At 28.1% G+C, this 54,624-nt stretch overlaps 6 protein-coding genes across 6 annotated transcripts; 1 reads left to right on the top strand and 5 right to left on the bottom strand.

Moving 5' to 3' along the window:
* Window positions 1-7,857: 7,857 nt before the first annotated feature.
* On the top strand, window positions 7,858-8,259 carry GO595_002519 (histone-lysine N-methyltransferase SETMAR-like; the record flags this gene model as incomplete). The annotated part of the gene is made up of 1 exon (XM_067915438.1): window positions 7,858-8,259. One exon carries the CDS (start codon window positions 7,858-7,860, stop codon window positions 8,257-8,259), a length of 402 nt encoding a protein of 133 aa, XP_067777456.1.
* A 32,945-nt stretch (window positions 8,260-41,204) lies between these two features.
* Window positions 41,205-42,419, bottom strand: GO595_002518 (uncharacterized protein; the record flags this gene model as incomplete). Its single annotated transcript, XM_067915437.1, has 1 exon — window positions 41,205-42,419. One exon carries the CDS (start codon window positions 42,417-42,419, stop codon window positions 41,205-41,207), a length of 1,215 nt encoding a protein of 404 aa, XP_067777455.1.
* Window positions 42,420-42,842: 423 nt separating this feature from the next.
* GO595_002517 (uncharacterized protein) lies at window positions 42,843-43,996 on the bottom strand (the record flags this gene model as incomplete). The annotated part of the gene is made up of 2 exons (XM_067915436.1): window positions 42,843-43,582; window positions 43,648-43,996. 2 exons carry the CDS (start codon window positions 43,994-43,996, stop codon window positions 42,843-42,845), a joined length of 1,089 nt encoding a protein of 362 aa, XP_067777454.1.
* Window positions 43,997-44,192: 196 nt separating this feature from the next.
* Window positions 44,193-44,489, bottom strand: GO595_002516 (uncharacterized protein; the record flags this gene model as incomplete). The annotated part of the gene is made up of 1 exon (XM_067915435.1): window positions 44,193-44,489. One exon carries the CDS (start codon window positions 44,487-44,489, stop codon window positions 44,193-44,195), a length of 297 nt encoding a protein of 98 aa, XP_067777453.1.
* A 28-nt stretch (window positions 44,490-44,517) lies between these two features.
* GO595_002515 (uncharacterized protein) lies at window positions 44,518-44,820 on the bottom strand (the record flags this gene model as incomplete). Its single annotated transcript, XM_067915433.1, has 1 exon — window positions 44,518-44,820. The coding sequence occupies one exon, from the start codon at window positions 44,818-44,820 to the stop codon at window positions 44,518-44,520; it is 303 nt and encodes a 100-aa protein (XP_067777452.1).
* Window positions 44,821-50,214: 5,394 nt separating this feature from the next.
* GO595_002514 (uncharacterized protein) lies at window positions 50,215-50,655 on the bottom strand (the record flags this gene model as incomplete). Its single annotated transcript, XM_067915432.1, has 1 exon — window positions 50,215-50,655. One exon carries the CDS (start codon window positions 50,653-50,655, stop codon window positions 50,215-50,217), a length of 441 nt encoding a protein of 146 aa, XP_067777451.1.
* Between the last annotated feature and the right edge of the window lie 3,969 nt (window positions 50,656-54,624).

The raw sequence follows: 54,624 nt of genomic DNA, 5'->3' as shown, positions 1-54,624 counted from the left end.
GAAGCATTGAGGTCTTAAGACCGAAGAATATTTTAGAAGTAAACCTAACAACCTAACCTAACTTAACTTAACCTAACAAAAAAAATTCGAGAAAGCCTTTTATGAAATTCAGCATTTTGCATAGTATGTGATTTTCTTCTTGTTTCTAACGGTTGATCTTTTATTAAAGTGTTCTTTAACGACTTTCAATAATGAAAAGCTTCTTGTTGTTAAATCTGTTCCGAAGTAATTATTATACATATCACACAATTCACCAATCTCTAATTCTCCGTCAGGAACTGAAGCAAGAAATGAATCAAAACTTAATTCAATACTCTGAACTTTTGTTTTTACTTCTTGTTTCTCTTCTGTATTAATTCCTAAATTCTCCATTAACGTTTGAATATAATCGGAAAATCTACTTTCTAATACTTCCGGTAAGTCTCTAATTAAAATTTGATTTATATCTCTTACGATTGACTGAGCATAAACTTTTATTGCAGTTGAATTTTCAAATGTTATTGAACTTTTAGCTATTGAACCGATGGAGTTTTTCATAAAATTATAAATGGTCATAAAATGATCAGAAATAAATTTTTCAAATGATTTCTTTAAATATTGTTCAATTGTTAAATACTCTTCTGTTTCATTAAATTGTATTTTTTGCGATTAGAAATTGTAATCTATTAATTAAAGTTTGATTGTGTTCGGTAAACGCTTTAATTACTTTTTGTGATGACTTAGTGTCAAATACATTTCGTATAGTTTTTTCGTATTTGTTTCGGCTGATTTCATCAAAAGCATTTTTATACATGTCATAGTATTCATCCAACAATTCCGTATAATTCTTATTGACAAATTCATGAACAAATTCATTAAGATTTCTTATAACATCTTTGTTTGAATGAGGAATCGACAAAAACTCAATCAATCTTTTTCTTTCTTCTTCTTGCTCTCTCTGTAAACATTTTTCTTTCCATTCAACTAATGTAAATTTTTGTTGGTGAGCTAATCGATCGTAAACTACTATTTGCTCTTGGAGTTCTTGTTCCATTTCTTTGTATATGTGATTCTCACGATGATATTTATTTATTAATCTATCTTCAATTATTTCGGGAAGGTTCTTTTGCATGTTCTTTAAATTTTCAATATCTTCTAAATCATCTTTATCTAATTCATATTTTCCGATAATAGCGTCGTATTGTTTTAATTTCTTTTCGATTTTATGATCTAAAGTATCATATGAATCATCAAAATTTTCATTAACGTAAGTTTCAATAACTTCTGGTTCAAAAAGTTTTAATTTCTCTTCGCAGTGCTTCTTGCAATTTTCAAGATGTTCAATATTCCAATTTAACGAAGTGAAATAGTTTGATTGTGGTTTGAAAACCTCAATCGGACAATCATTAATAGTACATTTCATTAAACTTTTGCCGTAAACGTAAACGTAATTTTCAAGAGTTGCTGTTGCAGTAAGTGGAACTAACTTATCACACATTTATATACAAATAAAAAAATTAAATTTAAAAAAAACTAACTTTATTTTTTCTGAGCAAACAAGCGTTTTCTGAACTACAACATCAAGAAACAGCACTAAATACAACATTCAACATAAAAATAAGCCTTTTCCGTCAATTAATCATCATCAGCAGCAGTAAACATGTAAAATTCACGTCATATCATCAAGTTAGAATTCAACCTCAAAAATATATGGACTTTTACGAAAAGGCTTTCTCGAATTTTTAATGGTAGGTTAAGTTAAGTTAGGTTAGGTTGTTAAGTAGCAGTAGAAATATTTTAACAACAACACACAACTTTCCACATAGGATTAACATCAAAACACAACTTTCGACATAGAATTAACAGCAACTTTTCCGTGAACTTATAGTTAGCAGCAGTAAACATGTAAAATTCACGTCAAGTCATCAAGTTAGAATTCAACCTCAAAAATATATGGACTTTTACGAAAAGGCTTTCTCGAATTTTTAATGATAGGTTAAGTTAAGTTAGGTTAGGTTGTTAAGTAGCATATAAAACTTTAAGCTCCAAACACAACTTTCCACATAGGATTAACATCAAAACACAACTTTCGACATAGAATTAACAGCAACTTTTCCGTGAACTTATAGTTAGCAGCAGTAAACATGTAAAATTCACGTCAAGTCATCAAGTTAGAATTCAACCTCAAAAATATATGGACTTTTACGAAAAGGCTTTCTCGAATTTTTAATGATAGGTTAAGTTAAGTTAGGTTAGGTTGTTAAGTAGCATATAAAACTTTAAGCTCCAAACACTAAAATCCACATAGGATTAACAACAAAACACTAAAATCCACATAGTATTAACAACAACTCAGCCGGATTAATGCCTCACACATTTTAAATATAAATGTCATCATGAATTTAAATATATTTTATTACTTTCAATCAAAACCAACCGATTTATGAGAATTCAATCGATTTTAGCCGTTCATCCTTTAGTTTATGTAGCGCGAGTGGGAGCGAGTGCGTAGCACGAAGCTCACATAGCGCTGTGTGTGTGTGTGTATATGCAATTTATTTAAAAGGTGAAAGACTTAGAATATTATCTAAAAGTGGATAAACCAACAATTATCCCACGAGAATTAATGAGCAAAGAAGATTCGAAAAAACTCGGTACATTTGTGTCAGCAATGATATTCTTCGAATATATGGACCTCAAACTAAATGGTGTATTGTCTATCCCATACTCTGAGACCTGCTGCAAAAATCATACATTATACAATCTCCCTTGTAAACACCTTATTCTAATGAGAATTAAAGAAGATAAGAACCCACTCTTAACAATCAATGACATACCTTGTAGATGGATAATCACTAACGAAAATAAAATCGATAATCTAAATACCATCGAAAGATATTTACGGCCAAAAAACAAAGAAAACAATTGGAGTTACAGTAATTGCATTGATAAATCTGAACGTTTTTTCTCCCTCGCGAATCGGTCTCTTGAAATTAGAAATATTCTAGACAAAGCCTTAAATGATTTATGCTCGCTTGAACATGAAACAGGAGAAGATGGAGATATTCTTCCACCAGAACACATACAGATTTCTGGAGCGCCTTCAAGATATTTAAGAAACAATGTGGATAAAGCAGGCGCTAAAAAAGTGAAGAAGAAATATCGTTGCAGTATATGTGGAGGTGATACTCATACTGCACCTAGATGTCCAAAAAATGTTTTAGCTACTTAATAAAAACTTAATATATTAAACTCATAATATCAAAAATGTGAATATACAGTTTAACAGTTCATGAAAAAAGAACATCATAAATCATGTGAGAATAAGCATATTCGAGAATCTATTGTAAACTGTTGGAATTCCAAATTCTCCTTTTTAAAATGTCGCCGTTGCGTTCACAAATGAATGTTTCACCATGTTTTCATTTAAAGATGCTACAAGATGACTTGCTTTAATGCCAGAATAAATCACACAAAAATGGCGTGTTATTTTTCCTTTTCTCATACATGTACTCAAAAGTGGGAATAAAGCATTCAAATTTCCTCAGAAAAAGTCGCGTGTTATTAAGCGATTGCCCGAAAAATTTTAAAGAGAATTTATCCCAAAATAAAAGTGACAAATCCATATCTATACAAATAGATAAAGTTACTAAATATCAAGTACAATTCTTGGTAATATTTAATTTTTAGATTTTTAGAATATCCTAATATCTTAATAATTTAAATCAGGCAGTCACATAAATATAAGAAAAATAAAGTTTATATATCATTTAAGGTCAAAAAAAGATAATCAGATATAGTGTATGAATAAAATGCTTGACCAATTTATTGCTTGACTATTAATTGATAATACATCCATTAGAAATCATTTTAAGATATCATCCGACTTTTATATAAGTCATTGATTGTTAAATTTGTGGAGTGCCCCAGAATATGGAACAAGCCGACGATAGCAATACGATAGAGCTTTTTGAACATGTCACTTTTAAAAGTGACATGAATGTAAAAAATTGAATAGTCAACATCGAATATAAAGTATTGAAAAAGATCATAAATATTTTATTTCCATCGACTTTTTAGATAAATTTTGATCGTTAAATATCAAGTTAGATATCTAAATGTAAACTATGCAAAAAGTGGTGATATATCGACCGTTAATTTCAGCAACATTTCTACTCACTACACTTATTTATTTAACTATACTAGCGATTCTTATTCATATAATGGTATTTATTACTTATTGAGCTAAATTTTAATGATTATGTAAAAATCAAAATTTTTACTTTTTTCTTTATCATGATTCCGAAATCTGAAATAATGAACTGTGATTTATAAATACTACTCCCAACAATTTTTTCGTTCGAGATAATATTCCATATAATAAAAAAAAATAGCAATGTTAGTTTTCGCGTTCAAATTTTTTGTAACTAGCACCTATAAAAAAATAAGTTTATGCCAAATTAGAGTTTATTAATAAGAAATATTATAAAGTTTCTTCTTTTTGATGGTATCAAAAAATTTCATAAATTCAAAAATTTTAATGTAATCAGATCTTTTGATTATATTTTCTTACATCATCTAAATGATATTTCTGCGAGAAAACCCCTACGATGTTATAAAGATATTACGACATACATGTGATTATTAAGAAGAAAAAATTATTTAAATTTTTCCCTTATTTTTGTTTTTTAAGACTTCATTATATCATTATTTAGGACTTTTTAAATGCGATATGATCGTTACAGAACTGAGCTCAGTCATAAAATATGAATATATTAATGAATATAACAAATGAAACACAAAACACATCCAATTCTAGATTTATTATTTATTAAAAGTAGATATCCCACGCATCTATAATAGAAAAATCATGGATTAGGTTTCACGATTTGATCATGTCTTGACAAGCATCCAGCTTAACAACTAGCCCTTTTGATTCTTTTACCTATAGGCGATAAAATCTTTTGGCGTGCGCTTTGACTATACCAAATATTTTTCGATCCAAAGGTTGAAAAGCATCTGTCATTCCAGGTGGAATAAAGGACAGACATATCTTCAATTTCTCTGCAGAATTCTTGGTCATCTCAGTTTTGTGGGTACGATAGCTATCTAAAATTAGGTAAATGGGTTCTTCGTCTCCAAAGTGTTCCCTCAGTTTTTTCAAATAGATTTCAAATGCTTCATTAGTCATCCATCCATTTGGTGAATGTGGGTTAGCCAATGAGGACTTATATCACCGATCTGCAAATCTTGAACTCTTTCAGTTTTACCACGCGCTACAAACATTAATCGTAGTTTCTGCTTGTATGCAGTTATACTTGCCAAATCAGTGATGTTGTCTTTTTCATTTCCACGAATTAAAGTTTTGATATTGTCTTCCCCAATTATAGCCCAAATTAATAAATTTTTTAGATGAAGGCAACAAGAAGTTTCGTCGCAATTGATTATTCGAGAATGTGGTACAGTTGTTAACGAATTAGTAATTTCATTTATCCACATTATTTCTTGTTCTGTTGTGACATTTGGTCTTTATATATAATGGTACTTCTTAGATTTAAATTTATGTCGTTCCTTCAAATCAGAAATAAACCCATTGGAGCAATTAAACTGTTTAATATTTTCATGTATGTTCATATAAAATTCTATAGCTATTTCTTTAAAGTCATCGTTAGTAAAGAGATTTCCTTCATCAATAACACTAGATATATAATCAGCTAATTCATTTTCTTCGTTTTCAGTATTAATTCTTCTATCTTGGTTTTTGTAATATTTTTGATATGACGAGTAAGGGTCATTTCTGGAGAAATTGCTACAGGTATAAAGTGTTGACTTTGGAATAGCTGTTCGATTGTTAATTGATGGTATTTTTCTCTCATTTTGGAGCTCTTGACAAATTAGCATCCAAATATCGTTTAAAATAAGACAATGATGATTTCGATAAGGGTTTTTGGAATAAAACTTTGGTAATCTATTCATAATATTTTATTGTTTTTGTCATCATTAACATTGTAAACAAAAAACTTCAAATCAAATTTGAAAATGTTTACAAAAGTTAAAAATTAATAATGTTTTTGAATATGGTAAAAAATCACGAAATGAAGCGACTGAAGGGTATTATTGATGATCACTATATGTTTTATGATAATGTTAATGTTACTGAATTTTATTTAAGAACTTATGAAAGAATGAATGAGGATCCAAGATTTAAAAATCACCAGCGGAAGATGATGTTATTAAAATATGATGATAAAAGGTATTCATTCAGTAAGAAAGGCTTAGACATTAAAAAACTAATAGAGATCATGAAAGAAAAGAAATTATTAGTTCCAATGTATCAAAATACATTAAATAAGTTATGTTGGAGTTATGAGCATAAGAATGAAAAATATAATAGTTGTCGAAAGATTGTTATTCCTGATAAAAAAAAGTTGCCGTTGTTTGTGGAGAGAGTGAAATACACAAAATCTTTTATTGAATATACTCCTGAAGAGAATGAAGTGCATGAACGTATACAAGAAGTACAAAAAATAGTAGTTAAAAATAATGGTACATATATATTATTCAAAATGATTTTGCGCTAGTTTCGGAGGGAGATTTCTTATTATTAAATAACGAAGGATTTATTGTAGATGAACTTGAAAAATTCAAAGTTGAACATGAATTTATTGAAATCAGCGGAAAATTGGATTGGAAAACATGCTGACTGAACATACTATTACCACTTGACGAATAAATCAAAAGATTATTTTCAGAATAAATCAGACCCAATTGAAGCATTAATGGAATTATTATTAGTATAATCATGAATGAACGTAGAATACGTTATTTGTACGCACTTTTTGCGGTTATCGCCTCAATTTTCCACTTTTTGAACGGCCTGGCATCCTAACAGTCCGGAAACACGTAAATACTAAAGTTTTCTTCGAAAATATAATGCTCAAATTCTGAATGCATACGATTCCATTTATTATGAATCATAATTAAAATATCTTGATATACTATTCACTCTAATCAACAAAAAATGAATATTATGTTGTAATATTATATATTAGTAAATTCAATATAATATAATATTGCAATTAATAGAATTCTTGTTATTTCATTGTTCGATTTTTGTTTGCTCATTGTTTGTTCATCATTTATTCTTGTTTGTTTTTTTAATTCATTCATATTTATTCTTGCTTATTCTTGTTTATTTTCTTGAATAATTCTTGTTTGTTCTTGTTTATTATCATTTATTTATCATTTATTCTGATTTCAACAATTACAAAGAATAACCGAAGAAGAATAAACAAGAACAAACAAAAATAAATGAAAATAAGCATAAACAAACAAATTAATAAGCATGGATATAGAATATATAAGAAAGAACAAATAATGAATAAATGCGAATAAACATAACTAGATGAGAATAATCAATGAAAAATCAAGAACAAACTATGAATAAACAATGAATAAACAAGAATAAGCAAGAATTAATCATTAAAAATTTAGTGATTTTTAATTACATTCATTCATTTAATATGATATATTAATCTATGCATAACATATTTCATGTCTAATGTTGTGTATAACATATTAATGTATAACATATTAATGTATAACATATTAATGTATAACATATTAATGTATAACATATTAATGTATAACATATTAATGTATGACATATTAATGTATGACATATTAATGTATAGGGTGTCCCACTTTTCCATAGAATCTCGATGCATATATAAAAAATTAGTGAAATCGCGTTATTCCAAATAATTCTTTAATATATTATCTCTCAAATGCTGTAAATATTATATCATGATTTTTATAATCTATTGAGACAATGTGTTTTCAAATTTCGTACGACGACCGTTAGGGGTCAAAAATAATATGGGTCAAAAGGATATAATCAGTAATCTTTACAAACAAGGGTGCAATCATCAACATATTTCGGACATATCTAAAATAAAGTTTGGTGAGAGTGCCTACATGTCATCCACAATATATAAATGGATGAAAGAAGCGAAGTTCAATCTCCCACTTGCAAATCGTCGTCTCGATTCAGAAGAAGCTAAAAATACCATAGACGAACAACTTTTATTAATAATTCAGCAAATTTTAGAAGATGAGCCTCTTTCATCAATACGAAGTATTGCATCAGTTCTTAGAGCACCCAAATTTACAATTCATCGCTACATGACAGTACATCTTAAGCTAGTATATAGGTATACACGTTGGCTACCCCACTTTTCAAATATTGATCAAAAAAATGTGAGAATCCAAAACTTTTAAGCATAATCAATTTATGCAAGCACAATTCTTTTAGTAACCTTATAACAGGGGATCAATCGTCGATATTATATAAGTATCAATTTTCTGGAAAATGAGTTCTAGTAGGGAAAAACATAAAATATAACTCCATCTCGATAATTGTAAAGTACACAATTCTCGACGTACGAAAACTTTCATCAACAAATTACCATATGAAATAACTACACACCCACTTTATTTCCCAGATATTGCCCCATCCGACTTATTCTTATTTGGGTATGCAAAAGAAAAGCTTAAATAGCATTCGTTCGATACCCCAGAAAATCTTTTTGAAGCAGTAATTTAAATTTTAGCTCAAATTTCAAACGAAACTTTGATCCAAGTTTCTAAATAATTGGAGATAAGATGCAACTGGATAATTGAGCACAATGGTGAATATTTTCACACTGAATAAAATGATAATTAAAAATTATTTTAATATTGTTTATTCATTGGAATTCTACGGTAATGTGGGACACCTCATATTACATATTTATGCATAACATATTATGATCACATGAACTGTATAATATATTTTAATTATATGTATAATTCATGTGTATAATTGAAATATATCAATGTTATTTATGTTATTTTGTATGAAATATATGTAAAAATTATATTATTATGATTTTTATTCGTCGACATTTTCAGATTTCATTCATATAATTTCGGACGGAAAATATAAATCATTCAATTACAAATATTTTTTTTTGAATTGTTCTATTTTTTCAATTTTTTCAATATTACACAAAAAGTCGTAAAAAATAGAATCGTACCGAATTATTAATTAATGAAAAATAGTTTCATTTGTATTTTGATTTTGATAGTATAAAAACAGAAGATGAATTTCTTGAAGTGTATAAATGGATTGAACAACTAAAAAATATATTGGGATAATATTCATATGGAGGATATTGTAATGATAAAGAAATGGAAATATATATATTTAGACTAATTCCTGATGACAAAAATTATTTTTCCATGCATGTTGTATTCTATGAAACCAAAATTGCAACAATAGATTCTGTTGAAATAATGAAACATACTGAGAAAAAAGGTTTTGTCATGAATGGTGTTGATGAATTGTGTGATCCAAACGTATAGGGGGTGGAAAAAGTCCGTTCGTCAACCCTTCTATTGATTTATATTAGATATTAATAAAATCAGATTATATAAATAAAATTTATAATAAATATATTATCATTTTTATAATAATGATACTTTTTTCCAAATAAATATGATGCATGAAGTAAAACAACTTTTTTTCAGAATACCCTTTGAAAAAGAACGTTTAATCATTCTTATGTCAGTTTGAATTAAGGAATTACGTTATGTTGTCAATCCATTTCCTTTGGTTAGAATCAAATGAAAATCAAGACATATATAGACGATTATGTGCTGTATATGGTTATAATATTATCACACTTCGAACAGTTCAAAAATTAACAAAAAAAATGAATGAACATACCTTCTCAATTTTCGAATCAAAAAAAACAGGGAGACCAAGAAGATCAGATTTAGATCAAAAAATAACCAATTTTATATTAAGTTATCCATATGCATCGACGAAGAAAATTGCGAAGAATGTAGGTGCGGATCCAAAAACAGTGAAAAATATAATGATTAATATTTTAGAAATGAAAAAAATAACTTCAAATGGATCCCACATAAGTCGACTCCAGAAATTAAAGCCAAAAAAGCCGCCATTGCTTCTAAATTATTTGAATTCCTTTCTAGTTCAAATGACCACAGGCTGAGGCACATATTGACGCAAGATGAAACCTGGATTTATTTTGTGAACGGGAGAAACTCGATGTGAATTGAATCCGGAGTGCAAAAACCAAACAAACCCAAACAAATCATTGCCTCCAAAAAAGTAATGATATCTGTTATATGGTCTATAACTGGTATCAAATCAATGATAATGCTCCCAATAGGTCAAAAATTTAATCGAAATTTTATATCTGAAGTTGTACTTTGAGATTTGGCAAAAAAAATTTCAACTAAGGGGTATTTTTTGCATATGGATAACTCCCGACCTCATTTGGTTCATGAAAAATTGAATGAATTGGGCATTAAAAGGTCTCCGCAACCCCCATTTTCGCCAGATCTCGCACCGTCTGACTTTTTTCTGTTCGGATATCTAAAAAAAAATGCTCGAAGGTGAGGAGTTTGAAAATGAAGATCAACTTTTTCAAAAGGTTGAAACATTACTGTATAGTATTTCTAAAGACACCTGCAGAGCCGTATATAATGAATGGATGAACAGACTTTTGATTACAATTGAAACTCAAGGTGAATACATAGCATAATAAATAAACGAATTTTCTTTTACTTTTTTATTCATTGAAAAAAAGGCTGACGAACGCACTTTTTCCCCCGGCTATATAAACATCACCTGTTATGAATACTGGATACCCAATTTCAAAATCATTTTATGTTGAAGTAGCATCTATATGTGAATTATGAGTTATTCTTTATTAATCTGACCTCCACCACTTCAAATTCATATTATATGAACCTAATTTATTTTTTCGCAAAAAAAAAAAAAAACTTTTCTTCGATTCGAAACTCGAATCATAATTTAAAGCCTATTCAAAAAATCCCATCTAATTGAGAGAACTTACCACTTTTTTTGTAAACTTTGCATTCAAAAAGTTCCAATAGGTAGGAAAGTACCTTTTTTTAACAATAGGAAATATTTTGTTAAATTCGTTTTACTGGTTGTAATATTTTACGAACAAATCGTAACGATTCAACTGATCGATCTGTTGAAGGCCGATCAACACCACCACCTATCTAATGAAAATATATTTCCCAATTTTTATAAAATAAGAATCAGCCAACTTCTTTTGTTATGCTCGACCACAACCGTAATAAACACCCGAACTTTCACCACACATGTCCAACGGTTTTGATCGGCATGCATTGAAAAACTTCGTTTATTCGATCGAAACTCACCACCTCCTAAAACATACTATACTGTCATCATAGTTGTTGCATAAACCGATCAAAAAATGGAGTGTCAAAAAGTGCGCTATTTTTTTACCACCAGACTTCCGTTCTTCTATTTTTATCCACCAAAAGATTAGGATTAACTTCTGTTTTTCAACTATGACTTATTTTTGAATGATTTTGCATCCTTGTAACATTTGGTAGCGAGTGCAACGAGCGGACCAACACACAACGTTCGGAAACATTCATGATCCAAATGGAATTTGCGACGCGTATCACGCGGAAGCAAATGAAATCTGGTAAGTGTGTGTGTCCTTTACATCAGGAACAAATAATCATGACTACAAAAAAGTCACAAAATTATATACTTGTTCCTCATACGGAACCTATTAATATTAAAAGTAATTTCCCTTCCCTTAGTGGAAGATTATACGTAGATGGTGGTATAATTCCCACAAGTGTAATTAATACATTAACTGAGCCTGAATAAAAATTGTTCACTAGTTTCATTAAAGCAGGTCAAAAAGTTTTTGCAAGTGTAGAATGGAAAACTAGCAATAATGGGTGCAAAAATATAAATGAAACACTTCGAAAATTATTCAGCACGCCATTTAGAGTATTTAATGATGATATATATAATTTCCGAACAGGCTCAAATATTTATTCAATTATATGAGAGCTTACGTAGTTCATCAAATTTTCAATTAGTGTGAAAAATTTAGAGAGTTTTTATACAAAATAATTATTTTAATTTTTGATCATTAAATATTAAAGAAGAATAAGAATATCCATTATATTCTTCTTCTGAAATATTAATTAAAGACACAAAGATAAAACTGAAATAGACGATATTTTGGATGATAAATTGATCATCAAAATACAATACATGACACAGAATGCACAAACAAATGAGAACAAAACAGATTGTCTTGATGACAATCATAATGAGTTTACATATGATTGGAGAGATGGTTGTATAATTCCTGATATAGCTGATTTATATCAAGAGATAAAAAAATATATCAATGAAGAAAAAAAGATAAAAAATCCCAATATTACATTCAAAAAAGAACAAAAAAAATAGCATTCAGAATAAATTTATTCAATTTCACAAAGATAACAGAAGAATGTATTCAAGCGACGCAAAACTTATCGAAAATTGGCAAGCTGTTGCACAGCAAATGTTAGGTAATTGGAAACCCAGTAAATCAACATTAAAAGCATAGATAGCAAATTCAAAGAAAACACTCAAAGTATCATATTTAACGCCTAGAAAGAGGAAAGGTTGTAAGATTACAGAGGAAGTAATCCTATGTGTCATAACAACACTTATGGATTATCCTCAATGGACTGGGATTCAAAGAACAGAATATCTCAACCTTAGATCAGGTATATTTGAAAAAGGTAGTGGCATTTCAGTTAGATCTGTAAATCGATTGATATCACAGTTGCATTTCCGTGCTAAATCAATCAAATTTTCCCCTCTGACCAGAAATACAATAGGACAAATGATACTAAGAGCTTTTTGGGCAAGTATAGTTTTGGAAATTGCACAATTATCAAATGTTTTATTTATGTTCGTGGATGAGGCTGTTGTTCCACTGTTACCAAATACAATCAAAGATAAATTAATGCATTAATTGGAGTAGTTCCTGCTGTGGAAGAAATCCTTGCACAACATGAACTCTCAATTCTTACCTGTGTCATCCCAGGGTTCGATGTCATAACCAGGTGGTTCAAAGGAAACGATATAAATATAAACGATTATGCTGTATTTATCCGTGAAGTAACAAATCTTATTAGAATGGCAATATGCTCAGGTATTAATAAGACATCCGAAACCCAAATGTCAATTAATAATATGAAAATCACTGAAATCCCATCCGTACCATTTGAATGATGTCGTTGAAGCATATTTAGGCTTCTAAATAACGGAAATGGCGAACTTTGATTCTACAGCTTTCATTTTTGATAATACACTACTGATAAATGAAATCAAAAAAAAATGGGCGAAAGCAGAGATCAAGTTCACGGTCAAAAAATCGAATAGATTATACGCTAAATGGATCGCTATTTCTGAAATGAGCGAAAAATATTGACCAATCACATCTAAGAGAATAAAATGCAATGAAAGTTTGCTTAAGAAACAAAGTAGTTACTTATAGGTTGAGAGAATCATCTGATGAAATATAAATCATTCTAATTGATTTTTTTTATTATTCCATATATGTGTTATTTTTGAAGTTTGTTTTATTTATCATAAATGCAAGTGCATTTATATGGTTTATTTATTTATTTTTTATAAACAAGTGAAGTAATCGAAAATTGAAAAGTTATGTGTTGGCATATTTTGATCATTGGAAAAGTCATTTTTTTTAGTCACACATAATGACTTTTTCAATATATATCCTGTGTTAATATTTGAATAAATGTTACATGTATTTTTTCTTCCTCATTTTTTCGAATGTTATGCGTACCTTAATCAAAATTTGCCAACACATAACTTAATTTTTTTAATTCTTAAATAAAAAATGGAATTATATTCAGTTACAATGCTAAATTTTTTTCCACCCATGGCGTAGACCATGGGTGAATGCACCATTTAATATAACAAGTAACATACAGGGGAGAGAAAATATTTTATTTATTATCTAACTATTTGAAGCCAGCTCACTATTTTTAATTATATTTTATTCTAGATTATTTACTTTTAAGTTAAAATTATATTAAATTTTGCCAATCATATTTCATTCCTCCTCTATATATAATAGCAAAATCACTTGATTTTCATGAGTAATAATTTTATTTGATGAGCATCATTTATCCATTCATATATAAGCTATTCAAAAAGCTATAACCACCCCCATTTTTAGTAAATAAAATCGGAAAAGCATTAAAATATAAATTTTTTTGAAATTATCTTCCTAAGACTCAATATATGCAATAAATAACATTAGTTTATGATCAATTATATTTATAGAAATAAATAGGGTAAAATTGAGATTTTTTATTTTCTAATTGAAGTGGACAGAAATTTCCTATTCAATAAAGCAATATCATCAATCATAATATGAATATATTGTTCATTATTGACGGGAAATATACTGGCAAAATTATTTTGATTACATTTAGATTTATGAATTTTGATATCATTTAAAAATTTGTAGTAAATTTAATAATTTGCATTAAAACATCAAGCATATACTGAAATAAATTGATCTTATACTTTAAAAGGATTTTTATCATGTCAGTCATTCGTGAAAAAAAAATAATCTATGACATCTTTATTTTTCAATATGATTCCAGTCCCCAAGCCTAGCGAATCCAAATGCATTGAAACATTTGGTTTCGAAAAAGAAAAGCAAGTACATGCTTCATGAAGCATTTCTTTTTCCCTAATTCGAAAATGCGAAAACAATTTGAAATCAAATAGATTTTCTAAATAATGTTGTTCCAGATATAAAAGTCATTCAAATCTGTAAGGTTTTATCAATTAGTACAAGAGGATATTACAAAATTATTTATAAATCAGTTCCGACAAACAATAGATATAAAAAAGTGCCAACAACTCGATTATTATCTGAAGGAGAAGAAAAATTAATACAGATTATTCATCAATATCAATTGGAAAACGATTGCTTAACACGAGATGTACAAGAAAATGCTTCTATCTTATATACAACACATACAGGAGTAGAACGAAGCTTTTCTCGTGATTGGGTAAGAAATATAATCAAAAGACATTTCGAAAAAATCGAAAAACAAGAAGAAAAAAGTATAAAAGAAATTAGAACGAAAATATCGCATGAAGGAGCTGATAGATACATCAAAGATGTGGTAGAAATGATGAAAAATTTACCGAGAAATTGTTTGCAGCACCGTGTGCTTGACAGAAACAAGCACCCTGTTATGGACGGAAAACATTCGAAATTATTCAATTTCTGTGTAAAGTATTCGAAAAGTCTAATTGAATACATAAATGGTTTCTCGTATTTGAATTGACAAGGCCTGGTTTGGCTGTATATGCATACAATGTGAATTTTGTTTCTTTGTCGTTTACCAGATGGACAGAAAAGATTCGAAATTATTCAATTTTCGTAAATAAACTATTCAAAATAATTTAAATGTATATTTGGTCTCTTTATCGATGGCAAAAGTGTCAATGAATTTGATGTGTCTACCAGCTGGAATCAATTCATGATGAACAACATACCTTGAATAGTCATCAATAAATGCTATAAGATATTGACCATCAAAGTGGTGAAGGTCCGTATGCCATATTAAATCGGGGTTATCGGCTTCGTATCGGCACCGTTGTTTTTGAGGAACTTGACTCGGTTTTGTATATTTCAAAAGAGAATTACTCTTTAAGGTCTTATATACCATATTATGAGTAATCTTTTTGAATAATTGGTTATTGGGAGCTTTTGCAACGAGTTGTTCATAAATTTTGGTTGCTCCCATTCCCGATTCTTTTTGCACCGATAGTATCGTTCCTCTAAACTGCTCCAAGATAACGGTCTCTCTTCTTCCTCTTCGAAAATCGACTTTTAGCCCCAGTTTTTCAAAACCTCTTTTAATAGCTCCTGGGCTAACAATTTGTGTCCTTATGCGCGTGAACCCTGACCTGTCCTTTTGTACTATTTTGGCATTTTTGGAGGCTTCCATTAATGTCGTAACTCCGTTTTCGATGTCAACGGCAGTTTGAATGAGCCAATCAGTATCAAATTGCATTGCTTTTCTTCCAGCTTTCATTTTTAAAAATGATTGTATAATTTATTTATTATTGATATTGAAATATTTTCAATTTATTAAAATTTTGATGTGAATTTCGATTTATTTTTATTTTTCAATACTTTATACCGAAATTGAATAATTTCGAATGTTATCTGTCCAGATGGTAGACACATCAAATTCATTGACACTTTTGCCATCGATAAAGAGACCAAATATACATTTAAATTATTTTGAATAGTTTATTTACGAAAATTGAATAATTTCGAATCTTTTCTGTCCATCTGGTAAACAGCAAAAATTCATATTAATTTGCCACTTGTCTTTATCGGTAACCCCCGACCATTTAACTGCTTAATTTCCACTTTTTGAATATTTTACACAGGAATTAAATAATTTCGAATCTTTTCCGTCTACAACAACAGAAACAAGCACCCTCTTAATTGAAATAAAACATATAATTTGAATATTATCAAAAACCTCAAAACTATGACTGATATTTTCGATTATTTTTTTAGGAATGGAAATTAACCCAATATCTAGCATCAAGGCATTAAATATTAACACTGAAATCAAAATGCGTGGTGTTATTGTTAGGATTAGCAACGTAACGAAGAATAAATTCAGATTACAAGAATATGATTCCAATTCAAATGATTTTCCGAAATGCATCCTCTGTTCGTATGACAAACTAGTTGATATAGAAATTAACATAGAAGACTATGTTGAAGTTGATGGAATTGTTAAATTCAATCAACAATTGAAGGAAATTTATATTGAGGTGAAGAGTGTGAAAATTATTACTAAAGAAGAAGCAGATATTCACCTTATTTCAAAAATAAATTCGTTTTGTAACCCAAATAATTTACAAATTTTAATTGAGGATACAATGTCGGGTATTGTTGAAATATTATCTAAAAAAACTTGTGAAGAAGGTTTTAAGTTAGTTCGAAAAAGATCAATTAAAGAAGAACGATTAACATTATTTTGCAATCAGCATACAAATTATGGAAAAAATGATGATTTAAATAGTGGATGCGAGTTTAAAATAAGAATCGGCTCATATATAATTGATAATAAATAAAAATACCATGTTACAAGTTTCAATTTACATCACAATCATTATCTTAATCCATTTATATATGCTCATTTAGCATTAGATGATAAAATCCAAAAATCAATATGCAATATGCTAGATATTGGGATTAAACCAAATAAAGTTTTACAATTTATTTCTATTCAATATTTGGTTAGATTGTCTCAGGAACAAATTAATAGTATTTATTTTCAAAAATAAAAAATTAAAATGTCATAATAAATATTTAGAAACTCAGGAATTAATTGATTATTTGGATTCAATTGAAGGACAAACATTTGTTCTTGAGAATGTAGATGATGAAAATATTATTCATAGAAAACCAGTTGCAACTTTTACTAAATATCAACTTCAAAACTTATCTTTATATTCTGATTTTCTTGCAATCGATCCAACATTTGCCAGTTTGACAACAAATTGGTCTATTATTCCTCTAACAGTCATTGGACCTGAGAGAGAAATTAGAAGTGCAGGTATAATTTATACATATTCGTTAAAGGCCGAAATATTTTATTGGATATTAAAATTAATATGCACTGAACTTTCAAGTGCAGGAATTTTACAAACAATTTGTTCTGATGATGATGTTGGTCTTGATGGAGCATTTACTTTAATACAAAAGGGAGATGATAATGAGTAAAAAAAAAAAGATCAATAAAATACAGCGTGTTATTTGTTTTTGGCATAATGTATCAAAAAAGTTGAATTCAATATGCAAAAGTCTCATTAATAGTTTTACTTGCTGCTATAATACTAGTTCAATTGCAGAGTCATCAAATCGTCAACTAAAAAACATATTACCAGATAGAAAATTAAGTTTAAAAGAAGTTCGTTTATTTATTACTGAAAGTCATCAACAATCATTTAATGAAAGGAAGTATATTATAGGAGTAAAACCACATAAATTAAAAAAACCAAATGTAATTACAATTATGTCAAAATTAAATGTTTCTGAAGCAATTGCAGAAGCGATCGCAGGATCATGGAAAAAGGCCAAAACATTAAAAGGAATGCTTCTCTGTGATGATTATATATTCAATGAAGAATACACATTAAAAAATGGAGAAAAATATTATGAGATATTTAAAGTCCGTGATCTAATCTGTAATTGCAATAAACAATTACAAGTTGGTATCCCATGTTCACATATAATTAATGTTCTAGAAATGAATAATTTAAGCGTAATAGATAATATTAAAATAGCAAACAGATGGGTACTAAATCAGCAAAACTTTATTTATCATCATGAAGGTTCAAAATCTTTTGTAGAAATTATTTATAGAATCACACACATTTAAGTCCTCAAGAAAGATTTGTTTTACTTCAAGCAAAGGGAACACCATTATATGAATTGGCAAGTAGAAGTCAGGATAAATTCGAAAAAGCTATGGCTTCTTTAGATTCTCTAGGAAAAGAACTAAATAATGAATCAATAGAACAGATTGCTACTGATGAAATAGGAATTAGAGCCGGAAGAGGTAAAATTCATAGAAATACGAAAAAAGTTAATCCGCGTCAATGTCTCATTTGTTCAAAGCCGCATAATACTAAAAGATGCCCCAGAAAAGGTGAAGTACTTAAATTTGTTCAAGAAGGTGGCTCAATGTTTGGATTAAAGCATTGTTCAATATGTAATCAAACTGGGCATAATTATAAAAAATGCAAAGCTAAAGAAGCATGGTTAGAAGCTATTCGAAAGGGTGAACTCCCTCCGATTGAATAAATTTGTTTTGCTTAATTTTATTTGTATTGTATTTATTTTATATGATAATTTTGTTATTCCGTTAGCTTTACATAAATACGTTTATATCAGTACTGATACTTATTCAAAGAGGGTGCTATTTGTTTATGAGCGCCGTGTGCTCTGGAAGTGTACCCAAATTTACCACACCCGAGTCTTCTATTAAATTTTGATGAAACAGGTTTTGGAAGGAGGCCTGATATAGGAAAAAGAATGTGACATAATTCCATATTTATTTCGAAAGAAACTCAAGATTTACATTATATTTCTGTAGTAACATGTATCACAGCTGAATACACTAAACTCTATCTTCTTTTTCTATCAACACATGTACATTTAGGTGCAGACATTAATAATATATTTTTCCCCAGATGGGCAAAATATTATCAGACTTTAAAATAATATATGACTCAAGCATCAATGATATATTGAATCGAAAATATTCTGGCGCCTTATTTTACGACAATACGAAACCTATGTATCAGAAGTTTCCGGCTCAAAAACTAATGAGAATAAATAAACTCTGAGCAAATTTTATATGATTAAAATATGCCATTTAATGATGACTGTGATATTGGCAATATTTCGAACATAATAATAATAATTCAATAACTACAAATTTTTAAATGATATCAAAATTCATAAATCTATACATGTAATCAAAATAATTTTGCCAGTATATTCCTCGTCAATAATGAACAATATTGTCATATAAGGGGGACGGAAATGTTTTATCCTAAATATGATCCTTTTATTTTTATTATAATAAGAATTATATATATATAAATACAAAAGATTGTAATAATAATGATATAATTTTTGAGATCAGAAATATTCTATATATCAAGAAAATGTCAAAAATAAACTATCATATTGTCATTTTTTTTAAACATTTTTCATTTTTACTGGAAGTCGAACAAAGAGCAGTCATATTTTTTTCGAAAAGTAAAGGCTTTAAACTCAGCCAAATTAAACAAAAGTTAGATGATGTTTATCACCAAGATGCACTCGATATTAATACCATAAAATATTGGGTGCATCAATTTAAATTAGGGAGATTTGAAATAACAAACATTCAAAGTCCAGGAAGACCAGTACTTGATTTCATTGATTCAAAAATTTTGGCTGCACTCGAAATGGAACCATTTCATTCGACATATACTTTAAGTGTAGCCTTATCTATACCACGATCCACAATAAATGATCACCTCAATAAATTAACCTTCCATTATAATAATTAAAGAGTGGTTCCATATGAACTGAGCTTCTTGATATCTTAAAAGTTAGTAAGAGAAAAGGTTTCCATAGAATCATAACTGGGGATGAATCATGGTTTTTCTTATCATATGATCACAAGCATATGTGGTCACAATCAAGAGATAATTTACCTGAAATTATCGATACAAAAATTGACACGATAAAATATATGGTAACTATCTTTTGGAATATTGATCAATTCTTTATAGTTGATATTATGAAAGATGGTGAAAAATTTAACTCAAAGTATTTTATTTATGATATAATTAAACCCTTGAAGCAAATTGTATATACACAAAGAAAAAAGCTCAATGAAAACCCATATGTTTTACATTTCGATAATGCATCTCCCCATACCTCTAATGCTTCAACTAAATATTTGGTTGATAATGGTTTTAAAAGAGCTCCACAGCCACGATATTCACCAGATCTTGCTCCTTCAGATTTCTTTTTATTTGGTTTTTTAGAAAATCAACTAGATAGAGAAAAATTCGATGATTTTCAACAATTGCACGATAAAATAACTGAAATTTTGTGTGAAATTTCATAGGATACTTTAGCAAAAGTTTTTGATAGATGGATTGAAAGATGTCAATGGGTGATGAAGAACAAAGGTAACTACTATCATAAGTAAACCTAAAAAAAAATAATCAAAATCTTTTATTTCGATTCTATTATATTTAGGATATAACATTTCCGTCCTCCCTATATTATGATTGATGATATTGCTTTATTGATTGAGAAAATCGCAAATTATTCGCAAAAAATACAAAAAACGATCAAAATTCATGTTCTAACCCGATTTGGTCTCCGGATTAACGGTCGATAAACGGTCGTCAATGTAAAGCAATCAAAAACACATAGGTCCTATTTGATAACTATACATAAAAACTGTCATAAAAATGTATTCACTCATGTGCATAAATCAAAACTTGTTACTAGAATATCATCGAAACTCGAGAAGAACTTGAATAATGTGAGATTTTGTAGTTTAAACGGTTTTAGTGTAAACTAGTCAATATTAATTATCATTTAAGCACAATCATATTCAATTTATGTTAGCACATACAAAAGCAACAATCGTATATCAGGTGGTTCAGACGTTACAGTTTCCGAACAGGCTCCCAACTCTCAAAACCTTGGTAAAAGTTAGTTTGATTATCTAATCGATCTAATTGATCAATTAAAAATAATTCAGCCCGAGAAGCATAACCTTCATTCGCTTTCCTTTGCATTAGGTTTTGATATTCGTTTTTCACTTCGTTCCTTGTTCTTTCCAGTTAATCACCTATATCTCTCCATCAATTTCCATACATTTCACACAGCTGCAAAAGCTTTTCATCTTCTTCGGTGCTCCAGATTCTTAGCCCGGAAATGTCAATGCTGTAGCAGTTGCAACTTTTTTCTTGTGACTGGAAAGATATTGGAATATACTTCCGCCTCCAAGATCCAGCACCAATTGGCAACGCCGGATTAAATCCTAACTAAATTATTAATTACATTCTCATCATATGCTTCCCATATGTACTGAATTATTTTTTTATGAATCATTTTCTTTTGATATTATTCTTTCTTTCAGTTTTTTCTTAATTATCGCCCAAATGATCTCAATTGAATTGAGATATAGGGAGTTTGGTGGCCACCCTGGAATAATCATCATTTTTTTTTTTTTTTTTGTAAGACATTCAAAGTTGATGCTGAATTATGGCCAAGTACCCCCTTGCATAAACATCCATTTATGTTTACCATAAAGAATATCGCATGTCTCAATCAGGCCACTTTTTTCAATTATTGTCAAATATTCATCTGAATCTTCACCATTTGAACACCTCAATAATGAGGTTCTAAATGATGTTCCAATAGCGCCCCATACCATAATTGAATTAATATACTTTTTCTTTTCGACAAAACACGTACTATTCCAATTTCCGCGTTTTATCCTCCTCCAGGAATTGTCAGGACACTGACAAAATCTGGATTCATCTGAAAAAACTATGTTTGAGATTTGTGATTGATTATTTAGAAGCCACTGGCAAAATTCGAGACTTATTATTTTTTGTGTTGTTCTGAAACAGCTTGCCTAGTTAAAGGAAATCTATATATGAATCCTAACTCATTTCTTTTTATTGAAATTGTTGTTCTGTTAAGATTAACATCAAATTTTTTATTCAACATTGCTGTAAGTTCACTTTCCGTAAGTTTTGCATTGGCCAATGAGTTGATCTCTATATAATCTATCATTTCAGGCGTTAGCTTTGATGGACGCTCTTTTTGATGATTTTGAGATGAGTTCTCTGATATTGCATGTACTCTTTTATAACTTACATGAAATTCTTTTTTTACCTGATTAATTGACCAGTCTTCATCAAGGGCTTTTTTTATGCTTTGATTAACACTTTGAGCTGAACCCATTGATTTGACGAAAAAAAATCGAATACACCTAGTCACTATTAAATTTACCCTTTTTTACTAAATCTCCAATTTTGCACATGAGTTTAATTTTTAGAATTTCGATTTACCAAGATAATTAAAATATTATTTATGATTTTTCTGTATCAATTTTATGTTGCAATACTTTATTAATATTATTTAATTTTGAATTGTTTACTCACTTTTTTTGAATGGATAGAAGTCTTTATAAATTACGAATCTATACATTGAAACATCTAATATATTACAGCTGCATATAAAATTATTTAATTTATTTAGATAACATGGACAATATTCATTATTTGCCCCACGTAGTATAAAACTATCAACTAATTCTTTGGCCTTAAATGTAATGATCTGATTTACATCATGTTTTAATAAAAGTCCTTCATTGAATTATAAAGTCGAAACAGTAAATGCTTGTTAAAGCATTTGCACAGCATCATTACCATTTTGTTTGAGTACCGCATTAAACATTTCGATTTTATGTGATGAAATTACACCTCTTCTATGACATGAATGTTATTTAGTGGCGCAAAATTAATAGCATTATTCATCGAATATAATAATCCTTTGCACTCACTATTGACTTCTGATTCTTCATCAATCCAGAATTTTTGAAAATCGTCATATGGGATTTCAGATCTACAAAAATCTTCAAAGTTATGCCACAATTCAGCTGAAAGTTGTTTTTCGAATAATTTTCGTTAATATAATGAAAACAATACATTAATACATAAACCAAAAACTATATCTTATGCTTTTTTAATACATTTTGCCATATCAGCTATAATAGTGATTTTTATATCACCTATTATATCTTTGACAAATTCAAATGAAAATTTATAACCTTTAAAATTTTCCGTGAATCGAATTACAATATCAATCAATTGTGTGTGTTGTTAGCCATCAATAATGACAACAGAAATCATCGGTAATCCTTCAGATGTAAAAGTTGAATCAACAATAAGTGGTGACGAATAATATAAACACATTGATGCAATCCATGGTGTAAAATAAATAATTGATGTCAAAACTCCTTGGTCAAAGATTAATTTCATTTTCCATTGGTAAACACTGCTAAAAGATTGAGCAAGATCAACAATTTACCAGAAGAACTCAAACTTCCTGTAACATCATTATGTTTGAGTTGGACAACTTAAAAAACAATTCGAGAGCAGATTTTTTATTTAAGGGAAGCAAAAATTATCAAAAATGAAAATATATTTTAACTTATATTTCAACAGATAGGTAGTATTTTGCACCGATCTAAATAATCCGTATATGATCAATATCAAAAAGCAATCGAAGATAAAGTTGAAGGGAAAAGAGAGATTGGAAGACCCAGGATATTAACAAATAATGAAATGGATCATTTAATTAACATTCAAGTTAGTTTGAAGTCAAATATTATGAAGGTGAACATTATACATATTCACAACTAGCAGACATCATATTTATATATACAGAAATAGGTCTTACTGGTGATTCACTTGGTCAGATTTTACGTGCAGACAATCGTATCAAATCTGCTATTGCTCAACCCTTGGAAAATAATAGAGTAATGTGTCCTAAAGAAAATATTGATCAATATCTTCTTTCCATATAAAAAATCGTTTAGATGGAGTACCAATGGGATATATATGAAATTTAGATGAAATGGGTTATGCAGATGCGACTGATACGAGACAAATAACAGTTGTTGTTCCATCATAACATAAAAATAAAACATTACAATTCCCATATGAAAAAGTGAATAATTGTCTTACACTTATAGAAACAATTTTTGGTGACGGAACTTGTGCAAAACCATCGAAGAAAAACAATTAAACAAGAAGTTTTGAGAAATGGTTTCACAAATAATAAAATCATTTTTTATTTTAAGAAAAATGGCTCCATTAATAAATTAATATTCGAAGATTATTGCATGAATAATTTTGTTCCAGCAATAATAAAACGCCTAGAAGCATACCGTGAGTAACTCAATGATAACACATTAAGATTTTATTTGTTAATGGATAGTATGACAGCACATTTTAGTGATGCACTTGATGATTTTTGTTTCTCACATAAAATTGAAATACATTGTCCTCCCCCTCACTCTCCGGACCAAGTTCAAGCTCTCGATCTCTGCGTATTTTCCGCAACAAAATCTTATGCATCAAGGATTGAAAAAATTGATTAAGAAAACAAACAAAGTATTATAATCAAAAAAGTTCTATAGCTATCCAAATGGGATCAACTCTTAATAATATTATTAAATTTTTTGAACAAGCAGGAATCATATCAGTTTGGGATTCATAGATGATGTTTAATAGAGCTTTAGTTGATACACGTTTTTGCCGTTCCTGAAGATGATTTTATTTTCTAGGAGACAAAAATCGAATATCAATTGTAGGAGATTTAATAAAAATTGAAGATCTAATGATTATTCTTGTCAATTTGAAAAAAAACAATGGAAAATCGATAATAGTACCTAAAGACCTGTCGAAATTTAATGAAATCTTTTCACGTTTAACTTTAATGATAGATGCCTTAATGAATTATTTTTCTGATTTTACAACATTTTTTATTGCAAAAATATAAACCATATCGGATAGAAAACTATCGTATTCATTAGAAGAAGAAATAATAGAAAATAATAATTATGAAATAAATCCACAAGAAAATTTTGAGGAGAAAATCGAATTGTTTGGCAAGACCTTCACCTATTACATGCAAGTCAATGGGAATTCACCCTGATTTGCTTTCAGCATGTAATTTGGCATCAGAATATTTGACGAATTCGAAAATCCATCATAATATTGCAAGAAATATTGCTTCAATGTGTCATATAGAGTGTGAAAAAAATCGTGAATAAAAGTTTTTTTACTATAATGTTAGTAATTAAATTGACTTCTATTTTTGTACATATATTTGAATTGTAACTGCCAATGTTTATTGTTTAATTGTCAGTTTGTAGATTTTTGAATATTTGAATTGAGTTTGCCACTTTTTACGCAGTATGCCATTTTTTACAGTAACTATAAGTTAGTTAGATGGCGTAGACACTTTCGGTACTGTTCTACAACAATGGGTAATTTATAATAGGTAGTATTCAAATAGTGGAGGCCCCATTCAATCAATATGCAGACTATGAATAAGGTGTAATTTGCATTCAAAAATATACTCTCAATTTGTTTTCTAAAGAAATTTTCATTAGATTTCATTTTGAATGATTTACAATTTTCGCCATGTTTGATTCGAAGTAGTAAGCTTATATTGCATACATTGAATTAATTAAAATGAATCAAAAGAAACAATCATTATATATTAAACTAAATCACGATTAAGAATTAGAATATCGTAAAATATTTAATCGTCTTTGTATTACAACACAAATTTTATATCAATGTTACATTAAAATTCATTTTTGACTTAATTAATATCATATAAATTGATCAATAATATCAATTGCTTCGCATATAAATTTTACACACACACACACAGCGCTATTGAAGCTTCGCGTGATACGCTCGCTTCAAGCCGCGCTACATAAAAGAAAGCATTAACGATAGAGGATGATTGAAAATTAGGATTAACGGTCGAGTTTAAAATAAGCATGTGCGAAAAATCTAACTATAACTTGTAACGTAACGTTACCTGTAACTTTGACATTTTGGAAAAAAGAAGAAGAATAAAGAACATGAGATGCAAAAACCAAGGTTACGTTACGTTACAGGTTATAAATTAAGTCTAGTTTTAAAGTAGTAAGTTTTTTAGTATGTGATTCAACACCTGAAGTATTTATGTTTAAAGATTATGACGCAGTGAATGATTATGTTAAAGTAAGTTATACATCAGAAAACGTTGCGAAACAAAAGCTAAAGAAAATAATTATTGGAAGAAGGACCGAAGGAAATAAAACAAAAAACGTTTCCGCTTGGGATTTATATTTAGAAAATACAGAAATATTTACGGTGAAGGCATTAAAATTTTATTCCGAAGACCCTCAAATTTTTTCTTACTTTAGAGGTTATGATTATAAAAAGCTTGATAAAGTAAAAACAGAAATTATACAACCGTTTTTTTTTTCACGTCAGAGAAGTAATAGCAAATGGTAATGAAGAAATTTATAGATATATTCTAATTTGGATCGCAAGCATTCTTCAAAAACCAAATTTCAAAACTGGAGTTGCTTTAGTTATATTAGGAAATCAAGGAACAGGAAAAAATACATTCTTTACAGATGTAATTTGCAAACTTATGGCAAGATACGCAAATGAAAATGTTACGAATATAGAATCAGTAGTCGGTAAATTTAATGCAACATTAGAAAACAAAAAATTACTGGTTTTAAATGAACTACAAAGTATTGATACAAATAAATTTTTAAATACCGATGCATTAAAATCTATTATAACAGATAAAACAATAAATATAAATCAAAAGAATGAACCGATGAGAGAAACAGAAAATGTTGCTAATTTTATAATGGTATCAAATAATGATGTTCCAATAAAGATTGAAAGTTATGATAGAAGATATGTTGTAACAAAAACAAGTGATAAGCATTTACAAGATTTTGATTATTTCTCAAAACTTGCTGATTCATTCACGCCTGAATTTTATGAAAATTTATTTACATTCTTTATGTTAATGGATGTGTCGAAAGTAAATTTAAGAAGAATTCCGAACAGTGAAGCAAAAGAAAATATAAAAGAAGCTTCAATGTCAAGTTATGAAATATTCGCTAGAGACAATTAAAAAAAAAAAAAAAACATAACAGGTCCTGATTTATTTAATTTATATTGTGATTTTGTTGAAAAAAATAAATTCAACAGTTGCAGTTCAAGGACTTTTATTGCAAATATGAAAAAATTCACTGGAAATGCTTCTGCAAAAAGGATTGATGGAAAAGTATTTAAAGTGTATAATTTATTACCAGAAGTTTATGATAGGTTTGAAAAATATCACAAAAAATTAGAAGAACAAATAGTTGATGATGAAATTGATGATGATGCTTTATGAAGAATGTTTATTTTTATCAAAAAGTACCTTTTAATTTTCAAAGATGTTTTTTTAACCCTTTTTCTAACCCTTTTTTTAACCCTCAACGAAACGGAGAAAATGAGCATTTTTTGAAGGATTTAACACAAAAGGAAAATGACAAAAATTAAAATATCTCGTTATGTGATAGTTATTTTAATATAATTTACATATCAAACGATTTCTTGTCGTTTGTACTTCCCGGGAAAGTTATTTTTAAGCCTTCAAACTCTTTTGAAATCGCTATACTCTCATTTCCAACGTAAGCATTTAATGATATAATTCTATTGTCAATTTCTTCTCGTTTCTCGACTAATTCGTCAGTGATTCGTTTTACGATATCATTTCTGGCTTTCATAAATCTATTATTTAATTCTGCAGGAGCAATATTTACAAGTTTCTTTTCATTTGTTTTAGTAAGAATGTTATCAGTAAACTTTAAATTTACTGATTCAAGAAGTTTTAAATTCTTATCATAAAATTTAACGCCTACAAGAATATTATTATGAAGTATAGGTTTATTTGTTGGTTTATCTATCTTCACTGTTGTATTATGATTATATTTGAACTCAACGGCGGCGTAAGGCGTCTTGCCGGAGCAAGACTTGTCTTGCGACTTAATTTTATATTCTGATATCAAATAATCTTGGAATGATTCGAGTCCTTGACTCTCAGAGAACGAAGTTCTTTCCATTTATTAACGGTAAAAAATTTATTTTTATAAATAAAAAATAATGCGAAAAATTTCTTTAAAAGAGGTTGATGAAAAATTTGATGAGATAGAAGAATTGTTTGATAAATTAGAAAAACAAAACAAAGAAATTTTAGAGAATGCAAAGATAAAAACCAATACATGAAAAATTTTTATTTGCTCAAAACGGAATAACAGCTTTTATAGCGCCGATGGGTTCAGGCAAATCATATCTTTACGTTAAACTCGGAGCGAAACAAGAAGTATTATTTAACGAACCGTTTTTTGAATTAATAACTATTTGTAGTACATCCTCAAAATTTGATGAAACAGTAAATACATATAAGGAAGCAATAAAGAAAACGAAACTTGTTGCGATAAAAGATACTGATTTGTTAGACTGGATTAATAAATATATTCGGAGAATTTTAAAAATATAATTCTATCATTAAATATATCAATTCTGATTTTAAGAAAACGGATGAAGAAGTAGAAAGATTATTTATGAAATATAATTTGAATAACTCAAAGAAGAAATTAAAATACATTTCTGAAAAGTTAGCGAAATATCAATGGAAAACTTATCCGCATAGATGTTTGTTGATATTAGATGATTTTGCTAATCATCCTTTACTGAGAAGTAAAGAAACGGAGATGTCAAGATTATTGAAAAAACTCAGACACTTTAATATTAACGTTATCATTTGTGTGCAAACAACAAAAAGTATACCAAAAGATATAAAAAGAACTTTGTCAGATATTGTATTATTTAATGGAATTTCAAAAGATGATTTTTACGATCTGTTGAAGGAATCACCAGCGAGTGTTTTTGACGCAAAAGCTTTATGGAAAGAATATAGCAAAATGAAAGACCCACACGGTACGTTTAGTATTCACATTAAAGCACGAAGAGTTATTATAAATCAAAAAATGAAATAAAATAATGAAAGAATCTTAAGATTCGGAAACAATGTTTCATAAAAAATTCATTTTTGATTTTGAATTTCACCGACAAATAAATCTTCATCTGGCATTCCTTGAACAGAAATTGTTATATACATTGGATTCAGTAAATGTACTTCGTGAAGGTTTGCGTCAACGAGTGTTAATTGAATATGTGACAAATCATTAGAATTTATGTCAATTTCAAAATCAGCGTTTGATACAATAATCGGAAAATTTGCCGAAAAAGAGTTATTGATTCTAAGAACGATTTTTGAAATGTTAATGGTTTCGTTTAAATTTCTATAAGAACTTTTTCCAACATTCGACAAAAGATATAATACTGGAGTTGATAAAGTATTTCCGACTGATTCAGCGAATATTTCAAATGTATCTGTACCATTAAATGTTGATGGTATAGGAAGAATTTGTGAGTATAATCCTGATATTTGAATTATATTATATGAAGCATTATTTATTGTAAAGGCATTTGAAGAAGTAAATACAATTCTTCCGGCTTCGTCGACTTCAGACGTAACGCCTGATTCTTGAATTAAAGAATTCAACAGTAATATAAACGTTTGTGAGTTTAAGTCAGTGTAATCATTATTGAAATAGTATTTTTTACCGTTAATCTGTATAAAATCATCTTTCTCAATAACAACAATAGAACATTTAGTCGTTAGCGACGTTACAATCATTTTTGCTTGACGTGTTGGCGGTGACGGTAAGTTTACGTCAATTCTATTGTAATGTTCAGCGTCGTAGGAAGAAATTGTATAATCAATTACTGCATTATACATTTTATATATTGTAAAAATTTATGAATAACATATATAAAAAATTCAAGGGTTAGAAAAAGGGTTCATTTTTTTATTTTTTTAACCCTCAAAATTTTAATGGTACTTTTTTAACATACTTTTTTAACATTTTAATTTATGTAAAATGTTTTTTATTGGTGTTTGGATGTGTGTTATTGGAACCATTTACGTTTTAAATTCAATCGTAAATACAATGATAAAAATATATGTTGTATCTAACGAAGAGGAAGGAGATAAAAAAGAAATCCCTGAAGATATTAAAAGGTCACTTTACTCTTAATATACAACAGTTTTTCTGTAATTATAAAGAAATACTAATTGAATAATAAACCTGCAATATTTCGGATAAATATTATTTTTACCGTTTGTTGTAAATCTAATGTTAAATGTTGAGCCATCAGTTGGCGCGTTATATAATACAGTAGGTTTTTCATAAAAATCACCTTTGATGCCAATGAATCGTCTCTTCGAATCACTAAATGAAGCATGAAATTCTAAATACTCTCTGTTCCAAACATTATTAAAAGTCATTACTTCCGTTTGAGTTGACAAATAACTTATACTTTCTGACGTTACATCTTGATTTAAGAATTTCAAAAAACTTTCTAAATTAGATGTAGTACTTCCTGAATCAACAATCGCAAATTTTGCGACAAGATTTTTGCTTTCATCCGAGCCTACATAAGTACAAGCAAAATATAAATTGCCTGAGTCTTCGTATTCATAAGATAATCTATAACTCGCAAATGAATTATTAAAACTATTACAAATTGACGTTAAAATTTCAAATAAAGTATTTTGCGCCATAACTTGAATTTTAATGATACGTGGATTAGGTGAAGAACCACTGACGCTTTCAGGTTTAGTTACTTCAAACTGTAATGAGAAAACGTGAGCGGTCGGCGTTATATCTAATCTTCTTATGCCAATAGCTTTATTCTGTGACGGAGACTCTAACCAACGTTGAGGATAACGGAAAGTATAACCATTTTGAGGATTTAATACTTCATACTTATCTAAATCAAGATTTGTATAATTTTCTTCAATCGGTAACTGAGACGCAGTTGTTGTAAATCGATTTTCAGTTTTATACATTTTTATCTTATTAAAAATGTCAAATTCACAGTTTGAAAAAATTGAAAATATAGTTAGAGCATTAATGAATAAAAACAGTGTTGTATACAGAAAAAAAAAAAAAACATCTGATACATTATCAAATGGTATATGTACATTACAGATAAATAGTTATGACAAATCATTTGTTTTCACTTACGGAAGAAATCATGTTGTAATATCACCGTTAGATAATAGTATAAAAAATTTAAAGTATATCAATAATAATATTAAAGTTGATGATATACTTACTGGAGAAAATATAATGAAAAATGCATATATAATTGAAATGTTCGGTAATATAAATAGAGTTTTGAACTTATATTCACAATTCGTAAAAATCAATGAAGATAGTAATAATGTTTCAATTACAAATTTAATTATTGATACCATTAATGGTTATTCAACAGATGATTTTGCATTAAAAAATCATACACATGAAATAATTAATAATGATTTAGCTATTAATGGTAGTCTTGTCGCAAATTCCATTAACGGATATTATATTTCAAACAGTATTGGAGGAGGTTCTAATTCAACAGTAAATATTCCATCAATCGCGACTATTAAATCAGATGGAGTCATGGAAGTCGGTGAGTATATTGATTTTCATTATAGAGATGATTATAATAAAGATAATACGTGGAGAATTAGAGCAATAACCGATACATTAAGTTTTCAAGCAAAAGGTGGAAGTACAATTAGTTTTAATAATAACGGTAATATAACAGTAAATAGTATTAATGGTATTTCTACAAATGATATATCACTAACGACGCATAATCACGACGACAAATACTCTCCGTTAAATCATATTCATAGTGATTATCTAACTAATGCTAACTTAGAAAGTATTAATCATAAATTAACAGGAATATATTATAATGAAGAAACAATTACTAATGAAGAAGAAGAAGAAGAAGATATTACTGAAAAATATACTTTAATAAATCAAGATCTTATAGTTAATGGTACGATTAATGATATTAACACAGAAGAAATAGCTTTAGTTCGAGACGGAATTTTATCTACCGGAGACGTTATATCATTTGAAAACGGAGTCAGTATATCAACTTATGATAATACTACTGATGAAGGAATTACTGAAAATAATTTATTAATAAATTTTCCTAATGGTAATAGTATCATGTTAGAGGATAGCGGACATACTTATGGTATAATTAATAATGATGGAGAATTAAAAACAGAATACTATTTAACAAAACAAATGATCATTGATGATGAAGACATACAAGAAATTTTAATGGGACCTCCAGGAGAAGACGGTGAATCCACATATAAAGAAAGTTTTGTTGATAGTATATTTGATATAATAGATACATTTTTTACAGCTGCTGATACAGCATATACTATAGCTCAAATTGTAAGTCAAATAAAAAATTTTGGGTGGGCAGGCTTTTTATATAATAGTTTTGGGATTAATGTTATGAAGTCAAAAGGTTATTTACCGTTACCATCATTGAAATCAGTAGTTTTTGATGAATATGATATATCGACAGGTGGAATGTTGGAAGATTTAGAAGTTCCAAACGCTGATGATATTGACCAAGAATTTAATGAATATAATTATTTAATAAATCTATTTCCAGAAATGAATATTATATTTAAAAATTTGAAGTATTATTATAAAGACGTCTCTAAAGGTCAAAGAACAAATGAATTAGGTCTTTTATTAGTCGATTGTCAGATATATAAACGCTTCGTTAATCATAAACATGATAATTATTTAATAGCTGCTGATTTAAATAATTATACAGGAATAACTTATCATAAAGATTTATTAGAAACTAATGAAGAGGAGGAAGAAATATATGAAATCTACACGTCAATTAATCAAGATTTAAAGGTTAATGGATCGCTGATCTCCGATAGCTTTAGCTGTCGCGGTAATGTTGAATGTACAACAATTAATGGTATTGATTTAGATGAATTATCTGTTATCAGTAATGATATATTTAATATTAACAATAAATTAACAGGTATTACTTTTAATAAAGATTATGTCGAAACAAATGAAGAAGAAGATATTTATGAAATTTACACGTCAATTAATCAAGATTTAAAAATAAATGGTAATATAGAATGTACAACTATTAATGGTATTGATACTAATAACTTTTCTTTAACAAATCATACTCACAATCAATATTTAACTAATGATAATTTAACTGATATAAATAAGGCTTTAACAGGAATATCATATAATGAATATGGCGATTGGACTAAGATTGAACAAGATTTATTAGTAGGTAATGATATTTCATGTAGAATATTGACAGCAAGTCGTAATATCAATATTGATTGTAGTAAATATTCAGATGATACAAATATTTATAAAGGATTGTTTATTCATAGAACTAATGCAATGCCGGGTGATTCTATTAGGGATGGAAATAGGTGTATTGCCTAATGGAGATGATTGTAGCGTAATAGAACATTACGTAGGTTCTGATGATAATATTGATACTTGTCTAAGATTCAAAGTTTGTGATGGCAATTATGTAAGTATATATAAAAATGGTAATATTAGTTGTAATAGTATTAATGGAATTGATACTAATAATATTTCATTAACAACACATAATCATGATGATAAATATTCTTTATTAAATCATAATCATACAGAATTTAATAATGCTATTACTATTAATGGTGAACTTATTGTAAATAGTGATATATTTATTGATGGTAATATAAATTGTATTTCTATTAATAATATTTCTGTTGATAATTTCTCATTAAAAAAATCATACTCATGATACTATTGATAATGATTTAAATGTTAATGGTAATTTATATTGTGAAAAAAAAAAAAAAAAAATACCTGAAGAATTCTCATTAAAATATCATAATCATGACGATAGATATTCTTTAACAACACATAATCATGATGATAAATACTCTTCGTTAAATCATACTCATAATGAATACTCATTAACAACACATAATCATGATGATAAATACTCTTCGTTAAATCATACTCATAATGAATACTCATTAACAACACATAATCATGATGATAAATACTCTTCGTTAAATCATACACATGAAATTATTAATAATGATTTAGCTATTAATGGTAGTCTTGTCGCAAATTCCATTAACGGATATTATATTTCAAACAGTATTGGAGGAGGTTCTAATTCAACAGTAAATATTCCATCAATCGCGACTATTAAATCAGATGGTGTAATGGAAGTTGGACAATATATTGACTTTCATGATAATAATGATTTAAATAGTGATTATTCTTGGAGAATAAGAACTGCCGGCAATGTTATGTATTTCGGTAAACTTGATAATAATGATGGTGTTATTAGTTTCAATGGAATTGATGGTAATATAAATTGTATTTCTATTAATGATATACCTGTTAATAATTTTTCTTTAAATACACATACTCATAGTTATAATGATATTACTGATAAACCATCAACATTTACTCCATCATCTCATACTCATCAACCTGCTGATATTGTTCCTTATCAAAATTCTGTATTAAAAACAGGAAGATTTTTAGATTTCGTTTTTCATAATAATTCAACAGAAGCACCAGGTATTTATACTTGGAGAATAGCATCATATGAAAATGAATTAGGATTTTGGCATATATCAGATGATACATACAGAAAAGCTATTATATCAAGTAGTGGTGGAGGTCAGATTAATAAAACTATTGTGCATAATGCGCCGATAGACGAAACATTAACATTAAATGATTTTGATATTGGCTCTCCTGTATTTATAACAGGTAACGTATATAAATTAAATAATAATAATTATACTTCAGTTACTGATTCTACTAATTGTATTCCTAGTGTTAAATCATCAGGAACTTATAAAGAATTTATCGGAATTTGTACAGCAAAACATAACTCTGGTGAAATTTTTCAAATAGGAGACACAATTAAACAAGACATATCGATTAATCAAGATACAATTGATTTTGCAACTCACGGAGATTATTATTTTAAAGTTACTGATTCATCAAAATATAATATTGGCGATACAGTGCTTTATGATGAAACTATATTAGATGACGAAACACCATTAACGGCAAAAATAAATAATATGATTATTGGAAAAGTCACCGCTATTATATCTGATTCTCTGTTAGCTGTATTTCGGCAATAATATCGCGAATTCTTTTTAATGATTCATTCACATAAATTAACACTTCATTTATTTTTTTATGTTGTTCTGCAATAATATTTTTATTCTTTTTACTTCTTTTATCCTTCGGTTCGTTAATTTCTAAATATTGTTTACAAATTTCTAATGGTGATTTTTCTATTAAATCATTTTCTACAATAAATATAGTCATTAAATGAATATATAATTCATTTAAATGAATTTTTGCAGTTTCTATTTCTTCGTCAATATTTTCATTTATTTTCTTTATATCAAAAAATCTTTCCATTTTATATATTAAATAAAAAATAAAAAAAATAAAAATTAACTTTAAAAAAATAATGCTAATTTTCAAAAAATTTATTTTTTTAATTTCTATATAAAATGTCAATGAAAAATTTATGTTACACACTCGTTTCCGAAAATCAAATATCTGCTTAATGCTTAACTAAATTAAATAATATAAAGATTACAAATAAAATTGATGATTCAATTAATGATTATGCTAATACTATCAAAGAATATAAAAATAAAATTTTAAATCATCAGCTTGCCGTTGAAGTTAACTTAAAAAGAAACCAACAATATTTAGAGCAAATTTTCAGATCTGCGAAATCAATTCCTGCTGTAAATATACCGAAATTAACTCTTGATGTTTCAGTTAAAAGTTTTACAATAATCGAGATTGAAAAAATGATTCAACAGAAATAAAAGCGTTAATCAGAAAAATCAACAGAAAAAACTCAAACCTTTTCTTGTAATCACTCAGCACTCGAACGTAAAGCATTAACATATAATGCTGATGCCTTAAAATTACGTAAAAGGTCTGAATTAAAGATAATTGATGATTTTTATAAATTATTAGCTGAGTATTGCTGGCGAATTAAAAATAAAGATTTAAGAGGAAAGGAATTTAATGAGTTTAATATTGAAATGTATGATGTTGATAAAGTTATTGAAGCTTCAATGAATTTTTCGGCTGAAGTTTATAATTTCAACGCTAAGTATCATTCACTGAAATGTGATAAATGTGAAAAATTGATGAAAGAATATGAATATTCATTAGAAGATATAGAAGATAGAAGAAAAGAAGCGGAAGAAAGATTACAAGATGAAATTAAAAGGATTCAAGAAGAAGTCGATGAAATAGAAGATAAAGAGAATATTAATGATTTTGTTAAAGAGTATTTTTCAAATAATTCGGGAACAAAGTTTAATGATAAACTTAGTTTTAAAAAATTATTTTTATTTCTTTGATAAATATCTAAAAATTAAAAAAAAAAGAAGTTAGAAATTTATTCGAAAAATACGGATTTTACTTTACCAGAAAAATTTTGTTTATAAAAATAACCAACTCCACTTGGGAGGTTTATGACGAACAATATCAAAAATCATATAAGATTAAGTGTTAATCAGTTAAGATATAGAATATCAAGAGGAAGAGCAGAATACATCCCAGAAGAAATTAATAATTTAATGAATCTTCCTTTAAGTGATAATGAACCGAAAAATAAAGATTCATTCGAACGTTTCAGTAAAAAGAAAGATGGATTTTTCAAAAATGAATCAGAAGATTTTAAACGTGAAGTATTTAATTTAACAAATAAATTGACAAAAAATTTAATGAAACAAAAAGATTTTACGTTTGAAAACAAATCAAGTATTGATACATTTCTTTCTGCTTTGATGTATGCGATTGAAACAGCAGGACCTAAAATTAATAAAGATATTAAAATGACTTTAATTGATGAAGACGGAAGAGAACAATATTTGCATGCAAACAAAAATACAGTTGAATTTTTACGTGCTGGATTAAATAATGAAAGAGTGATTGGTGATACGAACGATGTTGTGTTTGAACATATGTTATTTATTAAAACCATTCATTTTGAATTTAAAGATTTCAAAAAAGGAAAGAGAATAAATCCAGGATTCTTTCCTTATATCAACACGTCAGATATTGATTTAAGAAAATTTGGAATATTTACAGACGTTAATGATTCTAATATAAATGAATCATGTTTAATTCAAGCATTTATTGCTTCAGAAGTATTGAAAGAAGATGAGTTAGAATTACTGAAGAGTTTTATTCAAACGCGAACTGTTCCAAGAAGTGAGTTAAAAAGAATTTCTGATTTATTAAAAAATCAAAATTGAAGTCAAAATATTTTATTCAGAAACTAAAAATACATCAAGAAAGGTATTTGGCGAAAATTACAACAGAGAAATAAAACTAATAATTATTGAAGATCACTATATGCTAAATTCTAAAGTTAATGTATCGGAATGTTATATAAAGAATTATGATAAAATAAATGCTGATTCAAGATTTAAAAATCATAACAGAAAAATGATGTTATTAAAATTTGATGATAAAAGATATTCATTTTCTAAAAAATCACTTGGTATAAGAAGCTTGGTTTATTTAATGATACAACATAAACTTTTAATTCCAATGAATCAACAAACAATAAATAAGCTTTCATGGAGTTATAGAAAAAAAAAAAAAAAAACATTTAATTCTTATAGAAAAATATTTGTTACTGATAAAAAACCTTTATCGATTTATTCTAAAAAAGTTAAGTCGCAGACAAGTCTGCTCCAGCAGACGCCTCAAACAAAAAGTTTCTTTGGATACATTCCAGAAGAAAATGAAATCCCGGAGAGATTAAAAGAACTTCAAGAAGTTATTGATTCGTTGAAATTAAGAAAAAGAATTAATGTATCAAGATATTATAAATTTTCTAAGCTGATGCATAAGATAATGTTCGAATTTGGATGTTTTGATAATGTATATTCATTTTCCGGAGAGATTGCAGATAAAATAAGGTCTGAAATTCATTTTCCAAAAATTATTTGGAGTAAGATTTATCTAAAACAAAAACTTTATTATATTGATCAATGCGGTGCGTATATGTCAAGTGTTCAATCAATTCCTGCTGGATTACCTGATGCTAACGGAAAGTTTAAAGAAGAAAACACAAAGGTAAAAGAGTTAATAGAAAAATTATATGATGCAAGAATGAAAGCCAAATTATTGGGAAAAGATAAATTGTCAACAACATTGAAATTTTTGATGAATAGCTGCTGGGGATTTTCGATTCAAAAACCAAAAATTATAAAACATAAATTTGTAAATAACGTTAATAAGTATATTGATGAATTCGCTCCTTATGTATTAAAATACACTTATAATGCAGATGGAATTTCAGGATTTGTTGATACAGTCAATCCGTTTGTTGAAAATTTCACTTATCCACAATTTGCGAAAAGTGTTTTAGATAATTTTAATAACAAAATGGGTTTGATAAATAATCTTGTGAAAGTCTATTACTCCAAAGTTGATTCTGCGTTAATATCAGAAGAAGATTTTATGTTATTGAAAGATAAAGGATTTATTGGTAATGAACTCGGTAAGTTTAAGATTGAACATGTTTTCACCGAGATATATTTTAAATCTCCCGAAAATTTTATTGGTAAGTGTGTCGATGGAAGTTATTATTACCATTGCACACCGAAGATTAAAGAATACTGTGAAAATTCAAGTGATCCAATAAAGAAGTTAATGAGTATGAGCTAAAAATAAAATGTATTTTTGATTTACTGCTGCAAACTATTGATTTTTGGCTGATTTGACAAAATAAAAAAATAAGCTTAATTTTTAAAAAATTTATTTTTTTAATTTATATAAAATGTCACATGATTTTGATAATAAAAAACTTAATATCATACATGTCTATACAGAAAATTTTATATTAGTCAATTATCTTGGAATTGATATGATATATTCAGTTAAAGATGACAAAGTTAATGCAACAAAAATTTGCGAACAATTAGGCTCAAGATTCAAAAAATGGAATGAAACAAAAGGCGGTCAAGAATTAAAAAATATGTTTCCTGAAAAATTCAAAATATATAACAATGTAAAAAATGAATTAAGAGGAACTTATATATCAACTGATTTAATTAATGTTATTCTTTGTTGGTCAAATCCTTTGATAGGTTATTATATCTCAAATTGTTATGCAATTCCTAAAAAAATAAAAACTTCATCAGTTGAAAACAAAATGAAAGGATTTATATATTTAGTTCAGCCGGAAAAATATTTAGGAACAAGTATATATAAAATTGGTAGAACATGGAATCTTAAAAAGAGATTCGGAGCTTATGGCACAAATACAAGAATATTAATGACAATAGAAGTAAATAATATGTTTGAGATAGAAAGAAAATTAATTTGGCGTATAGAAGATTTAGAATATGAATTTGTTGAGAATACAAAAGAATATTTTAAATTAGCTGAAAATGAAGATGTAGAAGAATTGACAAAATATTTGAAGAAAGAAATTATAGATATGAATGAAAAATGAATAGCTTTCTCGAATTTTTTTTGTTATATTTGTTAGGTAGCATTTATTTATAAGTTATTTTTCCTGAACTTTTCACAAATTTTGTGCTTATTTTTCTTTCCGAAAGAAATTGGCATACATCAGAGTAATTATATTTCAAATTATAAGTATTACCGTCTTTCTTCACATATATTTTTGAAACGTAATCTAGCGTTGAGCTTTTACAACAACCGGCTTCTTGATCAGCTTTAAGTAATTCAACTTCTTCTGTATCACATAATAATTGAATTAATTTTACTAACTCTCTTTCTTCCGCGATGACATATTTATTAACAATCAGAGGATTATTTTCTACAATATCCAAACATAATACTAATGCCTGAATCAACATATCTTTGTCGTGAATTACTTTTTCAAGATTAGTTAAAGTTTCATTAGCTGTTTCAATCGAACGTTCTTTAATTTCCGGTTCTTCAGACGTTTCTTGATATTGCATTGGCACTCCTTTAACTACAACATTAACGTTTTGACTTTGACTTTGTTTCGGAGAATTTAAATTTGTTCCGACTCTTGCAAGAAATCCTCGATTGCAAGATAAAACACTACTTTTAGGAACTGACATTTTTTAAGTGATAAAAAATTATTTTTACTGTTATTAAATGGAAGAATCTCTGATTCCATTAAATATTTTCGATTACATCAAACATCTAAAATTAAATAAAAAGATAACAACAAAACAATTACCGTTTATAGAAAATATTTATTTCTACATTAATGATTGCGTAATATATAAATATGTCATTGCTGTACGTCCTGAAATGTTTAAAAGAGCGAAACGCTTCGGTTTGGAATCATTATATAATGTCTATTGTGGAATAAATGTTAAGATTTACGAACCAATACCAAATACTGCAAAAGGAAGATTTATTTTGATGTGGAATCCAGGCAATTGTGAAATTACAGTTGCTGATGGTGAAGACGAATTACCAAATAATTTTGGCGTTAAATGTTAAAAAGTACCATTTAAATTTTGAGGGTTAAAAAAATAAAAAAATGAACCCTTTTTCTAACCCTCAACGAAACGGATAAAATGAGCATTTTTCGGATGATTTGACATGAATATTGCATGTTTGCTCGAGTTACTGAAAGGTTAACTTTTTTGTGATTTTTTAACCTTCAAAAATAAATGATACATTAAACAATTCAAACATTATTTTTATCTTGCTCCTCCTGCAATTATCTGCTCGATGCTTGCGTTGGTAATTTCAATTTGACTTCTACCGTCAGGTTTCATTGCTCTAACTTTCAATAATGCGTCTTCAAAGTATATTCCTGTTGGTGCGATATACGTTACATTTTTCATTGCGGTATTAGCTAATCTATCTCCGAATAATTCAATCTGAACTGTTCCAGTGGTTGATATTCCACCATGAAGTCCTCACCTTCAGCGAACGGTAACCCTATGAAGAAATTAGAATTATCTTTACCATGCCAAGCTCTTGTTTGAGTATTAACGCCTGAAGCATTATATGTGTTCTTGTAATAATACGGTTGAACTGACGTTTTAATATCTTTTGCTAATGAACTCAAAAGACTTCCATTAAGATTTACAGCATCAAAGTAACATATTAAGATTTCTTGGGTCATCAACGGTTTCATATGCTTCTCTCGGATAAATTTTACCGTCAATATTAAAACTATATCTTATTTGTGGATTCAAGAAGCATGTACGTGAATATTGACTTTGTCTGAATACAGTAAACATAGTATCACAATGTTTAAGTCCTATTGTTGCTGCTGTGTTAAATGATGTTGGAGCACTTGTTGAATTACTTCCGTGTGGTTGTGTGAAATCTCTTACTTGACAAACGTGAATTGGAAATAGCATCGGAACTTGAATATATTTTGCAGCAAGAGCATTAAACACATCCATTTTCAAAAGATATGTTGCAAGCTTAATTTTAACATCTTTTGTAACTTGACTGTTGCAAATGAATTTTTGAGGTGCATCCATCGTTGCGTAAGTTGTTGAACCGCTTCCTGCTGTTGCTTTAATGTTGCTCTTTACTGATTCATTAACATTTCTAAATCCAAGGTCGCATAAATAATCTCCTTCAACTACAGCTTTTGCAGCAACTAATGATTCATGATCGCATACAGGAGCAATAACAATATTTTGATATGAAGGCATCAGTTCGATTGAAAGCTTGCCGCTCCAGTTTGGATAATATCGCATATTAAACAACATTAAGAAATAACTTATTGGAATTCTTAATGGAATCTTAACTATAACTTCTTTTGCTGAGGTAATAGCGCTAAAGTCACAGTAAACGCCAGGAACCATTGAATCATGAGCTCTGATTTTATCAATAGTTGCGAAACAATCATTACCGGCTTTAGCTTCATCAGATAATGAATTAGAAAGCATGAACCATTCATACCTTGCGTTATGAACGTCTTGAATTTTATCTGTGTTTGAATAAATTCTGTATTGGTCTATAGCATCGCATGAACATTTATAACCGACATAATATTCTTTAAACAAAAGATTTGATTGTGACGGAACGGTAATTGGTACTTCTTGTTCTAAAGTAATATATGAATTATCTAAACCAATAATCTTAAATCTATCCGTGAAAATGTCAACGTATGTTGTGTCTCCCTCGTTTATGTCTCCAACATTGCCGTAAGAAGTAGCTGTCGTGTATTCATAATTTCCCGGAATGATTTCAGAAGCTTTAACTGCTTCATCAACTTCATTATACCAATCTTGAAGGTTTCCAGTCATTGCATCAATAACATTTGGCTGTTGATTTTGTGGTGCAAACATTTTATAGTGATAAAAAAAATCAAAACATCAATTAGAATCTAAGTCTTCAATCGTTACTGTATTTGTTAACGGTAACAATCTTCTATTAGAAAAAGTTCTTAAATCATTATAAAATTGAAGTAGTAAATCAGGTGCTAATTGACTCTTATTTGTTCTAGTAAATCCAGCATATTTATGTTGATTTTCTGCTAAAAATTGATTAAATCTATCATCTCCAATTGAATTAATCAAAGCATCAATATTATATTCAAGTTGTATTCTTTGATTATTTTTGATTTACAACTTGTTGTGCAATATCTGATTGTAATTGATTTGTTATTGCTAATTTTTCTTGTCGGTGATAGATTACCGCTAAACATTTGTTGTTGTATTTCAATTTGTGCTTGACTTTCCATTGCTTTTTTTGTATACTCATTCGCTAACTCAACATCTTGAGCTCTTCTTTGATTTTTTAACGTTGCTATTTTTCAAATTTGTATTTTTCTGTATTTGTGCTTTATGTTCGGCAGAATTTAAATATTCTAATTCAGCATCAAGAGCTATTTTATTTTCTTCGGTTGCTTGTAATTCCTCTCTTCTTTTAATTTCTTTTTCACGTTCCTTCGTTTGAACTTTTTTCTTAGCGTTCTTAACAATCGATTCTTTGTGCGTCTTGCTTATTTCTGGTTTTGGTCCTACGGCTGTTTGATATGCTCCTAATTCTTGTGCTTTAATTTCTTCATCAACTGTTTTTCGTTGTTGCTCAATTTCCGCTTCTTTCAATCTTTCAAATCTTGCTCTTGCTCTTAATCCAGGTCGTTGTTTTTCTTCTTCAGCAAGTTGTTGTTGATATAAACCATTAATGCTTTCCATGTATTGATTATCTAACGCCTGATATTGCTCCGGAGTTAATGCTGTTATTCTTTTAATTCTTTCTTGTTCAAATTTTATTTTAGCTTCATTTTGAGCTTTTAATAGTTCATTTTCATAACGTGCTCTTTCTAATTCATATTGTGTCTGTGCTCGCATTTCATTTGCATTCTTATAATCTTCTGATTTTAAAACTTTCTGTAAAGTTTCATTTTCATTCTTTACTTTTTCTAACTCACGTTGCAAGCTACTTTTAATTCGCATTTGTTCATTAGCTTCTATTTCATGTTGGCGTTCAATAGTAAGCATTTTTGCTTCAGCTAATTGAGCTTGAATTGTTGCGTTTTGATCTTTTAATAAATCAATGTCGCCTTTATACTGAGTTTTTTAAGTTCTGCCAAAGCTTTTGCGTAACGTTCAGTTTCTTGTTGAGCTTTGTTTGCTAATTCATGCTGACGTTCAATCTCTCTTTCTGCCATTTCACGTTTTTGCTTTTCTTCGTTATACTTTGCCTCAGCAGCTTTTGTTGCTTTTTTCATATTTCTTTCTTGTTCATCCAAATTCTTTTTTCTTGCTAATTCATCTTGTTTCTCTCTTCGCGTATCATTAATTTGTTGTTGACGAACATCGTTTTGATTTCTCATATTATGTATTGCGTCAAGATTAATATTTTGTGGAGTTTGTGATAAAGCAACAGGAAGAAATGGATTTTGTAAATTTGCCATCATCTGTGACCTAGCAGAATTGGAATTTTGATTATTCGGTAAGGGAAGAATATTTGCTCTGACCGATGCGTTAGGGTTAGATATTGGAGCTTGAGTAATTAATCGATGCCTTAATCCGCGTTTGACATTTTTCTTTGTTTTTCTAATTCTTCGTTTGACTGCTTTCTTTGCCATTTAATTAAAAAATAAAAATATTAATTTATAAGTATTGAACTCTTGCTCTCCATCCGCGTTGTACCGGCACATTATAAACTTGTTCTTGACGTTCTGACGAAACTTGAGCTTCTGACGAAACTATATCTTCCTTTTGCTCCGAACCTTGTGAGTTTCGAGCATCTAGCGAGACTTGCTCGTCATTTCTTGTTTGTTCGACCGAAGGAATTTCCTCAGCATCAATATAAATATCATCCCTCAAACGATGATACTTCTTCTTAAGCTTTTTATGCTTACCTGTTAATTTATCTAATCGTGAATTTAATTCAATTATATGCTCCATTAATAATTGATCGTTTGATAAATAAACTTTACCGTCGTTGTTGTTTTTTAATTACTTTTTGACTAACCGTTGGAGTTTTTGATTTCTTTGCTGTAACTCTAGCGTTACCGTTCTTGAAAAATTTGACGTCAAAAAATTCATTTTCAATTCCTTTTTTAGCATTAGCAATTATAATTTCTTTTTCTTCTTGTGTTAAATCTTTTACTGCTTTCTTTGTTATCTTAACATCCGAAGTTTTTTCTTCATCAACGTTTTCTTCTCCTAATACAATTTCTGTTTCGCTCCGAAGGAGCTCAGGCTCGTAGAGCCGTTCAGTCTCGTTCTCTGCCATTTATTAAATATAAAAAAATCAAAAAATCATTTAATGAATCACATTAATCCAGGAATCATTACTCTTGGTTGAGGTTTCATTACCGCAGGTTTCATTTGATATCTTTGTTGCTTACCTAAATTTTGTTCGTGTTCGATCCATTGTTTAAATTTATCGCCTGCTTGAATCCACGGTTGAGTTTTATCCGAAATCTTTTGACCTGTGTCTAAAACACGTTCGGCTACTTCTTTGCCTTTATCTACGGCTCGTTTAATTTTGTCTTTAATCTTACCGTCAGGAACTGCATCAACTATTTTATCTATTTTATCTGTTATATCTCCTTTACGCTTTCTTACTGTATTCTGTCAAATTATCAATAACATTTTGATTACACCGAGGATATTTTTCTAATTTCTTTCTTTCTTGAATTAAAAATTTCTGAAAATTTTCTGCTTTCTTCATGTCATTTAAAACAAGTTGATATTCTTCTTGAGCTTGTTTTTTATATTGTTCTTTAATCATATCGACCGTTATAAATTCATTTTCAGGTTTTAAATACTTTTCGGGAATGTGATGCATGTTGTACTCTATTTCATCAAGAATCTTTTCATAATCTTCTTTTGTATGTTCTTTCTTAAGAAAATAAGTTCTTTTTACTTCTTCTTTATGCTCAGCAACATATTTATTAATTTTATTTTCGATGTATTTTTGAATTTGTTCTTCGGTTTTATAAGTAACAATGCTCGTTTTTCCATCTTTTACACACGTAAAATTAACAATCGCCATTTAGCTCTTTATATACAAATTAAAAAATCATAAAACTACTTCAAAATTAAGCTTAATTTCATTTTGGCATTTACGGCTGCAAACTCACGATTTTCAAGTGATTTCACAAGATTTGAGAAACTCACTCAGCTCTTCCGAATTTCCTTTAGCTAATAACTTTTTTAGTAGTAGTATTAGTAGTAGTAGTATTTTTATGCCTCACACATTTTAAATATAAATGTCATCATGAATTTAAATATATTTTATTACTTTCAATCAAAACCAACCGATTTATGAGAATAAAAAATCAAAAAACTACTTCAAAACTAAGCTTAATTTCCTTACTTACCTTACTCTTACTTACCTTGGTTTTTGTCCGCATGTATTTATCCTCTTTCTTAAAATTTCTAGTTTTTATAGGTAAGTTAGGTAAGAGTAAGTAAGGTTTTAATATTTTTATTTTTCGCACATGTTTCCTTAAAACCTACCGTTAATCCTAATTTTCAATCATCCTCTCGTCGTTAATGCTTTCTTTTATGTAGCGCGGCTTGAAGCGAGCGTATCACGCGAAGCTTCAATAGCGCTGTGTGTGTGTGTGTATTTTTATGAATTGTCATGTTCTACATATTAATTATGTTTTATTAGTTTAAAATTTTATGAAATTTAATATTTACGACGTTCAAAGCAATTAAAATTAATAGAAAAAAATATACGATGCTATGTGGAGGTTGGATGGAAATAATCAAATCAATTGCTCATTGAAATAATAATGTAAACATTGATTCGTATTCTTTTTGAATATAATTAATCATATGAGCTCCATTTCTGAAATTAGAATAAGTTTGAATTCATCTTTAACTAAACCCCATGTTAACTATGTATTATCTATATCAAATGAAAGTCGTTCAAATTATATATTTGCCAAATTATATTTGAATGATTTGAGCGAATGTTGGTACATAAAATAATGAAAAGAAATACATATAGATGAGAATAAGCACATATAAGTGAGAATAAACATATATAATAAAAAATTAATAAGAATAAATGAGAATCAGCACATATGTGTGAGAATGAACATAAGACAATGAAATGAACACATATATATGAGAATTAACATATAGCAAAAAAAAAATCAATAGCAGAAAATGAAATATTACAACATTCCTTCCACGCCATCTTTGCCGAATTTTATTTATATTCAGAAAAAACATGGCGATAATTCTAAATTATTCAAAATTAAATTGAATTTGAATATTTCTTCATAAAACGAATTGAGGGCCAATTTTTGAATGCAAATTACACCTAATTCAAATTCTCCATTTTGATTGAATAGGGCCTCCATTTTTTGCAGAGGTAGTACCCAAATTTACCACGGTTGTCGGATAGTATTTTAACTTACTATCACCCCTAAATAAAAGGTAGCCATGAATAAAATGTAATAATCTCAGGAATATAAATAATATTTTTTTCATTCATAGGAAAATTTGATTGGGTGCACCCCTTTACATAAACCTTTTGAACTATTTTGACTCAAATGTTGCCCCAATGGCCATCTCGTTACGACCCAATTTTACCAGGAATTCGTTATTTTATTCAAATTAACAATTACAAATACCAATTCGAACGTTATGGTCCGAAAAAATATAGAAGAACATTTTACAGATGTATTTATGGGAATAGAAGTGTATAGAATCATTGTCCTTGCTATGCAGTAATCAATTTTGCTCCTGTTTTAAAAAAATTTCATTATCAAATCAATAATGCACATTCATTTGCTCAAAATAACACAATTAAGATTCAATTTCTCATTGAAAAACAAGTTCAAGCGAAGATTATTAGATGCTTCAACAAAAACAAATATCAAATAGCACCAACATTTATTTTTGAATAGATTTTCAGATGGGTCGAAACCAAAACCCCTCCAAACGAAATGAAAATATATTATATATATAATATATCACAGAAAAGTTCAAAATTTTGTATATGAACTTAATCGTCAATATCGGAAATGCGTAACCTGTACGCACTTTTTGCGGTTATCGTCTCAATTTTCCGATTCTTCTGAGATGTTCACTGATGTATTACTGTATTAATTTGTTATTGTTGACCTACCTGACGTAGTAGTACAGCTGTAGCGTGAATGTGCCGGCGATCCATTCTCAGCCCTGCCATACTGATCCCCCGGTGGTCCAGGAGTTGCGTAAAGATAAATAAACATGAAGATAATGATATGATTTCGCATCAACGACGGTTATCACATGAATTTGATATAATCATGAGCAGTTTCAGTAAATTTTTCGCTACCATCGGACCCGCCAATATTGGCGCCAAAAATTATGACACAATTCAATTTTCTATAATATCTCAATGCTATCAATTTTTCTGATAAAAAAAATTACGAATTTGGACGAGACAAGGGCATCTTGATATACAATTTACTTTAATTAACAAAAAATGAATATTATGTTGTAATATAAGAAATTAATAAATTTAATATAATATAATATCGCAATTAATAGAATTCTTGTTCATTCATTGTTCAATCTTTGTTTGCTCATTGTTTGTTCTCATTTATTCTTGTTTGTTTTTTTGATTCATTTATATTTATTCTTGCTTATTCTTGTTTATTTTCTTGAATAATTCTTGTTTGTTCTTGTTTATTAATTGTTTGTTCTTGTTTATTCATTGTTTGTTCTTGATTTTTCATTGATTATTCTCATTCAGTTATTCATTTGTTTGCTTATATTCATTATCACTCATTATTGTTTATTCTTCTTTGTTCATTGTTTGTTAAAGTTTATTTTTTTACATTCATTGTTTGCTCTAGATTATTCTTGTATATTTCTGCTTATTCTAATTTATTCTCATATGTTTTTGTTTGATCTTATTTATTCAAACTTATTTATTTTTTATTCTCATTTGTTCATTGTTTATTAATGTTTATTGATTTTTTGTTCTTGATTATTCATCATTCGTCCTCATTAATGATTATAAACAATTGTTTATTTCTAATTAATCTTGATTATTATCGTTTATTCTCATTTATTCTTGTTTACTTCTATTCATGCATTTGATATTATTCTTTATTCATTGATTATTCTTGTTTATTCTCAATTATTCTTGTTCATTTATTGATTATTCTTCATTATTTATATTTATTCTCATTTGTTCATTAAATTTTATCATTTATTCAATATTTGTACTTGATAGTACTTGATAATTCTTGATGAATTTTATTCGTATGTAATTATCCATGTTTTAACTTGTTTATTCATTGATTATTATTCTTTGTTCTCATTAATTCTCATTTATTTTTGTTTGCTATCATATATTTATTGTGTATTTTTTGTTTATACTCATGAATTTAATATATATTCTCGATTATTCTTGTTTATTCTATGATTATTATTGTTTATTCTCAATTATTCTTGTTTATTCATTCTCATTCATTGTTTGTTGACGTTTATTTTTATGATTTGTTTATATGTATTGTTCGTTGTCATTCATTCTTGAATGTTTATTTTAATCGATTCTGATGATTATTGATCATTCGTTGTTTGTTTTCATTTATTCCTGTTTATTTTTGTTTGAACTTTTTTTTCTCTTTTTTCGATTTCATTCATTGTTTTTTCTTGCTTGTCTTTGCTTTTTCGTATTTCTTCTTTTTTTTATATTCACTGTTTTTTATCTTTTATTCTTATCATTTTCTTCATTTATTTTCTTTTTTTGTTCTTGTTCGTTCTTGTTTATTTTCATTTATTCTTTTTGCTCACTTATTCTCATATATTATTTTCGATTGTTTATTCTTGTCTGTTATTTTTATTGTCTTTGTTTATTCTTCTTCATTATTTATTTTTGTTTTTTATTTTTAATTCTCCTTGTTCTTACTCGTTCTCGTTTATTCTTGTTTACTTTCTTGTTTTTTCTCTTGAGTCATTTTTGATTCTCTCTTGTTATACAGCACAATGCAAACACAAATTATTTTGATTAATATTTAATATTTTCATTTTTAATCTTATTTTTGTCATTCCATTGGTCCTGTCGATTTGACTTTTTTTTAACTAACTTTCTTTAGTTTATCTTTCACATGCAAACAATCGAATGGCCTGATAGATACACGAAACGACAATCTTGGACACCTGCTCATATAGACATAGATGACTTTACATATTCATTTGATACCTATGGGAGGAAAAACTTTAGACGCGCATATTACAGATGCATTCATGGAAGTAGGTTTTCTTTGCACAAGTGTCCAGCAAAGCTATAAGTAGAATTCAGTCAAGATACTGAGAATTTCAAATATTTGCTAATATCAGAACATAATTGTTTAAACAATGATTTAACAAAAAATCCATATTATTCCGAAACACAAATACAAACCAAAATAGCAGAACTTTACAATGACCCACAATATAACCATTTTCCAGAATCAATATTCAATCATTTATTTAAATTGGGTTAATCAAACGACACCAAAAGGATCGAAAGGTCCACGAAATTCGGTCCCATAATTTATTATAATGGTTTTGGGAACTCCTCCTTTTTGCAGAGCAGCAGAGAGGGCGTTCATTGCCAAGATACTTGTCTTTTGCTCAAGTATCTAATAATGAATAATCAGTATGCTTCTGTCATCAATAAACGCAATTAAATATAATTGCTTATAGTTTTCTTCTGGGAGAAGCTCCATATATGTAGGTCAGTATACCAAGCTTGATTGACATACTTTGCTACAAACCTATTGAGGTGCTCTTTCTTTTTTTCTGGACGATTAAATTGGAACAAGCTAAATTGTTCATATATTGATTTGCATTTCCATATTGTGAGAGACTTTGATGCAAATTGATCTCTCTTGGCTACATTTGCCATTGCTTGGTAACCAACATTAGCTTCCTGCTTATATGCCATTATATAGGCGAGTTCTTCTTGAGTTACAGGAGTAGATGAACGACCACAATTTCGGATTTGGATTTCGAACATTTTACAAATCTCATGTACCCTATCTCTTCCGATGTGGTATTTCTTCATCACTGCCTTTACGCCTTTGGCACAGATATCGTACTTGAACTCTTCAATGCTGAAGCTCATTTAAAGTAAACCTGACAAATATTGGTTCTAAATTTATCAAATATTCGATTGTTTCAATTTCTATTAATTCATTCAATTTTTAATCGAAATTTTTGGACGTATATGTATAAAAAATCTTAAGATGCTTTGAAAATATGGTATTAGCACTTTTCGTAAACGGTTCGAAACTGGATATCAAAAAGTGCTGAACAGAAAACGTTAAGACCTTTTAACGGTCATTTTTTAGTAATCCACTTTTAATGTTAACCGATCGAAAAGTGAAGTGTCAAAAAGTGCGCCTCTTTATTTACTCATTGAATATATTGATAAATAGATATTTGAGTTTTTTTAATATAGTGAATTGAAAAAGTGCAACAGGGGTCAGTACATTTATATGCAAATCTGTATATAATAATTTTTTCTCTTGATTCATTATAATTAATGCAATGTATAATGTATATAATGTCGATAACTTGCTATTAAATAATATTTGTTTCAACATTATTGCCAAATTATATTTTTGTTCTAAAAACATGTCGAAAATTGTACATAATTCGTGATGACATTGAATTAATATATTTCTTCAAAATACAAATTGATAACCAATTTTTGAATGCAAGTTACACTTTATTCAAATTCTCCATTATGATTGAATAATGTTGCCACTTTTTGAATACTGCCCATTCAAATTTCCCACGGTTGTAGGACAATACCAGTGTTTTTACCAACACTTTGATTTCCTAATATTACTATTGCTACACCAGTTTTCAAATTAGGTTGTTGAAGAATTGATGCTATCCAAACTAATATATATATATATAATTCACTTTATTGTTTTCACAAATGACTTCTACTAAATGTTTTAAGAAAGGTCTTATTATATCATATTCAACTTTTGGTAATATTCGATAATCATAACCTCTATAATAACAAAATATTTCTGAATCATCGCTATGAAAAGCTAATTCTTTAACAGGTAATAATAATGTATTCTATAAATATATATCCCATAAAAAAACACTTTCGCTTCTTTTTTTATTACCTTCATTTATAATTCTTTCTCCAACAATTATTTTTATTAACTTTTTTTAGCATATCTTTCATTTTAGTATAACTAACTTCTACACAACGATTTATAGCATCATAATCTTTGAATAGGAATACTTCTGGTGTTTAATCACTTCCTGAAAATACTTTTTTATAATCTGATATTACATTTGATTTATTCATATCATATAGATATTTCTTTATAATATCATTACTATTAAAATTGAAATTAATATCGATATTAATAAACATCCTTTAGTAAAAATAAGAAGAAATTAATTATTTTTAAAACCAAAAACCGTTATAAAGTTTTTTTTAAAGTTCCTTCAGGAGAACCTTTTACTGATCACATTCCTTTATCATATTTAAGGGCAAATCGACCTGGAGAAATGAGTAATATTGAAAAAGTATATTTTGGGGAGAAATAGATGTCTTTATAATGATGTTTTTATAATGATAACTTTTTTATAATGATAACTTCTTTATAATGATGTATTATTGTTATGTTAGTAATACATCACTACCCCTTCATAACTTTCACTCCTATAGCGATTTATTATCACATTACTTACATTACACATTACATATGTTAATCGTATATATACCCATGTAGTTGTGCTGTGTCGTGTAATCCTCAAGTAATTAATAATCAAATAAGATAATATATAGCAATTATAACACTTCAAGACACATCATTAACATCAGTCAAATTATCACAACAAATAGAATAAATTTTTCATCAATCAATTTCGCCACAATATGTTTCAAAAATTAGAACCGAAATGAGATTTCAGTATCGACCTCCTAAAACAGAACACTGGCACACATGTGTAAGAAAGAAGCAGCCAGAAATATTGGGGAAAAATTTAGAAAATTTATCAATAAATATTATTGAGTGAAAAAGAGATTATCGAAAATAAATCGACAAAAATCCATATTTAAATTATGAGAATTTTACATACCTTCCTCTCATTTTTCAATCTATCTTAATGCCGTATTATTTTCACCAGTTTATCATATTTGAAAAATCCTACAATATTTTCCTATTGAAACAAAATTTTCACGAAATATGTCTATTACTTGGCCAAGTGATGGCCGTTTCTTTATCGTTCATATTCTTTGCCAAAAAAACGATAAATTTTTTTTTGAATTTGGCATAGATTTTTGTGAAGAACAAATGAGGTTCGCTTGTCTTTTCATTAATTTATGAACACTCCGAAGAGTAATCATACACAAAAAAGATATTTTCAGGGAAAGACCCCATTTAAAGACCAAAATCCGAATTATTCACTTCGATATCATGAAAAACAATCACAGAAATCCCCAAATAAACAACTTCCCATTGCAAAGCTACCATCCTTCATTAATTTTCCAGGTGGAAAAGGTCCTTCATCAAATTCGTTTTCCAAATATTCATGGCCAATGAATCAAGAGATTGTTGTTGACTTTTTTCCAAGGGCTAAAGTTCCTGTAATATATACTGATTCATCAGATTCTAATCTACAAAAATATCTTACTCGTCATAAACAAAATCAAGTCTTAATTGAAATTGAATGGACACTACAAACTTTCATTTCCTTATTTATTATATGTTCTAAAAAAGGTGTTTTAATCATTCACAATAGTAACCAAAATAATGCGATAATTAAATTCATAAAAGAAACGCCATTTTATACAAAAGGAAATGAAAAAGTTAAAAAGCTACAAAAGTATACTCAATCAAAAGACATTAAAGCAATTGATATAGATATCGGATACATTTTTCCAAAAAGATATCCACGAAATTATGATTATTTAGTAAGTTTATTTTTAGGAAAGTCAAATACAAATTTTCGACCCAAAGTTATTCGGAGTTCCGATTGGAATGCAAAATATCTTACATGTGGTCAAGTTATATGTGCAGCATTTAAGGCTGCTACTGAATTTATGCTTGTTCCAATTCTTATAGCTGCACCGAAAACAATTGGATTATTTTTTAAGTCACAAAAATCATTACAAAAATGTTATCAAACTCCTTATTTCTTTATAAAGAACCATCCATTAACTAATGTTGTTTATATTCCTAATGAAGAAGATGAAAATATTTATATTATGCCAATGTTTGATAAATTTTATGATGGTTATTCATATATAACAGGAGAATTCTTTGGTTTTTATGGATATGGTACAACTTTTGGTATACTTATAACAAATATAGAAATTAAGGAAATTAATAATAATACAATTTTAATGTCAGATCAAGTCTATCAACAAAATAAGAATAAAATTAATCCACAATTAAAAATTAATGAAAACATTGATCAACAATCAAAAGATGAAGATAAAATTTTATTTTTAGCTCTTAAAATTGCTATTAATGTTGATTCTATTGAAAGGAATATTGATCCAGAAAAAGGAAATCATAGAATGCCATCATTTGCAAAATATAAACCAGCAAGTTTTGATTTACCTAAAAATATATCAATGTCACAAATAATATCATCTAAGTTTACAATATTATCACTTCCTATTAATCCTGATCTTAACCTTAAATTTGCTCAAAATGCTTTAGATGAAATTCAACAATTACAAGATGCTGGATTTATAATTCAATATGCTCAAGGCTTTGATATTGATGAAATGTCTAAAAGTTTAAGTATTGGTGATATATCAAACAAATTAATTGAAGATGTTAACAAACTTATTTCGAATTTTCCAAAAATTTCATATGATGAATTATATCAACTTTTACTTGAAATTGAACCACTTTCAAAAGATGAAAAAAATTATGAACAAATTCTTCTTTCACCTGATTTCCAAGATTTAAGTACTAGAAATATAAAATCATTAATATCTATGCTTAATTATTCATATCCAATAAGAAATAATTTCATTAATGAAATTATTAGAATTAAAGGAAAATATAAAATTGAAAAAAAGGAATTTCAACAAGTAAAACAATTA

Source organism: Histomonas meleagridis, assembly GCF_020186115.1.
Source record: "Histomonas meleagridis strain 2922-C6/04-10x chromosome Unknown contig_18, whole genome shotgun sequence".
NCBI classification, from domain to species: domain Eukaryota; phylum Parabasalia; order Tritrichomonadida; family Dientamoebidae; genus Histomonas; species Histomonas meleagridis.
This window is presented reverse-complemented; position numbering and strand designations above follow the sequence as displayed.